Source organism: Crotalus tigris, unplaced genomic scaffold, assembly GCF_016545835.1.
Source record: "Crotalus tigris isolate CLP2741 ecotype Arizona unplaced genomic scaffold, ASM1654583v1 scf7180000019191.447624, whole genome shotgun sequence".
Lineage (NCBI taxonomy): Eukaryota > Metazoa > Chordata > Lepidosauria > Squamata > Viperidae > Crotalus > Crotalus tigris.
This window is the reverse complement of record NW_024097426.1, coordinates 297687-369775: the sequence shown is the minus strand read 5'-3', so window position 1 is coordinate 369775 and position 72089 is coordinate 297687.

Below are 72089 nucleotides of genomic sequence, written 5' to 3'. Positions count from 1 at the left end.
AATAAATTTTTTGGCAACACATTCATTTTAATCACCGCGATTCTGCCCGTAAGAGAGAGCTGTAGGTTAGTCCAAATATCAAAGTCTTTTTGAATCTGTTCTATTAACTTATCATAGTTATCCCTTTTAAGCGTAGCACATTTGGCAGTCAGTTGTATCCCTAAATGTCTAATTTTATTTGTAATTTGAACACCAATTCTATCAACCAATTCACTTTTCTGTATTTTAGTCATATTGAATAGTCATAGCTATTCAAAATCTTAAAAGACGATGCAGTAAAGGTGCTACACTCAATTTGCCAGCAAATTTGGAAAACTCAACAGTGGCCACAGGATTGGAAAAGGTCAGTTTATATTCCAATTCCAAAGAAAGGCAATGCCAAAGAATGTTCAAACTATTCATTGCACTCATTTCACATGCTAGTAAAGTTATGCTTAAAATCCTACAAGCTAGACTCCAGCAGTATATAGATCGAGAACTACCAGAAGTACAGGCAGGATTTCGAAGAGGCAGAGGACCTAGAGATCAAATTGCCAACATATGCTGGATCATGGAGAAAGCTAGGGAGTTCCAGAAAAACATCTACTTCTGCTTCATTGACTATGCAAAAGCCTTTGATTGTGTGGATCACAACAAATTGTGGCAAGTTCTTAAAGAGATGGGAGTACCTGACCATCTCATTTGTCTCTTGAGAAACTTATATGGGGGTCAAGAAGCAACAGTGAGAACTGGACACGGAACCACTGATTGGTTCAAAATTGGAAAAGGAGTCTGGCAAGGCTGTATACTGTCGCCCTGCATATTTAACTTATATGCAGAGCACATCATGAGAAAGGCAGGGCTAGATGAATCAAAAGTTGGAATTAAGATTGCCGGGAGAAATATCAACAACCTAAGATATGCAGATGATACCACTTTAATGGCAGAAAGTGAAGAGGAACTAAAGAGCCTCTTGATGCGGGTGAAGGAGGAGAGTGCAAAAGTAGGCTTGAAACTCAACATTAAGAAAACCAAAATCATGGCATCCGGCCCTCTCAATTCCTGGCAAATAGATGGGGAAGAAATTGAGGTAGTTACAGATTTTATTTTTCTGGGCTCCAAGATCACCTCTTGACTGCAGCCAAGAAATTAAAAGACGCTTGCTCCTGGGGAGGAAAGCTATGGCAAATCTAGACAGCATACTAAAAAGCAGAGACATCACCCTGGCAACAAAAGTGCGTATAGTCCAGGCCATGGTTTTCCCAGTTGCAATGTATGGCTGTGAAAGTTGGACCATAAGAAAGGCTGAGCGTAAAAAAATTGAGGCCTTTGAACTATGGTGCTGGAGAAGACTCCTGCGAATCCCTTGGACTTCAAGGTGTTCAAACCGGTCAGTCCTAGAAGAGATCAACCCTGACTGCTCTTTAGAAGGCCAGATCCTGAAGTTGAAACTCAAATACTTTGGCCACCTAATGAGAAGGAAGGACTCACTGGAAAAGGGCCTAATGCTGGGAAAGATTGAGGGCAATAGAAGAAGGGACGACAGAGAATGAGATGGCTGGATGGAGTCACTGAAGCAGTAGGTGTGAACTTAAATGGACTCCAGAAGATGGTAGAGGACAGGAAGACCTGGAGGAACGTTGTCCATGGGGTCGCGATGGATCGGACACGACTTCGCAATTAACAACAACAAAAACAACAATCTTAATTAAAATTGTTCAGAACAATATCATAGAATAGAATAGAATAGAATAGAATAGAATAGAATAGAATAGAATAGAATAGAATAGAATAGAATAGAGCTGGAAGGGACCTTGGAAGTCTTCTAGTCCAGCCCCCTGCTCAGGCAGGAGAACCTATACCTCTCAGAAGAGATACCTCTCTTCTTAAAAATCTCCAGTGATGGAGCGCCCACGATTTCTGGAGGCAATGTATTCCACTGGTTGATTGTCCTCACTGTCAGAATGTTTCTCCTTAATTCTAGGTTGCTTCTCTCCTTGATCAGTTTCCAACCATTGTTTCTTGTCCTTCCCTCTGGTGGTCTAGTGAACAAGGTGACCCCCTCTTCCTTGTGGCAGCCCCTCAGATACTGGAATACTGCTATCATGTCTCCCCTATATCTTCTTTTCTTTAGACTAGCCAAACCCAAGTCCCACAGCTGTTCTTCTTATGCTTTAGTCTCCAGGCCTTTGATCATCTTAGTTGCTCTTATCTGAATTTTTTCCAAACTCTCAACATCTTTTCTGTGATATGATGACCAAAATTGGTTGCAGTATTCCAGGTGATCTTAATTATATGTTTCTGTTTGTACAATCCAGGATTGTATTAGCTTTTTTGGTTGTTGCTGCACACTGCTGGCTCATAGTCAAGTGATCATCCACTAGGACTCCAAGGTCCCTCTCACAGTTACTGTTTTTAAGCCAGGTCTCACCCAATCTGTACTTGTACCTTTAATTTTTCCTTCCTAGATGTAAAACTGTACTTTTTTCCACATTAAAAGTCATTTGTTTTTGTAAAAAAAAATTTATTTTCAATTTTGCATTACATTCATAAAAATACTTCAGATAAAGAATAAAATAAATTTATACACACAACTTTCGGTATTGCTCACCCATTTCCCCCCAACCCGCATCCACCCTCTAACCTCTTCTCTCACTTCCCTCTTTCCCTCTTCTTCCTCACTCTCCCTCTCTCCTCCTTCTCCTCAACCTTCCTACTTATTTCTCCCCTTCCTCCTATCTTCTCACTCTAGATGCAGTCCAGGGGAAATGCCCAAGCAATTCCTCTCTCCAAATTAAAACATCAATATTATACACAATAAAACTATTTCTACTTATCTGAGCTATTTAAGCTTCAACCGATCCTCCCCCCCTCCCCCCTCCCCCCCAACTTCCCAGAGCCAAGTACAGAGTTATACAAACATATTAAACATAATCTATTTAAGTTTACTAATTATACAATGACCAAAATCATACTAACCCTTAACTCTCTTCAAACTTTAACATCATAAGTTTATAAACAAATCCATTACTCATAAAATAAATGAAACTTTGTAGTTCCATATTTCTTCTGAACATATTCTATCCATCTTCTCCATACAATAACATCTCTCTTGTGAATGGTCCTTTAAATAAGCAGAAATTTTAGCCATTTCTGCTAAATTAGAAACCTTAAATACCCATTCTTCTAAAGAAGGCAGAGAGTCCTTCTTCCAATATTGACCCACCAATAATCTTGCTGCTGTTATTAAATTCAACATTAAGATAGTTTCTTTAGCATCAAAATCCACAAAAATATCCAAAAGAAATAACTGGGGAGTAAACTTAATCTTCCTTTTAAAAACCTTTTGAATGTTCCACCAAATCATAATACAAAAAGCTTTAATATTTTTACAAGTCCACCAAACATGAAAATAGGTTGCATCCAAGCAACCACATCTCCAATATTTAGGTTGCAGGTTCGGGTACATACAAGACAACTTTTTAGGATCCAGATGCCATCTATAAAACATTTTATAAAAATTTTCCCTCAAATTTTGAGCCTGCGTAACTTTTAACATTTCTAATCCAAATTACCTCCCATAAATCCAATGAAATCGGTTCCTGAATATTCTGGGCCCATTTAATCATACAATCTTTTACTAACTCTGTTTCCGAATCCAATTTTATTAACTCATTGTAAATTCTTTTAATATGAGCATATTTCTGATCTTTAATCTGAATTACCAAATTCTCATCTACTAAAGTAATTCCCACTTTCTTATCTAAGGTCCACCTCTCCACTATTTGCAAATATTGAAACCATGATTGTAAAATATTTTCTTGCCTTAGCACATCTGAAGACTTTAGTTGCCAATCAGTACCCGACCAAATAAGTAACTCTTTATACAAAATATTATCAAAATTCACCCCCTTAGGAACTCCCTGAATTGCTTGTCCAGGAATCCCCCAAAAAGGTATTTTATAATTTAACTTATAATAATATTTCTTCCAAACTCGAAGTAAAGCATTTCTTAAAATGTGTGACTTAAAAACCCAATCTACTTTCTTATCAAAAATTAAATATGCATGCCAACCATATAATAAATCCCAACCTTCGAGAGCAAGAATATTTTTATTTGTTAAATTAAGCCAGTCACTTACTAAAGTTAAAGTGGCCGCATCATAATATAATTTCAAATTAGGTGCTTTAATCCACCTCTTTCTCGAGCGTCTTGTAAAATCTTAAACTTTACCCTTGATTTCTTCCCACTCCAGATAAATTTATTGACACCCTTCTGCCACTCATCCAAATTAGCATCCTTTTTTAAAATAGGTATCATCTGAAACAAAAAAAAGAAACTTTGGTAGAACATTCATCTTTACTACTGAAATTCTCCCCAGTAACGATAGTTGTAATTTTTGCCAATCATTTAAATCTTTTTGTACTTTAACCCATAAGCGTTCATAATTATTCTTATACAATTTTCCATTAGATGTTGTAATATATATTCCTAAATACTTAACCTTATTAACTACTTCATAACCTGTTGCTTCAATTATTCCCTTCATAGACATATTTTTCAATAATATTTTAGTTTTATTCTTATTCACCTTAAAACCAGAGACCTGTCCATATTGTGCTAAAATTTCAACCAAGTCTCTGACCGAATCTGTTGGATGGGATAATGTCACAACCAAATCATCAGCAAAAGCTCTCAGCCTATAATCAATCTTACTTATTTTTATTCCTTTTAATCTAGATGAATCTCGAATTTTAATAAGTAAAATCTCCATTGTTAATACAAATAGCAAGGGGGATAAAGGACAACCCTGTCTCGTATCTTTTTCTATTTTAAATATGTCTGTTAATCCCCCATTAATTATAATTTGTGCCGATTGTTGCTGATATATGGCCTTGAGAGCACACAAAAATTTGTCTCCAAAGTTCATTTCCTCTACGACTTTCAATAAAAATTTCCAATCTAATTGATCAAAAGCTTTCTCAGCATCTATAAATATTAAAGCAGCAGGGATTTGGTTGTTCTTATTCAAATACTCTATTAAATTAACAATTTGTCTTACATTATTTTTCATATATTAAAAGTCATTTTGTTGGATAGGGCCCATTGTTCAAGTTTGTCAAGATCTTTTTAGATGCTGAGTTTGTCTTCTGGGGTGTTGGCTACTCCTGTCAGTTTGGTGTCATCTGCAAGTTTGATGAGTTTTCCTTCTATTCCCTCATCTAAGTCATTGATGAATATATTAAAAAGTACTGGGTCTAAGACAGAGCCTTGTGGTACCCCACTGCTTACTTCTCTCCATGTGGATGTAGTGCCATTGAGAACAACTCATTGATACTATTTATCAGAAGGCTGATGTGTGCTTAAAATGGGAATGTGCAAAAACTGATAACTTAGCTAGCAATTTGGTGCGACCTAATATGGAATCATGTCAAATTGGGTTATATGGGTAATATTTCTCTTTCCCAATTCCTTGTCAGCCACATGGGATTTAACAATCTAATTGTGGTTATATTGAATTATGAACATTTTTCTTTATACACATCCATTGTCAAAGGTATTATGTCCTTTCATGGAAGTGAGACCCTTTGAGAGCTACATTGGACTGAGCTGTGAAAGTTGTATAACTACAAGTATAGTTAGTTGTGGCTTGCATGTTTGTTCAAAAAGTACACATAATATTGCATAAGAGACTTGTAAACCAAGAATGGGGAGCCTTATATTGCCTGTCCAAATTTAGTTTGTAATATTCTTGCTAATATTGCTCTGCAGAGCATCCTGTATTCTAGAAGCATCATGAGATGTTATTGAGTGCACCTGTTCATATTCTCGGGCCATTTGCTATGCTAACTAGGCTTTGTGTAGATATTTTAGCAATATCTGCAGGGATGTTATTTTCCCATAATTGAAGGTGCAAAATAAAAAAAAAAACATTTATAAGCATTGAATAATAACCAGAAGCACTATAGTTCATCCCCAACTCTGCAATACTTCTAAAAGAAATCTGTCCCCATCATCCACATCTACATACCATTGCTTCAAATGAACTCTTCTACAGTCAAATACATTTTCACAACTCATCATTTTCCCCAATACTTCTCTACTGTGTTATACATAGTTGCATATGAACTATAGAACATCAATTGCAAGCTATTTTTCAACAGTTTTCGGGCAGTAGTTGACTGAATTCAGCATTAATAGGGTGTTCCTTTTATGCTAATGACTTTGTTAATGGTGCCCCATTACGTTGCAACATGCACTTATCTATCTTATACTTATCAGCACCATTTCTAGCACTACAGGAAGCAATAGATCAAATCCATTTAAAATAACAGTGACACTGCAGGGCTGACTGCATACAAACAGAATTCATTAATTTTCAGCCCTTCCAAGGATAAACTTTATTTCTTTATAGGAGAAAAACCACAATCGATATAGTTTTATATAATATGCATATATATATGTATTTGTTATTTTAAATTCTTATTTATTTTAAAACCTATAAAATTGATACTAATAAAATATTGATCTGAGTATAATATCTTATTGGCTTATCCAACTCTTCCCGTATCTTATGCATTCTTTTTTATTTATTCTTCAGTCCATAGGCTGTTCCAAAGATATGACATCTTTCTGTCCTACCATCTTGTAAAGTGTTATTTAAACAGCTTTTCTTTGCCTTGGGGTTCATCTCAGACTTCACACCTGGTGGGTTCGGATGGTGCACAGGAGCTAAGCTTTCATGGTGTTCCTATATTTAATAATATGATGGGAGAGAAGAAGTCAAGGAATGTGAGAACAGTTGGGATCCAAGATTATGATTCTTGCAAACTGCTTTTCTTCAGGGTGCTCTGAATGGAAAATACCTTGTCAATCTCCTGTTGCTTCCTTTATGGGAGGCTGTCATCGATAGCAAACTGACAGGCAATGGCGGGGCTAGATAATAAAAATAAAGTCTTCATAATGCTTTTGTTTGCTGTCAGCTTCTACTGAGCTTCAGGAAGATCTAGTAAAAGGGAATCCAAGCTTCTTGACTACACCTGTATTCCAATATAAAATCTTAATAACTAAACACTGAAAAGGAAACCTTGTTCAAGTCACTGTGAAAATAAAATATATCCATTATTTTAGATGTGTGGATTACTTTTATTAGTAAAGTTATGTGTAAGTATAAGGAATGATTTTGCTTTAGTTTTTCTTACTCTGTTGACTGATTTTTCCATTATATATTTATAATTAAGTTCCCATTTTTGTTTTTCTGATTTTTTATTGGTTGACTTAAACCTACCTTTCTACAGCTGTGCAATCAAAGCTGCAAGGAGCATAATATAAATAACATCATTTTATATTTGTGTCTGTGTATATGTATGCACATGTATTTAAAAAGTAATTAAAAACAAATTGTTAACTTTCTATTTAAAGACTGGCTTCTTTTACTCACATTAAGTTTTTTACTTATAATCCAATGTGTATTATTTATTTAATTTGATTTATAACTTGCTTTTTTATTCTGGCAATATAAGAATAAGTACTGTATTACAGTTTTGAAAAATCAGTGAAACTGAGTCTGAATTCCAAATGTGTGTATGTTATCTATTTTTTAAAAGCCATTTTTTCAACTAAAAAAAATATAGTGCACTGGAGTAATTTTCTTTTACATCTGAAATGTTTATGTATTTTAATAATTGATATATTGAGATATATGCTCAAGTGATATGCTCATATTTTTTAATATTGTTACTGTTTTCCTTTTTATTGTGTTATTAATCATGTTACCTTTGTTTTAGCTAGGGATTTAAAGCTTAGAAATAAATAGAGTTACAGGATAACTAGGATTGATTCTCTGTGATATTATGAAGTTACAACAACTTGTACCAACTTTATTCTTAGTACAACTGATTGTAGATAATTGCAAACAATTTTCAACCAATTGTCAATGTTTGTAATATAAAGTTTGTAAACATTAGAATTTCTAGCAGCAGCCACTCTTAAGTATCCATAAATATAATATTGTCATATATGGAAATTGGTCCTCAAGAGTGTCACAAGATGGTGAACACCACATCAATTAACTCACAAAGTTCAGGATGTCTTTAAACTTTGGCTTGGCAAAACAGAGAGGATATTGTGTGGATAAACTCTTCCTTTTAGAATTTGAATTTTTGTTTGACTTGTACTAGATAAACAGCCAATCAATGTTTTTTTTTCTAAACCTTAAAGCTTTAATTGTTATTCACTTTGACTCTGAACTGCTCTGGTCTCTTATGCTCTTCACCTTTGACATAATCAACATGAAAACTAACATGGAAATTGAGTTGTTTGCTGAACTATCTTAGATTTGGGGGAGTCTGTGTGGTATTATATTCTTGGTTTCCCCAGGTCTGACTTTCATTTCACAGCACATATTTTTGGCCCAACTGATGGATAATATTGCCAGTTTTCCATTTCTCTTTGTATAATCTTACAAGTAGGATGATCTGGCAGCAGTGATGGAAGAGTCTGGTCCTATGTGACTATTAGCTTTCTATTTTTTTTTCATAACTTGCATTAACTACCAAGCTATTTAGGAGTGTTAAGATTGGGAAAAGAATAGTTATATATCTTTCCTCTCCCATGCTGAATTATTCAAAAGATGGTAATAATATAAAAGCAATAAGCTTACCTTGGGCTGGACATCCTGTTATATTATGTCATATGTTGGTCATTTAAGAATCTCACTTCTACTGGACCTTCGTAGCTTGATACAGTAAACAGCAATACTGGATAAAATTTAGCACATAGTAATGTACAATTATATTACATAATCCATGGAAGTGCGCATAATTATGTACTACCCTGCAGCCATTGTGCTCATTCCTTGCACATTGTTTTCATCCTGTTGAAGATGCTATGTACAGTCAAACTAAGTGGAAAAAAGTATCAAAAACTATGGAGTTGTCAGAGTTGTAAACTTCTTTGGAAACAAAGAGAAATCCAAACTCTGAACTCTAAGTTCTGAAACCTTTTCTTGATTCATGTATTATGAGTTAGTGCATTATGAATATGCATAAGGTTACCTCTTTTGAACCTTCTTGAACCAAATTCTCATAAATAAACAAGAACCACATCCTACCAACTGACAGAGTCACTTAGAATAAATGTGTCGTGCTAATGGAGTAAACAGAATAAAAAATTGTAGGGCTTCCTCTCAATTTTAATAAATCTCATGGAAATCGGATCAAGTCCTAATTGCTAATTTATCTGAAATTATTAAAAAGAGATTTCAATTAAATCCCACCATTGAATTTTGATGTACCAAATTAAATTAGGACACTAGATTATATCTGTTTCTTAAAACCAGACCCATTTAAAATCCCTTTCTGTAAATTCTGAAAAGGAATTTTGTGTTCAGTTATGCTGTTTTTTTAAAAAAAGAAAAGAAAAATCCAACATTAATAAGAAATAGCAAGTTAAATCTCTTACTGAAGTTTTTAATGACATTTCAGTGCTCCTCTTATAATTACTTTTCATCTAAGATATCCCATAATGATGTTGGACATTCTTGGTTCAGGCTCACTGACTTGCTTCATTAGCATGTCATTCCCATTCCACATCATAAGATTTAATTGTAATGCTGAATATGTGCAGCTCTCCACAGAAGTCTAATCAAAGTGGATTCACTTGTATTATTAATATCAAAAATCAGTCCACTTGCTATTTTTATAAATAAAAGAATCCAGATGCATAAATCAACTGTCATTTATTAGCATGTTACTAGGATATCTGCCAGACATATGAACAGCCCTATCACAGTTTCTTAGGATTATTTTCATCAAGATTAAAACCCTTCTACATTAAATATACATACTAATTCCTCCATAAAGTAATCAGATTACAGTTCAGGTGACATTGTGTTCTGGAATTCAAATGATTTCCAGTAATGAGCTGGAAAGGTGTACTTGAAGACAGACAGAAAATGAGAGAAAAGAGGAAGAATTTGCTTTTAAAACTGGTTGCTGGCATTTTTTTAAAATGTTATTGTTACCCTCTTGTTGTTTTTGATAAATAATGGGTCCTAACTGTTGTAAACAGGAGACTAGAGAAATTAAATGTTTGGGCTGCCTATGGTGTTTTCAAAAGCCTTTTTTAAATTACTTGTCATGCTTTTGAGGGTGTTTAGCTAGAGTGACGGGAGCCATTCTTTTGTGCTGTTTAAGGCTTATCTATATAAATGTAAATATATATGTAAATACACACACACACACACATACGAACGATTGTCTGTATGTGTGTGTATTCATCAGAATGTGTTACCTCCAGGCCATCCCTGTATGCTTCCATGGCTTCTTTTGATATAAGAATGAATTATTTATATTTGTGTCTGTAGTTCACATATGTATTTGAAAGATGAAATAGAATTGGTGGAGGAATGACAAGAAGGTACTAACAGCAAAATCTGATGTTACATGTACTGTATTTGCACAGACACTCATCTGCATATCACTTCATACTCTGACATGATAGTCCTACATGATCTATCATAGTCTTAAATAATAGTCCCAGAATTAGTTGAAACATCCATATAGTGTATTCAACAACTATAGATTATGCTACTTTGGTGCCAAGGGATGGTTGTACAAGACTATGATTTAGTATTCATGTTAAATTATGGCTTACTATGCTAGTTTAAATAGAATGCATGTCTGAATGTCAAGTTTCTAGGAATTCCCTAGTATTTTTTGGATTTGGCTTGGTCTAAAACAGTGGTTCTCAACCTGTGGGTCGGGACCCCATTTGGGGTCGAACAACCATTTCACGGGGGTCGCCAAACAAGGCTGTCCACTATTTTTTCCCCCTTTTCTTTGGCCATGCCCCTGGCACCTGCTGATGTATAAGTGGTTGGGGGTCACCACAACATGGGGAACTGTATTATGGGGTCACGGCATTAGAAAGGTTGAGAACCACCGGTCTAAAATGTTAACAATTTCCCAACTGAAACATTGGTTAAGCCAACCATGTGTTATAAGATAAAGGAGTTTTTGTTTTGTCTTCTAGCTGCCAGTTGGTGCTCATGGCTATGATTTGCCAGTTTGCTACCTATTTACTTATGCTTGTCCTACATAGCATACAGTCCTTACATTAAATATTGTAGATGACTCCTGGTTTTTATTTCTTTGGTTACTGGATATTTTAATTTGTGTAAGATGTTTTGAAGGGATGTTGGTGGTCTGTGAGCTACAGAGATTCCCAGTGGTTATAGTAGTCATGGAGATGCTTTTGATGTGCCTGTTATCTTTTTATAGGCTCGAATTGTAGAGAGCTATGTTGTTAGAAGTTTTTTTGATGAAGTTCCATGGGATCTGTTATAGTGAAGGAAGTTCACTGTAGAGGATGCAATTGAAGCATTACTACACAAAATACACAACCTAAAAGAATATGGTAGGCTTGAAATACCCAGACTCATGGAACTCATCCATGCCTTACCTCCTATTTTCAGTTTGATAGACAAATATACCAACTAATCAGTACTTTATGCTATCAAAAGAGACTATGGAATCTGAGAATGTTGATGAGTAGGCTTATGTACATTTGTAAAATCTGAGCTTAAAATTATTTGAACAGAGAAAGAAATAACTGTTCTGAATATAAAAGATTTAATTTTACAGCACAAATTGGGGGATGCTGTTGATTTTAAAAAAAAATATAAGTATTCAGCTTTCCATGGTGTCATGACCAGCAAATATTTTGGCACAACAATGACCAAAATTCTCAGCCAGCATGAGGCATTGGGATCCCAGTACATTTAGAGGGCATCATACTGGAAAAGATTATGTCAGGTCATGTCATCTTTGGCTTGGTGCCTAGCTAGCATCCTGCCATCAAAGGCTAGGAGGGAGGAGAGCCATGGGGGGGGGGGGTTAATAAATGATCTGACAGGTCTGACAGATTATATCTTTAATGGCACCAAAAATGTAGCATAACATCATAAATACTAATGAAAATAGTACTTTGTAAATTTTTGAATGATCTTTAAAATAAAGCTATTTCCATATCTTCCTCTTTGATGAAAAAGTTCTTAATTTTTTGATCTTGATAACACTTTAAAATTGCTAGTTTACATAAATAATCTAATTTCCTTAAGATGCATCCTTTCAACTACAATCATTACCGAGTTTTTAAAAATACTTTAAAAATAAAATTAAGTATACATTCACACATGCATATATAGATTAATTTTGAATTAATCATATAGATTTACTCAAAATGCCTATTTTGGGAGTTTAAGTGTAAAAATACTTTTGACCAACTTTGCTTCAAATGACAAATTATGATAGGTTTGATATTAAATGCCTCACGTGACTGAGAATTTTGATCACTGTTGTACTAAAACATGTGCTGGACTTTACACCATGGAAAGCTGATTTAATTTTTTTTTTCAAATCAACAGCAAGCCACAATTTGTGCTGTAAAATCAAATCTGATATTTGAACTGAATATAAAGCACTGAATAATTCTGAAGAGCTTATCAGAATGGAAATCTTAATAATGTTAATCTTAATAACTAAGTGGAGCCAAGTGCCTACATGAGCACATCATATCTGAATACCCGAGTAGTGGCCAGGTAACTGAAGGGCAAGAGAACAGGGAAGAAAAGGATAAGCAAAAAACACTTGCAGACAGGGAGGAAAGGGATAAACTTTCAAGGCAAGGAGCAGAGAGTAGGAAAACAGCTTGAGATTTCCAACAAAAAAAAAGAAGTGCATATTACTTCATAAAGTAAGAATTTTGTAAATTCTTAATTTTTTAAACTCTCTGAATTCTTTTTTTATTCTTTTTTTGATTTTTTAAATTTATTTTTTAAAATTTTAAATTCTTTTTCAAATTTTAATCTTTTTTCAACTCTTAAATATTATTTTAAATTTTAAATTCTTTTTTCAGTTTTTAAATCTTTTTCAATTTTCAATTTCTTTTTCAATTTTTTAAAAAACATTTTTCAACTTTTAATTTTTTTCAATTTTTATTTTTATTTATTATTTAAAAATTGAAAAAAATCAGTTTAGTTATTTTAATTCTTTAGACATGTTTAAATTCTTAATGAGCTAAGAGGAAAAAAAAAATAAACTGCAGAAAAAGAGACAGACACTTCAAAAGAGGGAAGATAGTGATGAATTTTTCAAGGCTGAGAACAAAAGGCCAAGAACTATTGTAAACTGATACTTTGCAACAGGGAAAATATTTAAATTTTAGATTTTTTATTTTTTAACAAAGAAAAAAGTCATGAAAATAGAATTAACACTATAATGACTTGCAATGTTTCAGTTTATGCCTGCAGAAGACCCAAACTATATATGTATCAAATGTAAATTACTTGAATTACTAGAAGAGAAAGTAAAGAGTCACTCAGTGAACAAAGTGAGAAATTCCAACCTAAAGAAGAGTACACCTTACTCCTCAATTATTTTTATTGGTTATTTTTATGGATTTAGATGTTAATGAAACTATTTTAATGTTGAATTTAATAACCGCAGGAAGGTTACTTGTAGGTTTATACTGGAAGAAGGATTCGTTGCCTACTATAGAAGAATGGATACTTAAGGTTTCTAATTTAGCAGAAATGGCAAAGATTTCTGCTTATTTAAAGGATCATACACAAGAAAAATATATTATGGTATGGAGAAGATGGATAGATTATATTCAGAATAAATATGGAACTTTAAAGTTCCATTTATTTTATGATTAAATTTTTTTTAAAAATAATTATTATTATTTATAGAATTTTGTAATAAAAGATTTATAACAGATTTGTTTACATTATTATGATGTTAAAGTTTAGAGGGAGTTAAGGGTTAAGTATGAATTTGTTTATTGTATAAATTTTTGTTTTGTTTTTAAAAGTTATGTAGATTTTGTTTGTTTTGTTTACAATAACCTTGTATTCTGCTCTGGGAAGTGGGGTGGGGTGGGGTGGGGGGATGGGTGGGATTAATTAGGTTAGATAAACAAAAATATTAATGTATAAAATAGATAGAGTAATTTTGAGAGAGGTGCCGCTCGGGTATTTCCCCTGAACTGTATCCGAAGAGGGATGAGAGGGGAGGAGGAAGGGATGGAAGGAAGTAGGATGGGAGGAAGGGAGGAGGGGAGAGAGGTGAAGAGAGGAGAGAAGGAGGAGGGAAGTAAGGAAGGAAGGTAGAGAGGGCGGATACGGTCAGGGGGGAGGTGGATGAGCGACACCTAAGGTTATATGTATGAATTTATTTCAAAGGTATTTTTATAATGTATTGAAAGTATTAAATGTATTGAAAAATGGAAAATTAAAAATTAAAAAAAGAAGATTACACCAAATAAAACACATGGAGCAAACAGCTTCTTAAAAAATGACCTCATATATGAACATAAAAAAGAAAACTGACACATCCCAATTAAACACAATAAAGAAAAAAAGCTTCCTTAAAAAACAATCATACCTATGTACTAAAGAGCAAGATCAATGGAAATATGTCACTTTTAGAAGAAAACAATAACCAAGAGCAAAGCCCTTATTATCTACCTTAGCCCACTCCAATGAAGCCCCTTTGGAACTGAACAATTGTTTTTATAACCTCCCATGAAAGAAAATATGCAGACACTCACAAAAGAGCATTCATCAATAGTGTCAGTCCTGCCCCAGTCTACTCTCTCAGGAAAGTACCGTAAGACTCGTGACTTCATTTGATTGAAGCAGAGAACTTTTACTGACATTTGGTGTTCCCACACAAAATACAAAGCTATTCTTTTCCTTTCCCATTCCCTCCCCCCCATGACCAGTCCCCTGGCCAGCCAATGGTGATGCTGGTAAGATGTTTTGAGAAACTCTGAGGTGTCAAATTGGTAACATTCCATTCTCAGGGCAATAAAACTGGGGCAGCCACCTAGGATCATACTGGTTGGATGAATCCCGGTTTGAGTTTTTTTGTCTACAAAGGAGCTTAGTCTTCCAGCTTTTGGGGGCTCATTGAATAAAGCTTGGGCTTAGGTAATTTAGCCCCTGGCAGTATTTCTATGGAGGAGTCTGTTGGCCAGTGAGGTGGGAGCTCATCTAATCTCTTCTCACTGAACACATCCCTCAAGTCCTTATATTCTTTGTTGATGAGGGAAGGAAATTTCCCCCATTCACGTGCCCCCGCCCCCAGCTTGCACCTTGGTTTCACTGTTCCTTGCGCCTTCTCCAGGGACCCCGATGGGCTGGTCCAGTGGATTTTCAACAGTCCCCTCCTCCAGTTTACATAAGGGTCCCACTTCCTGAGCCAGGTCAGCCCTAAAACCAGGGGTCAGTCCATTCCATGGGCCACAATAAAACTCAAAGTCTCTTGGTGCTCCCCCATTCACATTTCTACTGGCTCAGTGACAAATGTCACCAGAATACCCCCCGCCATGGATCTGTCCAGCTGGCAAATGTCAATGGCATTTTAAGTTGTTGAAGTCTGATCCCCAGTTTTTCCACTCGGGTTGACCAAGTGCAACCCGAGTCCAAGAGGGAGGGCAAGTTGACTTTATGTCCTGAGGATTGGATTATTAGTTCTATGGGGACTGTCACTAGTAAGACTGAGTCACTTACCAGGAGATCATCATCAGTGTTGGTGTCACTTCCCCTCAGGCCTCAGCTGGCTTGATTGGAGTTCTGTCACTATCCTGGGGGGATGGGTGAACTTGACAATCTCCACTCCTTTCAGCTCTGTCTCTTGGGTTCATTGGAGTGGCTTGGTTGCTCTCCCAGTAGGGTTAGTGATTACTTTCTTGATGGGTCACCCAGCATTACACTCTGCTGCCTGATGTCCCTCCTTCATGCACTTGAAACAGGCCATTGAGCATGGCTGTAGGTTTTGTGAGTGGGGCTGCAACTTTATTTGCTCTCTTCTCTCAGGGATTGATTTCCTCCATCCACATCCTGGTTGGTACTTTTTGTGAGCCTGGTTGATTTCCACTTCTTCAGCTAGGACATACCAGCCATGGAGAGTAAGGGGGGGCACCCCGAGAGATGCAGGTGTTATAGATGTTGTCGCTTAGCCTGTCTTTGAAGCAGCTAATCAGTATGTTCTGTGGCCAGTTGGTGAGCCTGCACACCAGGTCACAGAATTCTTCAGTATATTTGGCCATTCCCCTACAGCCCTGGCTGGTGGTTTTGATGTGCTCTCTTGCCTTGCAGTCATCCAGTGGGTCCTTGAAACATCGGTGGAGTGCCCCAATGAAATTTCTCAGCTCTGCAGTGTTCTCATTATGGAAGGTGACCAACCAACAAGTTGCTGCCCTTTCTAAGGCCAGGATAGGTAGCTTCGGGCCATACTCCTGCATATAGGACAGTATGGGTGCCAGGAAGAACACATTTGAGGGTTCCCATCAAATTTCACACCGTGCCAGTTGCCTTTAGAAAAAGCACCTTTGGGATATCCATGTATTATTTTTTGTACTTCTTTTAACATGTGTTATAGAATATGATTATTAAATCAGGATATGATACTGAAATATTCTAAGTATGATGGACCCACGGCTGTTTAATAACATGAAAAATCTCCTGAGATTCAGTTTTCAGCTTTCTTGAAGATTGCGGAGATCTCCTGAGATTTGATGATCACATGGAATTACTACCAATTTAAAACATTGTTATGTTGATTTAATTTAGTGGAGAATTTCAGTGAAATACCTGGCAACTGCTAGCATCATGCTGTTGACAGTTACAATATAAAATACCTTCTCTAAGTAAATGTGACTGCTGACCCAAGCAAGATGAATGTTAGCAATCAGCATATTGGTACCTGCTGAAGTTCACTCTGCAGATAAAGACTACTAACTATCTCTGAATGGTGCTGTCAACCTCTGCCTGAAATCCCCACCAAGAAATACACCAGTCGAAATGTCCTCTAATATTGTCTTTAATGGGTTGAATCATAGCGGCAAGTTAGAAAGTGAAAGCTGGCTCCAACAAAAAGGTGGGAAGTGGTTAATTAAATGAATCATTCTCCTCCTCTCTCCTCTGACCGGACAGGTCACAATGTCCAATTGAATCACAACTGTTTGTTGTGAGAAGCATTCTCTGTTACCAAAAGAGACCTTTCACTTCTCTGCTTTCTCACGATGATAAGCCCCCTGTGGATTCCACTCTGTTTCTCCATTCCCCCTCCCCGCTCTATAGGCAAGCTAAAGGCATGCAGCGGTCTTAAAGGTAGTTGGGTTCTTAGCTTGACAGGTTACCCTCCTTATGGAGGAAAGGTAACCTAGAAAATAAAACACATTCATTAAAGTCTGTTATTTGCTCCTTCATTTGGGCCCAGTCTCTGTGGATATCTAGCATGAAACTGTTTTATTAAATGATCTGCATATACATGTTGTGCCATCACCCATCTGGATTCTGACATGGGATACCCCTTCCATTGAATTAAATACTGCAGTTTCCCCTATGTATTCTAGAATCAAGAACCTGCTTAACCTCATAATGTGTTTTCCCCCCCTTTACTATTGGGGTGGGAGCTGCCATCCCAACCAGCCACAACGTGGATTCTTTGTAGGGTTTTAGCAATTACAATGAAATACAAGATGTATTTTCCCCAATCACTTAGTTAGTTTCAGTTCCACCATTATTGATTTTATCACTTTCACTATGGGAAATGGACCTATGTACTTCAGTCCTAATTTCTTGCAATTTTGTGTACGATTTAGATACTTTGTAGATAGATATACTTTGTCTCCCACCCAGAATGTCTCCTGCAGAGCTTGTTTCTTATCTGCTTGTTTTTTCTAACTTTCAGCTGCTTTGTCTAGGGCTCTCTTCGTGTCATTCCAAGCTTGCTGGAATGAGTTCACCTAGTCACTCAGGGTGCTCAAAGAGGGAGCTTCCTGGGGGCATTCAGGCATTGGCATGAACTCCACCCCAGTAGTCAACTTGAATGGAGTAAATCTGTGTACTGCATTGTTGTACACCACTTCTGCAAACATCAGTAACTCTGCCCAGTTCGTTTGCTGATAATATAGCAATGCAGGTATTATTCTACTATTTACTGAATGATTCTGCCAATCCATTAGTACCCAGATGAAAAGCCAAGGAGAGGCCCTGAGAAGACCCTATTAGCCTTACAAACTCCCTCCAGAACTTAGCAGTGAACTGAACCCCCCTAGTCTAAAATTATACACTTAAGCACCCCATGCAATCAGTAGATGTGTTGTAAGAATAACTTCGCCAGTTTCTGAGCTGAAGGAAGTCCAGTACAAGCAATAAAGTGAGCTTGCTTGGAGAACAGGTCAACCACCATCCAAATTATGGTATTCCCCCTACTCTCGGGCAGCTCCACAATAAAATCCATGGCTATCTTCTCTTATGGTCTGGATGGGTCAGCCACTGACTGTAATAGCCCTGGACTTTTCTCTGACAACTTTTTATTAGCTGCACATGTTGCACAACTCCCTACATAGTCTTCAGGAAACTAAAGTGGCCTGCTTGGCGTCATGGCCCTGTTGCAGGACCTGCAATGAAAGGCTGTCTGGGCCATATAATTTGTTCCCCTTCCATGCCAATTCATCTCTCATAGTCAACTCTGCCTGGTTGCTTTGAACTATGCATCAGTCTGTAGCTCCTGCTTCAGCTGCTGGGTAAATTTGTCAGTGGGGCTTAAGCTCCCTTGTTTCTTCTGCTGCCTGGTTGTCACTTGCACCGCTAGCTGTCAGTCAGGGATGACAGAGCTCACTACCTCCTGCCTCGAGCTCTTGTACTGAGGCATGTGGGATAGGGCATCGGACAGAAAGTCTCCCCCCCGGAATATATTTTAGTTCAAAGTTAAATCTTTTGAAATATTGCACCCACCTGACTTGCTTAGGGGAAAGCTTATGGCAGGTTATCAGGGCTTCCAAGTTCTTACGATACCTCAAAAGGAACTGTCACCAGGTTAGTAATGCCTATCGTAGTGCAAAAGCCTCTTTCTCCTACACTGCCCATCTTTCCTCTATCTTGCTCAGCTTGCGGGACGTGTATGTGCATGGCTGCAGGTTTCCTTCTTAGTTGCAATGGAAGTGTACAGCTCTCACTGCCACATTGCTTGCATCTGCCTGGATGATGAAAGGCTGCTTGGAATCTGGGTGTTTTAAAACTGGCTCTGCAGTGAACAGTCTTTTTAATTTCTTGAGTGCCATTTGACAGCCCATTGTTCAGTTCAAGGGTTGGCTTGATTTGGGGCATCTCTCTCCCCCTCCCAGTTTTCAATAACTCGGTAACTGGCAAGACAATCTTGGCAAAGAAGGGGATGAGTTGACAGTAGAAATTTGTGAAACGCAGGAAGCTTTGTAGTTGCTTCCAAGTCCAGAGGGCTTGTCACTCTAATATAGATCTCACTATCCCCGGGTCCATTTCTATCCCTTTGCTCAAGAAGTAGTAGCCCAAATAGTCCAATTTGGATTTGTGAAGCTCACATTTCGATAACTTAACATACAGTTTAGCATTCAATAACCTTTTCAGTAAGTGATGTATGAGTTTCAAGTTGCATGAACACTGCAGGGGTTCCTTGCAGTCCAAATAGCATCACCTTGAACTGGTAACTCCCCAAGGGACAGTTGAAAGTAGTCTTCCATTCATCACCCTCCTTAATCCTCACTCAGTAATATGCCTCTTTTAAATCCAGCTTGGTGAACACCTTCCTCTTGGCCAGCATGTCCTTCATCAAGGTAGAGGGTACATATTTTCCATGCACACCCCGTTAATCCTGCAAAAATCTCCGAACAATCTCAGTGACCCATCTTTTTTTTCTTTAAATAGAACCGGGGCGGCAACTCTTGATTTTGCAGCTTGGATGAAACCCCTTGCCAAATTCTTATCAATATAGGCTCTTAGCTCCTTCATCTCTTTGGAATCATGGAGTACATTTTTGATTAGGGCAGTTTTGCCTCAGGCAAGATTTCAATGGCATAGTCTATGGGGCTATAGGGGGGAGGATGTCACATTCCTTCTCACTGGACACCTCCATGAAGTCTTTGTAATCTCTGGGAACAGTTTGCTCCTCCTCCCCTCTCTCTGACACTTCCTTGCTACACTCAGCTGATTTTACTTCCTCAAGTTGCTTTCCTTCCCTTGGATGGTTTCCATGTGTCTCCCCATCTCTAACTGTACTGGTTTGGTTCGGAGAGAGGCAGCCTCTCCCCTGATTTGTGAACCATCTACCTGCTTGAACCTAAAGGGTTTCTTTAATGTCCTTACATGTAACCCCAATTTTTGAACTACAGTCTTGTTTATCAGGCAACAAGAACAGCCTGAGTCTATGAGGGCTCTCACTATTCCCTCCACCTCTGGCCGGGGAGCTTTGATGCCTACTTTGACCTCAAGGTGATTTACAGGTCCACTCACATTGGATCGTCTTCTCCCTCGCTCTCACTGTCATACAGGACCATTTGAGGCACCTCTTTGATCAGAGTTTGATCCCCTCCACTACCCAGAGGGGAGTCCTTAATGACCCTTATTGCTGTGCATGATTTCTCCTTCCCCTTTTTGGGCAGCTTTTTCAGTTTTGCAGGTGCTGATGTGGCTAAAGTCATGTGGGGGGCCGGTGCCAGACACATCGCAGTATGATGGCCTTCCTGACCGCAATGGAAGCACAGGATAGGTGTGCGGTCTGGTTGCCTTGTATCAACAGTGGCCATTGATGGCTTCCTCCCAAGGGGTCGTCTTTCTTGGGCCTTCTTGGGACAGGTGTCATGCCTCCATCTGAGCCTGAATCTGCGGAGGAAAATGAAGTGGAATGACACCCTATGGAGGCCAAGGGAGAGGTGTCTGTGGCTTCAGAGGAACGTGGGGAAGAGCAGGCCGAGGCAGGCCAGGGCCCTTCAGGATTGGAACAGGAGGAACAGGAGAGGCAGAGTTCAGACAATGAGCAAGGGCCACCCCCATCTGATACTAGAGCATGGAGAGAGGAGAGAAGGAGGGAATGCAAGCAGTCTCAATTATTCAGGAGGAGAGCATCCTGTCTTTCTCCATAAGGAGCACCTGGAGATTGAGATTTAAGGAGATGCTGTGGGGAGGGGCGTTTGTCGGGAACAAATGCTGATTCTTGTAGTGTTGTGTATTGTTGCTGATCTCTTGTTCTGTGACTTCTGTTTGGAAACCTGGAACTCGAACTATTGGATTAACTGACCATGTTTAAAGACCTCGGACTGTATTTTGGATTCTCTCTTTTGAAAACTGCTCAGGCAAGCTAGGATTCAAACAGACTCATTAAGTTTATGTTTTCTTCCTTATTATCTCTGTGGTATTGAGTACTTTCTTATTCTAATCAGACAGTATTTGAACCTACTTTCAGCCAGAGTTGACTGAAGGGGCATGTGTGTGCTTTTGTTGGAGGAAAAGTGGAAAAATGTGGGGAAAATTTGGAGCAATAAAATAATTGTTTGAATTGCCAGCTGACTGCATTGCTCTGTGCTGTGCTCTGGGTCATCACAACAGGATCCGACGCTCTCTCCATACTTGCACAGCATCAAATCCACCTCTACCATGGTGACCAACTGGCACCCGTCATCAAGCCGATTTGGGATGCTGCTGGCCAGGAACAGCTGGAATAGATCATGACTCAGCCCTTCCTGAAAGAATTGCTCTGGCCAGTGTCTCAATCTCTCTGTAACCCTGTGAAATTCATGAATGTACTCAATCACTGGTCTGGTCCCTTGCCTGAGTCTTCTGACTTCAATCTCTGCCCACTGGTTCTGCACAGGGTCTCCAAAATGCATCTGCTAGTTCAGAGGCGTCCTCACTGTGGAGGATGGTCACCCATTCTGCTGTTTTGGCTTCAAGGTTAGCCACGATGACATCTATCTGAGCCACCTTATTCAGGTAATTATTCCCATGATGATCAAGGTGGGACTGGACCTGGTTCAGGAAAAATGCCAATTTCTCAGGGCTTCTGTCAAATGTTGCTATCAGTGGGGCTATCCAAGGCAGTTGGGTGGTGGTGGTGCTGGCTGAGGTGCTTGTAATCCCCCTATATTGGCCCGGTGCCACTTGAGCCCCAGATTGGGGTCTTTGCTATGGTCAGCCTCCCAACATCCCAAGATAAGGGTCTGCCACTGACTGTTGTAGTTGCCAGCCAATCTTTTCCAGTTGGGGAGCAGAAGCCTCTGGCATGCTGTAGAATGGTCTACTCAGGCTAAGGCTCATCAATGGGATCAATCCAGTCTGCTGATCCACTCCTGTCATCGCTGCAGCCATAGTACCCATCAGTTACTGGGGCGTGAATACTGGTTCTGAAGTCAGGCTAGGAGACATCCCCACTCGTGGTCTTGAGTCTGGCAGCATGGTCAGCTCTCCTCCCCTGATGTGTAGTCTGCTGAACTTCTGCATCGGTTGCTCCATCGACTGCCACACCAGGGCAAGTATTGGCAGCCCTCAGCTCCCCCCATTCCACCCCCCATCAGTCTAGCAGGGGTCCCCCTCTATAAAATTGCCACAGACAATCCTGACTTCCCTGGGGTTCAGTTGGCTGATCCTGAATGTGATCCAGACATCTCCCAAGTCTTCACCACCTCTCCAATAATTATCGGAGAGGACAGAGACTCAGGACACCTTTTTATGTTGTTAGTTTAAGAGAGCCAACTTAGTGTCAACCTCCACCTGAAATCCCCACCAAGAAACACACTGGAGTTGAAATGTCCTCTAATGTTGTCTTTAATGGGTTGAATCATAGTGGGAAGTTAGAAAGCAAAAGCTGGCTCTAACAAAAAGGCAGGAAGTGGTTAATTAAATGAATCATTCTTCTCATCTCATCTCATCTCTGACTGGATAGGTCACAATGTCCAATATTCATGAACAGGAAGAGTCATGTGGTAACTCAGTCAGCCAATGGGAAGAAAGTGCTACTGAGTCTGTGCAAAAAAGAGTTAGGAGCTGGATTTCCAGTCTCAAGGTTTATCTCTGGTCTGTCTCTGTAAGAAGTCTTCAATTAAACTATGTTGCTGTAAAGAAGAATGGTATTGTAAATATTTTTATATAAATATAAAGTTATTTGACTCAGCTAAATGCAGTCAACTGTGAGAGCTTCTGATTTATTTTTTCACCAATTAGAGAAATTAAAATTCTCTAACAGGTTATGGGCCCAGAGCTTACTAAGGACTGCATTGTAATTTAAAGCTGGAAGAAATTGCCTGTGTTTAGAAAGTATAAGAACAAGGCAGAATTAGCAGAATGGCTGCAATGGAATTTAAGGAAAGCTGTGTGCCTCGTTTGGGCCAGAAGAATTACATTGTGTGGGCTGCAAAAATGGAATGTTTGCTGAAAGCTAAAGAGCTGTGGTATATTGTTGAAAATCCACCACAAGTGTTTGCAGCAGCAGATCAGAAAAGCCATGATAGAGCCCTAGCTTATCTTATCTTGAATTTAGATGATGACCAATTTCTAAATGTTGCAAATTTAAAGACTGCAAAGGAGATATGGTTGAAATTGAGAGCTGTGCACGTGAATGTTTCTGCTTGCAACATAGTGCAATTATCAAGAAAACTTTACGGGGCCTGTTTGCAACCAGGTGAATCTGTGGAACAGCATTTAAATAAAATGCAAAGTTTATTTTTGGACTTAGAACAATGTGGGATTAAATTCCCTGAGTCCCAGAAGGTTTTATTGGTGTTGAACAGTTTAGATAAAACCTGGGACACAGTTTCTGCAATATTTGAGTACAAAGAAGAACAAGACTTAAATTTTGAGGCTTTAAAGGCATGTTTGCTTAATGAAGAGGAAAAATGCCATTTTAGAAGCAGCCACAAGGAGGAGAAAGTCCTGAGGAGGGGGTCCAGACTGCAAGTCTCCAGAGGAGAAGAAACAAGCAGATCGGACCCGGACCAAATTGCAACAAAAGAGAGATTTTGCAAGAGAGCTTTACCAGTAAAGAATTGCTACATTTGTGGAGCCAGCACACATTTGCAGAGGAACTGTTTGCAGAGGAACAATTTGCAAAAGGAACATTTTGGTGTTGCAAAAGTTTGCAATAGCAACAACAGAGACAAGTGGCTAATTGATAGTGGAGCAAGTCAAACAATTGTTAATGACTCTGAATTATTTTGCAGGTTTGTTCCAGTAGCACAAGAAGCTGTGGCTTTGGCAAATGGCCAGAAAGCAAAAGTCATCGGAAGAGGCGATGTAAAAATTCCATATTTGGAATCAAAGTTTACCAATGTGCTTTGTGTACCTGAGATGGAACATAATTTGTTAAGTGTGTCTAATTTAGACAAACAAGGTTTTGAGGTCATTTTTGTAAATGGGAAATGTCTCATCAAAAGGAATGGGAATATTTGTGCAGAAGGCATAAAGGAAGATAATCTATATGTATTGCAGGGACAAAAGGTTCAATGTTCCCATATATTTAAGAATGTTGCAGAGCATGATTCATGTGTTCATCTTCTGCATAGAAGACTTGGCCATGCAAGCTTTAAAGTTTTGCAGCAAATGCAAGATTTTGCAGAAGGGCTAAATTTAAAGGGATGCAAAACATATTTGGACTGTGCAGTATGCAAAGCATCAAGTCAAAGGCATTCCCAGTTAGTAAATGTAGCACAAGACAAACAAAAAGAGTTCTAGAGCTGGTTCATGCAGATCTGGTGAGACCTATGCAAGCCAGTTTGGGAGGAGCAAAATATGCACTGGTAATTGTTGATGATTATAGCAGGTATTCATTTTGCTATTTGCTTAGAGCAAAGACAGAGGTGCTACAACAATTCAAACAGTGGGTAAGTTTTGTAGAGAGAAGGTACAGACAACAAGTGTGTCAGTTGCAAACTGACAGAGGTACTGAATTTATGTCAACTAAATTCCAACAATGGTTGGGGCAGTTGGGGATAAGACACAGACGTACAAATCCTTACACAGCAGCAGAGAACGGTGTAGCTGAAAGAAGGAATGGTGTTTTGCAAACAATGAAAGATTCATTATTGGAGGATTCTGGTTTGAGCAGGTCATATTGGGGAGAAGCCATATTGACTGCTAATTATATAGTTAACAGGCTGTGGAGTTCCTCCATTAATAATACTCCATATGCCATTCTATATGGGAGAAAGCCATCACTGGCACATTTGAGAATTTTTGGAAGTACTGCATGGGTACATATTCCAAAAGCAATTAGAAGAAAGGGACAGCAAAAGGCAAGAAAGCTCAGGTTTGTGGGCTATGAGCTAGGGTCAAAAGGATATCGCTTTAGCGATGGAAGTAAAAGAATTATAATTTCAAGGTCTGCTAATTTTACAGAACAAAATTGGGACAGAATTAATGCAAATTCTGGGTATGTCTCACTTAATGACGGTGATCTGTTTAGTGACAATAACTCATCTAATGATGAAAAAATGAGTACAGAAGATGTCAATGTTCAGGGAGGAGAGGCTGAACAAGACATGAAGCCAGAAAGACTTGAGACACAGGAGCAGTTAATACCACGTAGGTCAGAGCGATGTAATAAAGGAATTCCACCTGACAGGTATTCTGCTAGTAAGGTAAAGGTTTGCAATGTGTGGTATGAGCCAAGAAGTTATAAAGGGGTGTTGGCATTACCAAAGGCTGAACAAGAAAGATGGAAGGAGGCCATGGATAAAGAGATGAAATCCATGGGAGACCATAAAGTATTTAAATCAGAGACTTTGCCACAGGGAACCAAAGCTGTGGGTTGTAAATGGGTATATAAGAAAAAGGTATTGCCAAATAATGATATACAGTATAAGACCAGGTTAGTGGCACAAGGTTTTTCACAATTAAAGAATGTGCACTATGATGAAGTATTTGTGCCAACTGTGAAAAGTGAGAGTATAAGATTAGCACTGGTGTTGGCAGCGGCATATAAGCATAAAATCTGGCACTTTGATATCACAACTGCATTCCTCAATGTTGAGTTAGAGGAAGAAATTTATATGATCCAAGCACCAGGATATGAAATTGCAAAACCTAACATCGTATATAAATTAAACAAGACTATTTATGGGCTGATGCAGTCAGCCAGAAACTGGAATATCTGTTTAGATACTGCTTTAAAGGATCTTGGATTTAAAAGTTGCAAAGCTGATAACTGTATATATACTGGACAGTTACAAGGAAGGAATTGTCTACTGTTATCATTTGTGGATGATCTTTGCTTCATCGCAAAGGATGCATCACAAGTCAAAGAATTTGCTGATAAATTAGGAAAGAAATTTGAATTAAAGAATTTGGGAGAAATAAAAAATTATCTTGGTGTAGAGATACAGAAAAATGAAAAAGGTGGTTATATTCTCAGTCAAAGGAGAAAAATTGAGCAGTTATTGGAGAAATATAATATGAAGGATTGCAATACTGCTCCCACACCCATGAGTGCGGACTTTTATAATAGTTTAAGTGCGGACAAAGATGAAACCTGTGATCAAGAGATATATCACTCAGCAATAGGGAGTTTGTTAAAGCTATCACAGTGGTCCAAACCAGACATAGCTTGCGCAGTAAGCATTTTGAGTCGTTTTACTGCTGCACCTACAAAGTTACATTGGATGGATGGAAAAAGGGTTCTCAGATATTTAAAGGGAACTATAAATTTGGATCTTCAAATACAGATTACTGAGGAATTGAAATTAAAGTGTTATGTCGAGTGACTGTGCAAATGACATAAACACAAGGAAATCAAATTCTGGAATTATAATATTGTTTGGAGGGACTCTGATTGGATGGAAGTCCAGAAAACAAACAACTGTTGCTATTTCAACAGTGGAAGCAGAGTTTATTGCTTTATCTGAATTGTATTCTGAAGTAACATGGTATGTACAGTTGTTGCAAGATTTAAATATTAATGTAAAACAATCTGTAAAGGTATTTGAAGACAATGCTGCCTGTATAAAAATGGCAACTGGTAACAGGGTGAAGAACAGAAGTAAACATGTAGACATTAAGTATTGTAATGTCAGGGAAGCTGTAAAAGGAAAATTGATTAGTTTACATCATTGTTCTTCTGAGGATAATTTGGCAGACATGATGACTAAACCACTGGGTAATGTTCACTATGAAAAATGTGTAAAGTCAATAGGTCTGATGTCTCTTCCTGTCATGAAGGGAGGAGTGTTGGAATATTCATGAACAGGAAGAGTCATGTGGTAACTCAGTCAGCCAATGGGAAGAAAGTGCTACTGAGTCTGTGCAAAAAAGAGTATTGAGTTAGGAGCTGGATTTCCAGTCTCAAGGTTTATCTCTGGTCTGTCTCTGTAAGAAGTCTTCAATTAAGCTATGTTGCTGTAAAGAAGAATGGTATTGTAAATATTTTTATATAAATATAAAGTTATTTGACTCAGCTAAATGCAGTCAACTGTGAGAGCTTCTGATTTATTTTTTCACCAATTAGAGAAATTAAAATTCTCTAACAAGCATTCTCTGCTTGCCAAAAGAGACCTTTCACTTTCTCACGATGATAAGCCACTTGTGGATTCCACTCTGTTTCTTCATCCCCCCTCCCCGTTCTGTAGGCAAGCTAAAGGCATGCAGTGGTCCTAAAGGCAGCCAGATTCTTAGCTTGACAGGTGCCTTTGATTTGATTTGCATATGGTGCATGCAAAAAAAATATAGAAACTGCAAAAAAGAGAGGCAAATGGCCTTGTTGTTTCTGTTTAGAAAGGGAAGCAGATTCAGTGGTGGGATTCAGCCAATTCACACAAGTTCGATAGAACTGCTACCTAATTTTTTGTTGAGTTTGGCGAACCAGTTATGATAAAACTGCACAAGCCTTAGAACATCTCACTTCTGTAATAGTTTGCACAAAATTATGATCACCATCTTGTTCCAGTTGTGGAAGAAAGGTTGCTGGTTTGAACCTGCCACTGTGCTTGATATGAACTTGTGGGTTGTCAAGGAGTGCAATCTGATATCGTTCCAGATGAGAGGCTGTAAGCCAATGGCCCTCTCTGGATGCTATCAAATCTTGGATGGAATGAGGTGTTTCCACTGTGATAGGAGCTCCAAAGTTTAATTGTTCAGCAGCCTTCAATAGGAGAACAGCAGCCATGGCACCCCGAAGGCATGCTGGCCATCCTTGAGCAACAGGATCAAGTTGTTTGGAGAAATAGGCTACTGGGCAAGACTCTGAGTAAGAGTCTGAGTAAGACTTCAGCAGCTACCCCTGTGGCTGCTGCTGGGCAGGTGATCTGTGGGGCAAAATGGGGGCAGTAGGGGCAGTGGGGACCAAAGAAAGCCCGTCCAGCAACAGATGCAGCATGGCAACAGAGCCTTTCACTGTCACTCCCCCCTGGTTCCAAAATGGTGGAGGGGGACTGGGTAATGTCCATCTTCCTTAGCATGGCACTCTGGCTTAGGAGGGGAATGAAAAGGAAGAGGTGGGTGTTAAATACTCCGTTCGGTGGTGAATGATGACTCAACATGGTGAATTCAATAACTCTTTATTCTCTTTCAATCCAAACACGAACAGAGAACAACAGGCTCACAGACCTCTCTTAAAGCAACCAGAGACCCAGACTGAAACATAACAAAGTAGCAGGTGTTTTCACACCTTGCGCATGTGCACAAGGCTGGCGCCACTCAGTCTGGTCCCAGGCAGTTTTTGGAATGCCCGGGACCATTGCAACGTCCCAAGCCTGCTTTTGCAGGCTCAAGACACAACACCCCTCCCCCCTAGATGGAACATGTCTGTACACTCACAAGCGCATTATCCCTTGGGGAGAGTGTTATATGGTTCCACAAATCAAAGGCACTGAATGTGGAATACATGAGGTTGCCTTCAGGCAAAACCCCTTCAACCTGTTCAGAAATAAATATATCCGAAATCAAAAACAAAACAAAAAAAACAACCCCAAAATAATCTCTTAACCAGGGCCCTTGCGAGCAGACCCCTTGGAACTTGACAGCAATTCCCTAAGATGTTTGGGTGGGCACTTGGCCCACTGCAACCTCGTAGGGCCAGGAGAGAGGCCAGTTTGTGGCTGCCTTAAATTTCCCAGGGACCCTGGTGAGGTTGCCTGGCCCCTCTGCTCACCTACCAGGCTAGGCAGGCCAGGCTTTGCTACCCCAAATACCCAGTTGACCTGCCCATCTGCTGGCTGGCTGGATCCTCTAAGCCCAAGCCAGCATACCTTGGAGGGGTGGTAGTCCCCGGTTCCACAATGGACCCTTCTTGGGAGCACTGTCCCTCGAACCCAAGGCCAGCAGATGGAGAGTGCTGAGTATCGGGAGTGCCCCAGTACTCTGTGGCCCCCAAGCACGTGCCCAAGGTGCCGGAATCAGGAATAGCCTCCCTGGCTACCCCCTTCCCTGTTGACCTCCTCCTAGGAGCAATTGAGGAATTGTGCCATCGTCCCTGCTGGAGTTCTTGTTCTCTTGCAGTTTGTGAGTTGTGTGGATACCCCCAGTCAGTCTTCCTGTCTGGAGCACTGTCTGTTGTGTGTGAATAATGTGGATACCCCCAATGTGACTCCCTGTCTGGAGTATTTATGAATATGTGGGATGATCCCTTATCCTGCGACTTCCTGTTAGGAGCACTTGCAGAACTTTGGGATGAATCCCGACTAGCCTCAGCATGGGCTAATGATGGCCTGTCAGGCCTCTGAAACTGACCCTCAGAATGCATATTATAGTCCTCCTCCCCCCCAGAGCAGAGCCAGGAGCAGAAGGATGAGAGTCCAGTCTCCAACGCAGTTGGGCTATATGTCTGCGTAGAACGCGGCTGTCTCCCAAGGCGACTTCGTAGGAAAACGGTCCTGAGATCTTGCAGACCACAGCTGTGACCCAGAGATAACTAGGTCCATAGTTCCGTGCCCAGACCCACTTGAAGTCTCCTCGGTGCCGCAGTTGTGACACCTGTGAAGCCACCCAGTCAGGGTGCAGCCTGTCCAGCTTAGTGATGAGGCGGCAACCCCAGCGGAGTTCAGCAGGACTCTTCCCTGTGGCAGTGCAAGGTGTGGTGTGGTGTGCAAGAAGAAAATCTGCTAACCTGTGATGCTAGTTACCATAAGTCAGTTTCTTGAGGGCATTGTTGGTGGTTCGCATCATTTCTTCTGCCAGTGTGTTGGATGATGGGTAGAAAGGAGCCGATGTTGCATGCCAGATCAGATTGGCCTGAAGAAAAGCCTGGAACTCAGAAGAGGTAAATTGAGGGCCATTATCTGAAACCAGAACATCTGGAAGACCATGTGATGCAAAAATTCCTCTGAACGCTTGGATGATCTTGGCAGTAATAGTCAAGGAAACAGGAACAACCTCTAGCCACTTGGAATGGCTATCAACAACAACCAGGAAGAATTGCCCCTGAAAGGGCCAGCATAATCTATATGCACCCTAGACCATGGGAACTGAGTTTCCTCCCACCTATGTACTGGGGCCTGAGGCATTTCAGGCTGAGACTGTTGGCACACTTGGCACCTGTGCACCTGGGCCTCGATGGCTTTATCACGTCCAGGCCACCAAAGATGGCTGCGTGCAAGCACTTTCATCCTGACTATACCAGGATGTCCCTCATGCAGAGAGATCAAGATTCTAGACCTCAATGAGGCAGGGATCACTACCCTACTACCCCATAACAGGCAACCCTTGAAAGTGGAAAACTCATGCTTCTTGTGCCAGAAACTTTGGAACTCAGTATCAGGGCAGTTGTCAGGCCAACCTGACAACACCCATGTCAGCATGCGTGTAAGCGTGTGATCAGTGGCAGTTTCAGCAGCCACATCCCTAGCATTGAGGAGAGACTCAGGTAACTCCTGAATAGACAGAATGTTAATGGCTGAAGCTGGATCTGGCTCTACTTGGTTCAGGGGTAATCTGCTCAGGCCATCTGCATGACCCATTTCTTTTCCTGGTTTGTGGACTAATGTGTAGTCATATGCTGACAGGAAAATGGACCAACTCAGCATACTAGAAAAATAATATGTGGGGTCTGTTTGTTAGTGGTAAACAAACCCAGCAGAGGCTTGTGGTGAGTATAGACCATGAAATGATGGCCATACAAGAAATCATGAAGTTTCTTAATGCCAGCAACTATGGCAAAGGCTTCTCTGTCAATTTGAGCATAATTTTGCTCTGCAGAATACAAGAGTCCTTGAATAATAGGCCACAGGGACCTGTGTCCCATCAGCCTTCAGATGGCTAAGTACAGCTCCCACCCCATAAGGAGATGCATCGCAGGCATTGCAAACAGACAGTTGCTCATTGAAATGTGCTAACACAGCATTAGATGTGAGCAAGGCCTTAACCTCATTGAAACTCTTGTCATGGACTTTAGTCCACTGCCACGGAGCCTGCTTGTCTAAGACCTGTGTAATGGCTCTGCCACAGCAACCTTATGTGGGAGAAAAGCATGGTAAAAATTTAATAGCCCCAAGAAGGCTTGCAGTTCACTCTTAGATTTAGGGCTTGGGGCCTGCTGGATGGCTTGAAATTTAGTTTCAGCAGGGTGAATGCCTTGAGCATCTATCCTGAATCCTAAGAAGTCAGTAAAAGTGACTCCTATCTTACATTTATCCTTCTTTAGTTTAAGGCCTGCTTTTGAAAACAAAGCAAGACAGCCCTTAATCTCTCTGCTAAATTTTGAGATGACTCCCCTGCAATGAGGACATCATCAAAATAGGGACAGATCCTAGGAATACCTCGAAGTGTGCTCTCCATGACACTTTGGAATATGCCAGAAGCTACATTTACCCCAAACTGCAGTCTCTTGACCTTGAATGCCCCTCTGTGAGTTACAATAGTTTGGGCCTTTGCAGCTGCCTCATCAACAGGTAGCTGTTGATAGGCCTGTGCCAGGTCAAGCTTCGCAAAAATGCACCCCCCCCCCTTGAGGGATGCTAAAATGTGACTTACCACAGGCACTGGATAAGCATGCTGTTGCAGCGCCTTATTCAGTGTGCATTTATAGTCTGCACATATATGTATGTCCCCATTAGCCTTTAGAGGCGTTACTATTGGGGTTTTGTGTGGACTTAAATCTACAGGTTCTAGAATGCCCTGTTGAAGCAATTTGTCCAGCTCAGCATCAATCTTGCCTTTGAGGGCAAAAGGCACCCTCCTCGGCTTAACCCTGATAGGCGTGATGTTTGGGTCTAACCTAAGTGAAATTGGAATCCCTTGTAGGATCCTAACTCTGAACTAAACACATCTGCAAATTCCTTGCAGACTTCTGCAAGGCCGAACGTTTGCAAATTGTGCAGCCCATTGACCTGGATTTCCAGGGCCTCGAACCAATCGAGTCCAATTAGACTCGTGCGTTCACCCCCAACAACCAACACATCTAAAGGACCTTCAAAATCCTAAGGGTGGCCTCCCCCTTAACACACACCATAGAATTCTGAAAATCTGTAAGTATTAGGTTGGATGGCCTGAGTTTAACTTGAAGGCCACTACTACTGCATATCTTTTTGAATGTATTAATAGAAATAATGGAGAGAGTGGACCCAGTGTCCAACTCCATTGATAATGGAACCCCTTGCAGCCTTATGTTAAGAGAAAGCTTCTTTTTAAGGGGCTTGTGTATCCCTGTCCTTAGAATACTCCTGCACAAAGCACAGAAGCCCACCCTATGTTGGCTGGGGACCCTGGTACCTTTCAGATGTAATTCTTCATGTGGTTGTACCTTCTGGCGACTCAAACAGACAGATGCGATGTGGCCTTGCCTGCCGCACGCTCTGCAGATGGTGGAGCGGAATCTGCACTCAGCTCTCTTGTGGTATCCTCCGCATCTGAGGCATTGAAGAGATGCTGGGGCTTTGTCCAGATGTTCCTTCAACCTCCTTCCAGCTGGCTGGTGAAGTCTATCCACCTCTTCTTCAGGATCCGCTTCCAATTCTTCTCTAGCGTCCTCTTGATGGACGGTGGCTGACTCTGGAGGACTCTTGGTGGGCTATATGGTCTTTACAGCCCCGCCTGCTGCTTCCTCAACTGTAACCTCTCGTAGAGCATCTTGGAAAGAGACATCTTCTTTGGCAAACATCTTCTGCTGTAAGTCTCTGTTCCTTAAACCACATACAAAGCAACCTCGCAGCCTTTCTTCCAAATTTTTAAACTCATATGGTCTGGCTGCTTGCCTTAAGGCCACAATAAAATCCGTAGCAGATTCACCCGGCCTCTGGTCTCTCTGCTCAAACACGTGTCTTCTAGCAATAACAGATAACTTTGGCTGAAAGTGTTCCTTTAGCAATTTCTTCAGTATATGTTATTGACTCTATAGGTGCAGGGGCCACCAGATTCTCTGCAATTTCAAAAGCTTCCTGCCCACAAACACACAAGAGCGTTGCAGCTTTCAAGCCATCTTCTCTAATTTGATTTACTGTGAAGTAATTCTCCACCCTTGCAACATAGGAGTTCCATCTCTCTGGGTGTGAGACATCAAAATCGGACAAACGACCAATCTTCGCCATTATACCTTTGCTACTTTCACCACTCGCTCCTCTGCAAACTTCAGTTGAGGAAGGGGACTTTTAGCCGAGCTCACCCTCCAGCGACGCTGTACTGGCAGGCTGGGACGCTGATTCAGATGCTGTCTTCCTTCTTCAGGACTTCCTTGGTAAGTGTTTTAAATTCTTCTAGTTAGTTTGCAAAGGATCCCACCTTCGTCGCCATGTTAAGTACTCCGTTCGGTGGTGAATGATGACTCAACATGGTGAATTCAATAACTTTTTATTCTCCAGCATGATTGGATGGAGAACCCACGGATGGGTTGTCTTAATCTATCTGCTCCAATTAGACTAAGTCTGAAATTGGTAACGCCCCTCTGTGCCAAGTGCACCCCAGTTTTAGACTTAGTCTCTTTGCTCTAAGATGCGTTTTTTTCTTCGCTCCTGGAGCAGAAGACTGTTTTTTTCCATTTATTTCCTTAGCTCAGGCTATTTATTTTATTATTAGAATTGATTATATACAAAGAAAAAATTCAAGGACCATCATCCACTCAGCCTTAAGGAATTCAAGCCCAAAATTAAATTTCCAGGGGAGCTTAGATCTCCTACCAGGGGCTGTTCCTCTGCTTCAGAGGCTCCTTTTTTTGCCAAACGCTACTCTGACGAACTCCCTGCTGCCAGCTGATCGTCGGAGGCCGCAGATTCCAACGCTGACTGCCGAAGGCCCCAGAAGCAAAGGTAAGCTTACCAATTGTCTGGGGGGCTCCGCAAGCGATGACGAGGCTCGTCAGGCCTGGAGGGAGCCTTCCTAGGTCCCTCGGCCCCAGCAGACCGCCCCAAGCAGCAGGTGGGAGTTTTGGGCGCCGGCCCAATTTTTGGAGCCTGCAGGGCCTATCAGGCCTCGGACTGCCTCAGAGTCTCCCAGCTGGCCTAATTACCTGCCATCCGCTGCACTAGGAGCCCAGGCGATTCCTTGGAACGAGGGCTCGTTGCAGCTTAGGCCCCAGGCCTCAAGGCCTTCTTCCAACGGCCATTTTTTCAGGGCGCGAATTTGGCGGCCGCCATTTTGAATTGCCTCCCGGCGGCCATTTTGTGTGTGGCTGAAGTCCTCGGCGGCCATTTTGTATGTGGCTGAAGCCCTCAGCGGCCATTTTGTGTGTGGCTGGCGTCATCGGTGGCCATTTTGTGTGTGGCTGAAGCCCTCGGCGGCCATTTTGTGTGTGGCTGGAGTCATCGGCGACCATTTTGTGTGTGGCTGAAGCCCTCGGAGGCCATTTTGTGTGTGGCTGAGGCCCAGACTGCCTGCAGCTTTCTCCTGAAGGCAGTATTCGATCATCGCTGGCAGGCTCTTCGAGAGAGCAGTTTCAACCGGGGAGGGCCTGATCGATCCCAAGTGATCGGGGTGCCCATTAATTCCCTGCCCACCCCCCTCATGGGCTGAAGTATCTCTGTAGACTCCCTTGGTGAAGTACAGCGCCGAGGGGGGGCGTTTTGCCAAGGTTGAGACCAGAGCAACTCATCATGGCAGAGAAAGGCAGCGAGCCGGCCAAGAGGAGACACCAAACACAGGCAAGTGGAAAGAGCACCACTAAGCGAGCCCGGCCAAGCAGGGAGCCACAGAGGGAGGAAGAGTGCCAAAGACTGAGGGCGGCCTCCCCAGATCTGACAGGCACGATGGGAAGGTCTATTTTTGAGCCCCTTTCTTCACATAGTGCCTCAGCCCCAGGGGCCTGGTCTCCCCCCAGGGGAATTCCCCAGTCAGATTCAAACCTAACAGTGAGGGAGGGGTATAACCGGTCAGGACACCTCAGGGCCCAGGCCACATTCACCCCTACTGCAGCAGGGCTTCGCCCTCCTGAGAACCAGGCCCTGAACCCAACCCCCCCCCAGTCCATGATAGCCCAGGCTGTGGCTCAATTTATGGCCTCCAACACCCCACAGCCACCCCCCCAGGCCACACATCATTCACAATCTCCGGATTGGATGGATGATCCCGCATCAGATTTGGAATCTAAAGGAGCTGAACAATCTGGCCTGATTTTGTCTGAGGACGAGGGCATCGCCCCATCTGAACCCACCTCTCCTGTCGGTCTCCTTGACCATTCCTTCTTCAATTCCCTGCTACTCAAGGCCTGCACTACTGCAAACCTTGCCCAAGGACAGGAGACCCCACCTCAACATCCCAGGTCCCCATGCCATATACACTGACCCCTCTGTCTCACAGAATCATATTCCCTGCTCTCCTCCCACCCTTCTAAGTATAGTTCAAAAACAATGGGAGAACCTAGGATCCCTTAAACCCTGGTGCGGCAGAGAGAACATTGTTTAATGTTGCCCCTTCTCTGACCTCCCTTTCGGAGATTCCCGAGATTGATGAGCCTTTGAGCTCATTGTTTCCCAATTCTGACATCCCTGGGGACATAAATGAGGCAGTCAGGGCAGAAGACAAAAGATTGAGTCCGCCCTATGCAGGTCCCACCAGGCATCAGCCTGGGCAACAAGGGCGGCAACATCCATGGCCTTCTTTGCCAGGGCTTCAGTCCTGTGGTTAAGGGAGCTCCAGGACATGATCCCTCCGGACCAGCTCAGAGCTCACCAGAATCTGGGTAAGTTGGTGGCCAGGTCCCAGTACCTAGCAGATGCCTCCTTGCACAAGGCCAGATACACTGCCCGGTCCATCGCGACGGACATCTCAGCACGAGGGCTGCTTTGGCTCAGAAATTGATGAGCAGACACCAAGGCCAAGTGGCGTCTGGCCTCTAAACCTTACACAGGTGGACATCTCTTTGGTAAGGCGTTAGAGCCATACCTAACCGAAGGTAAGGACAAACGTAAGACCTTGGTTAACACACCAAAGAAAGGAGATAGATGCTGGGGAGACAGCATGTCGCAGAGTAACTACAGAAGACAGCCCTTCGGCCAGCCCCATCCTGGGACTGGGCCCAGGCTTCTCACCCCTCCTTTCAGAGATAGGAACGACAGCAAGATCGTTCAGCATACAGAGGCAGATCACAATTCCAGTCCAAGCGGTCCTTTCGAGGTGCAGGGAGCCGTTCCTTTAAGAGAGGCAAGTGATCCTGCAGCCTCACCTCCCATAGGAGGCCAGCTGGCCCTCTATTCCAGCATTTGGGCGGCCACTACTGCGGACTGGAATTTTGTTCCCATCCACCTGACAAATTCCGCTTTTGTCCTATTTCAACGAACAGGACCAGAGCTGAACTCAGGTCAGAAGCAATAGCTCATTTATTGCAAATACAAGCAATTGAACTAGCACCACAAGACCAAGAAGGACAAAGGTTTTAATCAAACCTTTTCGTCATTTCCAAAACTTCAGGGGGCTGGAGGGCGATCTTGGTCTTAAAAGGTCTAAACCTTACTTGAGGTATAAGAAATTTCAGGTGCAAGCACTTCAATCAATCCTGGGCAGCGTCAGGCAAGGTGACTTCTTACATCAATAGAACTGACTGAGGCATATTGCACATCCCATTTTCCAGGACACTCAAATTCCTCGGATTCAGTTATGCCCGACACCACTGCCAGTACAGAGCCCTTCCATTTGGCCTCTCTTCTGCACCGAGAGTATTTACAAAGGTACTGGCAGTGATCGCAGCCCACCTTAGACAATTTCCCATCAGAGTCCAATGCTATTTAGATGACATTCTAATTCAGTCATCATCATTACAAAGCGCTCAGGCAGACTTCGTCCTAGCCATCAGGGGTTTTCAGGAGCACGGTTTTTCGATTAATTTCCAGAAAAGTCATACCATACAAACAACTCGGCTCCTGCATTGGGGAGTCTATTTGAGTGAGGGGCACACCTCCACACACTCTGGTCCCAGGGTCAGTGGTCCAGGCAGGACCTAAAGAACAATACAAACTGGCTGAAACTAAGAGCCATACACATGGCCTTAAAGAGATTCAGCAGCTTAGTACAGGGACAGCATGTCCTGGTCTTAACCGACAACATCACAGCCAAGGCCCATGTCAACACACAGGGGGGAACAAGGCCCAGGCCTCCCAAGCAGGAGGCCAGATTGCTGGGGTCTTGGGCGGAAATGAATCTTGCCTCCATCAGGGCGGAGCACATATCCGGAGTGGCCAACCAGCAGGCGGACTCACTGAGCAGAGCCACTGTGGACCATTCCGAATGGCAGCGGGATCCGAAGATCTCCAGAGAGAGCGTGACAGGTTTGGTTCCCCAACCTTAGACCTTTTTGCCTCCCCAGCCAACTCACAGCTTCCCAGATTCCTTTCCAGGTTCCCGTCTCCATCAGCGGAGGGAACAGATGCACTCCGCAGTTCCCTGGCCCAGGGAACTTCTCTATGCCTTTCCTCCCCTACCCCTTCTACCTGCCATGATCAGGAAAATTCTTCGCGAACAAGCAGGGGTCCTCCTGGTTGCCCCGCATTGGCCGAGACGATCTTGGTTTGCCGACCTGATGAACCTCTCCGCATCCCCTCCATGGAGGATTCCAGCCAATCGGATCTCCCTCATTCAAGGGAAGCTACGTCATCCGGACCCTCAATGGCTCCAGTTAACCGTCTGGCACTTGAGAGGCAGGCCTTAGGTCTAGACCCATATTCGTCAAGGGTCATAGCCATGATCCAGCAATCCAGGCGACCCTCGACGAATAGAATATACGATGCCACATGGAAAAGCTTCTGTAATTGGTGTTTAGCTCACAAAATTGACCCCTTGCAGGCTTCAGGGCCAGTCATCTTGGAGTTCCTGATGGAAGGTCTGGACAAAGGGGCTTTCCACAAGCACCATCCGTAGGCAGGTAGCAGCACTCGCCACGGTTAATTCCTGTGGCAATGAATCCTTAACACAGCACTCTATGATACACTCCTTCCTAAAAGGAGCTAACAATGCCAGACCACCAACCATACATAGATACCTCTCCAGGGACCTTCATCAGGTTCTACAGGCTCTTGTCTCACCACCATTTGAGCCCATTGACACTTGTTTGCTCAAACAATTATCAATGAAGGTGGCATTTCTGGTTGCTGTAGCTTCAGCCAGAAGGATCTCTGAGCTGGCTGCCCTGTCAGGAGGAAGGACCTGTGTATTTTCCATAGGGACAGGGTAACCCTCAGGTTAGTCCCTCCTTCGGCCCAAGGTTAACTCCTTTTATCATAGATCCCAGGACATAGTTTTGCCGGACTTCTGTCCGAACCCATCTAATGACATAGAGCTTCAGTGGAACAAATTAGATGTGCGCAGGGCCTTATATTGTTATATACAGAGAACCTCTTCCTTCTGCAAGACTGAGGTTCTGCTTGTCTCATTTCCCCCTTTGTCATTAGGACAGAAGGTTTCACCACCCACTATAGGCAGGTGGATTAGAGCTTGTATTCTCTGGCATACCAGACTCAGTCACTACAAGCTCCCAGGCATATCACGGCCCATTCCACCCGGGGCACGCCCACTACAGCAATCTAGTCCACCCAGGCATCCATAGAGGAGGTTTGCAGGGCAGCAACATGGGCATCGCCTCCTCCTTTGTCTGTCACTACAGGATGGATATATATGCAACTTCTACGGCTTCATTTGGCCGCAAGGTTCTAGAACATGCATTAACATTGGATGGGACCCAGGCCCAATCTAGTTCCCCACCCTAGGGACACAGGGCTTTGGTATGTCCCATCCGTGGGTTCTCCATCCAATCATGCTGGAGAAAGGGGCGTTTTCTTACCTGAACACCTTTTCTCAGCATGATGATGGAGAATCCACTCCCTCCCATTAGGTCAGTTGGCCTGGTTCCCATTTGTTCAGACACGTCGGACTAAAGTCTGGGTATCACCTTAGTCTAAAACTGGGGTGCACTTGGCACAGAGGGGCGTTACCAATTTCAGACTTAGTCTAATTGGAGCAGATAGATTAAGACAACCCATCCGTGGGTTCTCCATCATCATGCTGAGAAAAGGCGTTCAGGTAAGACAACGCCCCTTTCTCTTTCAATCCAAACACGAACAGAGAACAACAGGTTCACAGGCCTCTCTTAAAGCGAACAGGGACCCAGACTGAAATATAACAAAGTAGCAGGCGTTTTTGCGCCTTGCGCATGCGCACAAGGCTGGCACCACTCAGTCTGGTCCCAGGCAGCTTTTGGAATGCCCGGGACCATTGCAACGTCCCAAGCCTGCTTTTGCAGGCTCAAGACACAACACCCCTCCCCCCTAGATGGAACATGTCTGTACACTCACAAGCGCATTATCCCTTGGGGAGAGTGTTATATGGCTTTTGCAGGCTCAGGACACAACAGTGGGCAACTGGGTCATTGAACCAGCAGGGGGAGGTCACCGAGTGGGGAGTGGCCTGGGTCCGGGGACCCTGAAGTAAGCAGGTGCTGGGTGAATGGGGCAGTTTCACTTCCTCCACCCCTGCCCTAGCTTGGTTTTTGCACGTGCACCTCTTAAAGGGTTCTGTGATTTCAGAGAGAACCAGTTGTTAAATTATTTGAATCCTACCACTTAGCAAATTGATCCTTCAAGAGAACAAGCATGTTGTGACCATGACAAGGAGAAAAAATTATGCATTCTAAACAAACCTTTTCTTCTGGAAATGTTTGGATCTAGAATCTCATTTTTCTCTGGGTACTTAGCAGAATACCACCCCCCTCCCCAGCCCTGGCTTCCTATTTAAAGTTACTTGGGTTGTGTATATTTGTACTTGGAAATCCTGCTAAGCCCATTCAACTTACTAGCTAGTAACAGTTCTCTAGTGTTAAATAGTCAGGGTCACAGTAAGAAACACTTCCTCTAACACAGTCTTTTTGAAGCCCTAGAATTATCAGCATCCTGAAACTATAGGGTGGATCTGGAACCACTTTTTGCAAATTCCAGAAATGCTTCAAACTACAATTGCTTAAAATTAGCAGCATATTTTCCTGGCATTTTTAAAGGGAAACAAATGGAAACTGTAATGTAATCCCTAAGGAATCTTTACATCATCTACATGAACTTCCCTTAATTTCTCAAAAAGCTGTTTGAATGCAACCTTCATTTGTCTCCCCAAGATTTATGGAAAACATAGTATTAACCAGCTCTGCCTCTTCAAGCAGACCCTCAGGACAGAGTTAATCCATGTTCATTCACTAAGCTGCTATTGTTCTGGAGTAAGAACAACCCCATCATCCTTGTTCTAAATATAAAATGAAATACATTGCCAGCATTATATCCTTCTGTGAATATTTAGGACCCCAAAGTCTGAAATGGCATATTGCATAGCTTGGCAGGAGATTTAATCTGTAGGTGGGACACAAGTTGAAGTTTGCAAATGTAACTGTTTTCAATTTCACATGAGCTGTCTTGATTTCATTGGAAGTGTTCTGATACATTTCAGAAACTTTAGAAAGGCCCTTTTTCAAGTTGGAAACACCGGTGCATACTCAAAACAGAGATCAACGTATCAGTTTCAAACTGTACACATTTTCAGCATAAGAAATAATGGGGTTTACCTAGATTTTAGGGTATCCTTATAAAACCACACTTATGTGGATCCTCACAATTTTTATATAGAATCATCTTAAGACACAGATCAGTTCCATCTGCACAGAGTGAACCAAAGCAACTACAAAATGTCTTATTTTATATATTAAGATAGAGTTAAAGTATGGAGAAACAATTAAAGGAAGTCTGGCTAGTCTCTTCCACAATAAACATTAAGAATCTTGAGTCAAGTTTATGTAAAAGCTTTGGAAATTTTTTTTGTTAAAACAAAGCTTTTCTACTAAATATTTTTTTCAACTGACCTGTAATTTATTTATTTTTTGTTTATTTTACCACATAACCAAGAGCAATTCTCTGTGGCTTATCTATAGTTAAAACATAAAACAAAATACCCCTAATAATAATAAAAAATCCCCTTGGTATAACATAACTGGTAATCACAGCATTTAATTCAGAATTATTCCAGGATGGCCTCATATAATTTTTTGACTCAATATCTAGGGGAACACACAATGTTTCAAGCTTTACAAATGACTAACGGGTCAGGGCCCTTGAGGAATGTTTGTCAACTGTCCAGTTGGTGAATCTAGAAAAAGAACTCCTAGAACATTGTTTTTCCAAAGAGTATAAAACTTTACTGAATAAACCACATTGGCACAGAAGAAGCGAAATCAGTTCTGGGTTTCCTATGCAAAAGCAAGTATAGTTAATTCCCTCTTTTCCCTATGGGCCACCCACAGTCTAAAATATCCACCAATCATGCTGTTCATTTTGTTATGAGAAACTGTCTGCAACACTGGGACATCTATTCAGGGTGTTCTTGGGATGCCAGCAGTGTCCCATGATAGAGACGGATGTTTGAATACCTTCCCTGCATTCCAACCAACGCCCTCCCTATTATTGTCAAGCAGCGAATGAAGTGTAAGTGTAAGTGAAATTGCAAATCAGTCTTGACAATATGCTTTTCCAAGAAACAGGCACTGTGATACAGCAGGCATGGGTTTTTTTTTAGGGTCTACTAGATGGCAATGTTTCATAGAGGAGATAAGACACCTGCCATATCTCATGGAATGAGTAGAGACAACTAACACAGGCTACCATACAAATAACCCAGTTCTGTACCATGAAAGTGTGACTGTAATAGGCTGTATTTATTTCTGAGATGCTTTTGATACATTGCAGTGTATCCTTTCACAAATTGTGTTGGTTGTGCTGAAGTGGGTTCAGTGGTCAGGCACGTTCTGATAAAGTTGCATAAATGTCCAACACAAGCTGTGAAAAGGATAACACTGCCATACATCAAAAGCATCTCAGAAACAACCAACAGACTGTTAGGAGTGAATGGCATCACTATAGCATACAAACCAACTAAAGCCAAACAAAACAACTTAAGTAAACTAAAAGATCCAGTGGCCCTAGAAGAAAAAACAGGAGCCATCTACAACATATAGTGTAAGGATTGTACAACCACTATAATGTGGAATAATAAAAAATCATTAGAATAATGATGTGTCTGCATAATTACTGGAATAATGCTGTGTTAGTAGTATGTGACTAACCTAATGCGCATTGCACTTGGAAACAATGTATGTAGCAAACTCTCTCCATTGTATACCCGTGAGAAACGAACTTAATGTATTACAATGTGTATTTCAATGTGTATTCCTTTGTTCCTGAGAAAAGGGAAGTATAAAACTGAAGTCTGAACCCAGCCTCGGGGTTCAGAATTGCTAGTTGCTATTGCTTCTGAACCTGCGAAATAAATCTCTCTGCTAAAACCCTCTGGAATTCGTAAGAGTCTTTTCGTTTTCCACAAGAACTATGTAGGACAAGCATGCAGAAGACTAGTGGAGCCCATCCATGAATACCAACTAGCAGTCAGAAGACATAATTAAAACTCATTAATTTTCTAACCTATGGATAGATTTCAATTGTGAAACTGTGAGCATAAAAATAAGCAACATCTACACACCATTGAAAAGAGACAATCAAAAGGCTAAAACTTCTCTTGATCAGCAATCAACACTCAGACTGGCAGAGATTAAGCAAAATTAATACTAGATTAACAATCAAACAGCCTAATCAAGAAATACTGCCACCAATCTTGACTGGGTAACCATTTGTGTATAATTAGAGATTAAACCCCACTCCTTTCCAGCACTGATGTTAACCAGATGGGTAATGAAACATCTGCTGGAAAACAACCAAGCTCAGTGAGCATCAAGAACAACACAATTCAACCCTGAGCTACTAATATTCTCTTTTATTGATACTCACAGTTTTTTTGCATCTGTTTTAATAAGCCACTTTGGTCCTGAGGAAGAGAAAAAAAACTTTAGTACTAGAATGAAGTCCCAGGCATAGAAAAGATAAAAACCAAGAGAAAAGGTAAAATTTGAAAAAGGGAGACAAAATTTAAAGGTCTGAAAATGCTGATGGAACTACAAAGGAGAACATAGTTAGAAAAACATGGGGAATGAATGGGGAAAAGATTAATGAGCTTGAAATCACAAATCATAGAGAAGAGCAAAGTCAGAACACTGACAATTTTATTCAAGATCAACAGGTGCAAAATTAAAAGTAAAAAGAGAAGATGAAAAAAACATTTTAAGGGCATTAGCAATAGAAGTACAGTTGAAGCCACAAGAAAAGAAAAGCAGCAATGGTGCTGAAGAAGGCAAGAGGATTTTGCTAGAACTAGACAACTTATAACATGTTGGGTCATCCTTTTAGACATATAAGCAAGTGTAGAGGAAATCATGGAGATTACACAGGTGTGGAGACTTACCTCCCCCAGGCCTCCAAGGCTCAGAATGGACTTCCAGAGGTGGTGTCCACACACTTCCAGTGGGCTGTTCTGGGCCTGGGAGGCCTTCTTTAGGCCTCCGAGACTCAGAATGGACTTCTGGAAGTGCCGTCCATGCACTCCCAGTGGTCCTTTCTAGGCCTGGGAGACCTCCCCCAGGCCTCCGAGGCTCAGAATGGACTTCCAGAAATGGTGTCCATGCACTTCTGGCAGTTTGTTCTGGGCCTTGCGAAAAAGGGCTAGGGCTTCAACCAGTTTGCCAAAGTCAACAAAAAATTAGCTACTGGTTCTACTGAACCAGTGCGAACTGGCTGAATCCCACCATTGTATATAGTCATTTATTTTTATGAGGAAAACATTCAGTAAATGAATAATAGAATATATTGACTTTCTCCCTGCAGCTTATGTATATAGTATTCAGACCTCCTTCACTTTTGTCCATTTTGCTCTGCTGCAGCCTGATTCTACAATTGTTGAAATTCATTTTTTTCATTAATTTACACTCAGTACCCCATAATGACAAAGTGAAAACAGAACTTTTATTTACTAAAAAAGAAAAAGAAAAAAAACTGAAATATCACATTGGCATAAGTATTCAGACCCTTAACTCAGCACTTTGTTGAAGCACCTTTGACAGCAATTACAGCCTCAGTTTTTGCACACCTGCCATTCTTCCTTACAAATCCTTTCAACTCAATCGGGTTAGATGGTGACTGTCAGTGGACAGCCATTTTCAAGATGTTCAATAGGATTCAAGTCAGGGTTCTGGCAGGGCCACTCTGGGACATTCTCAGAGTTGCCCCTAAGTCATTCCTGTGTTGTCTTAGCTGTGTGGTTAGGATCAGTGTGATGTTGGAAAGTGAACTTTCAACCCAGTCTGAATTCCTGAGTGCTGTGGAACAGGTTTTCATTGAGGATATCCCTGTACTTTGTTCCATTCAGCTTTCCCTCAATCCTAACCAGTCTCCTGCTGCTAAAAAACACCCACATAGCATGTTGCTGGCATCAACATGCTTCACTGTTGAGATGATATTGGGCAGGTGATGAGTGGTGCCTGGTTTCCTCCAGACATAACATTTAGAATCCCATCTCCACACAGGATCTCTGGAGCTCAGTCAGAGTGACTATCGGGTTCTTGGTCACCTCTCTTACTAAGGCCCTTCTCCCATGATTGCTCAGTTTGACCAGGTGACCAGCTCTTAGAAGAGTCCTGGTTGTGCCAAATTTCTTCCATTTGAGAATTATGGAGGCCACGGTGCTCTTAGGAACCTTTAGTGCAGCAGAAAGTTTACTGTAGCCTTCCCTAGATCTGTGGTTTGCAATAATCCTGTCTCTGAGCTCTGCAGGCAATTTCTTTGAGCTCATGACTTTTGCTCTGCTCTGCATTGTCAGCTGTGAGGCCTTCTATAGAGAGGTGTGTGCCTTTCCAAATCATGTCCAATCAATTTAATTTACCACAGGTGGACTCCAATCAAAGTGTAGAAACATGTCAGCAATGATAAAGAGAAATGGAGGCACCTGAACTAAATTTCAGGTGTTGTTGCAAAGGGTCTGAATACTTATGCCAATGTGATATTTCAGTTTTTTTCTTTTTAATAAATTTACAGACATTTCAAAGTTTCTGTTTTCACTTTGTCATTAGGGTGTACTGAATATAGATTAATAAGAAAAAAATGAATTTCAACAACTGTAGAATCAAGCTGCAGCATACAAAAATTGACAAAAGTTTCTGAATGCTGTGTGTATATATATATATTTGTGTGTGTGATTATAAACAATAGGAAGATACCTCTTTCCAAATAAAAGCCATAAAACCACAAAGTACTGCGATTATAATACATGAATAAAATACCTTATTAACCATTTAAAGTTCAATGTGTGAGACAAAGTTGTTTATCTGTCTTTTCATACCAGTTTAAGTATCTGGATAAAAGTACATGAAAACCAAATATTTTGATATATAATCAGTGATATATTAAATAAGCTATATTTCTATATTTTTTTCTTCTACCTAGCTGCTGTTTTCTCTTATTGAGGATTCTCTGAAAAATACAGCTGAATATCACATTTGAATCACAATAATTATGAAAAAATATTATACTTTTGTCAAAACATAGTGTTAAGCCCTGGACAATCCTTGTAGTTTTCTTGGCAAGATTTTAGAAGTGGTTTTGTCTTGTCTTCTTCCTAGGGCTGAGAGAAAGGGACTAGCCTATTGGCTTTGAATATAAGGTGCAACTAGAACTCATAGTCTCATGAATTCTAGTCTGTTATCTTAACCAGCTCTCTAAAATAAAATTTAGTCAAATTTAAATTAGTCTTCCATGCCAAAAAAAAGCAAAATCTCATTTCCTCTCTTAAAACCAAAAAATATTGTTCCTACAGACTTGTGATACAAGCTCATCAATGCAACCACTGTGGCCTTCTTGACTCAAAAGCATGCTTAAATGTAACCTGCCATCATCCTAAGATTTATTTGATGATTAGAAGTATAGACTCATGGTTTAGAGCTATGCAACAAGAATATAAATTTGTAAAAAGGATAAAAATACAGCAGTGCTAGGAATGGCACAGAATATTTTAAACGATTAGTAGAAACATTTACTTCTAACTATCAGTAACTTTAAGTATATCTAGATTAATGGCTAGCCCATAAATACCCTATTAACTAGGGGTATCTATGGGGGGAGAGTATCCCAAAAATGGTCACTCCTCTATTATTTAACTGGAAGTCAGTTCCTTGAGATATATAGATGTATAGAAACAAGAGGCTGGACTTTGATTGCATGATCACAGCCATCAACTCAATTTTTTGACTTCGTCCTGCCATTGCCCTTTCTATTAACAAAAGAAGAGGAACACCACTTGTCATAACTTCTAATTGGCAATTGGACCAAAGCTTCTATCCCTTGTTGTGGTATGCTATTTCTTAAATTTGTCCTTTCCAAATATTCCTGTCCAAATTATGCTTGTTTTAAAGTCTAATGTATTTTTCTATAGCTTCAAATTGCAGAGCCAATTGAAAACTTGCAGCTTTAAACAGGATTATGTTTTATGAATATGAGAGCAAGTGCCTGATATATATTTTCTAAAAATCAAACTTCCCATTTACTCTCCATTTCTAACTTCAGATAAACATTTGCATAACATGCACCCACTAGATGTTACACTATTTGTATGTCACTTTAGAATATATTAATGCCATGTCTACTCTGAGCTTTTTTTATATTTGGTGTTTTTAAACAGTTTATATTTGTTATCATATCAAAGACAGCCTTGCAATTTTCAAAAGGAAGAAGGGAACAGAGCGCCCAAGGCTCTTCCAGCATTACATTTCTTATTCCATTTTATCTTTCTTGGTTTTGACTAATGTCAGTAACAGCTACTGGTAATAAACTGCTTGTTACAGCTTGTTCTTGCCTTCAAGCAGTGGCTTTGATACATTGTCAGCCATTGGAAGCATTTCCTGATTACATTTCCAAATTGCTTGTTTATTGATCGAAAGTTAATAAAGCAAAAGACAACTTTATGGGCTGAAATTAAATGAAAGTTTCCTTTGATGTTCAAATTATCCAGTCAACCAATGTGCAGAGAAATGTAAGCATTTCAAAGTTTTATCTGAGCAGGAAGAAAATATGTCAGATAAAGGGATTCTAGACAAGACATTGTATCAACGTACTAATGAGAAATAGTCTTTAGTTATGTAGATATTTTATTTTTCCTCCAAGATAAGACAGAGAAGAAAAAGCAAAGTACAAATATGCAAAATGTGTGTAATTTAACTAATCGTGGTTTCTGTATTTTTGATTTGCAACTATAAATAAAAAATGTGCTTGCCTGTAATCCTATCAAAGTAATGCACATGAAGTGCTTTTAGTGGTAGATAATCCAGAGGAAGCAGTTGCATATATTGGCTTGCCAGATGAAGTGGAGAACATTCCTGGATTTCTCTGCATTTCTAATCAGAAGCAAAAATGTACAAATAGTTTCATCAATAGCTCATTTCAAAAGAGTTATATACACAACATGATAAATTAAAAACAATTTGTAAATTATAATAATGCTATTATACTATTCTTGGCTGGAGTTTTGTTTCTGTTTAAAGAGAGTCATTGGAAGCTCATTAAGTTTGACAGAATATAAGTGTACACCTAGTCAGTTCAGCAGGGCAAGATGTGTAGTACAAAAATGGCAAAATCAAACACACCATTTTCTCTATCAGCAATCCGCTGGAACTACACGACTGGGTTAAAAACTATAATGAGAAATAGAGGGACAAAAAATTCCAGGATTCTTCCTGTTTATTAGACCAAACATTTCCCTCAAGGATATAGAAAAGCCAGAAAGCAATTAAATGGCAAAACAACAAGATCTTGTTTGGCTAGACTGAAAATAAGGAGAAGAAACAAAAGGAATACTTTATATTTTATCTGATGACAAGACGGTTGTCTATCAAGTCAGAACATTGGACCATGTTGCTCATTTGTCCATTCCAGAAGTGGGAAATATGTGGCCCAGCCTGAGAGCTGTCCACATCTAACTCAGCTTTTGACCTTTCTTTGAAATCATTCTCTCCAGAAAGTATCACGGAATGTTTGATTCTCTAAAGAGGTTGATCCCTCCCACCAACATTATTTTCCAGTAGATTTTGGAGAGTTACTATTTGGGGAAAATAGACTATTTCTTTTGGCATATTTTTCTAACATACTAAAATAGTGATAGAAACTACCAGAATGGTGTATACATTTTCCCTGTCCTCAGAATAGAGAGGAATATATAGATGTTACATTATGTCAGGTCCCTACATAAAGAGTTACACAGTCTTCCAATTTCTGCACGATAGTCGCAGACTATCTTGTGTGGAATTTTCAGTTACAATGATCACCAGGAGACATCACATAACCAATTTCCTCCTTACTAGGGCTCTTCAGATGTGCTTAGCCAGTTGTCCAAACCGAAAAATAACATCTGGCTGTCCATCTCTGAGGAGTTCAGTAAGGATGAAGGTTAGTGTAAGTAAATATTGATAGATCATAGGATTGTTTGGACAGGCTGAGTTAACTCACAGAATTCTTTCTCTCCTAGAAAAAAATATTTATTAAAATCGAACATATCTTTTTCAAGCACTCTTATCTCATCATAATTTTTTTTATCTAAGATACCACATGGTTCTTATGATTTTTGTTGAAGTAACAAATAGTACTAACTTTCTGGAAATTGTCATTTGGTCTTGTGCAAAGCACATTCTGGTTTGCATATTGATGTCAATTGAGTTACTGTTGACTATGATCCAACAATGTACCAATTCAAACATTTCACATTTAAACCTTCACATTTCTTCAAAGGCCAATGTTTCAGAATCATGACATATTTTGCAACCATACACTATGTGTGTATCTATGCCTATGTGTGTGTATAGGTGTGTATATGTGTATATTTAGAAACTAAATTACAGAATATCATGTTTTACTAAGGACTGGACAAATAAAAATGACAGACTGGATGATGCATCTATTCTAAAGCTCAGTCTGAAAGCAAAATATTAGCAGCTTAATGCTTTGATTTAAATGCATATGAGTAGGGTAATCTTAGAATGTACACTTCTCGGAAAGTATATAATTATACCAAAGCAGAATACATTATGTGTTTTCTCGGCTTTATCCTCCACAGGAGCACACAGTTCAGACAAAAGTGGCAAGACTGACCAGAGAATAAAAGCACACAGCTTCAGGTAATTTTCCTAAATTCACTACTAATGGAACATTTAGAATATATGCCAAAATCATAAGAGCAAATTCTATCAGATAGTAGACTGGCAAAAATACATTTTTGCTTGGTTGGAATTGCTTTTATAGGTTCATAAAAGCAAATGCTATGTAGGTTGCCCTTTCTTCTGGAAAACACATATATAAGTGTACTGTGTGTCTGCACACACATGCAAAAAAAAAAAAAAAAAATCCCCCACATCCACATACGAACACATATATCAGAGGAGAACTTAAACAGGAATGTAATTCTTTTGCAATGATTATCTCACAATGTCAGGAATCTTAGATGTTGTAGTTCTGTCTATTTCAACAATATGATTGATTTGCGTTGCTAAATTGTGTACATACGAAACTGGAGAAAGATTATGGTTACTATGTTTACTAACTATTTCTATGGAAATAGAACTGGGCATTAAGAGAGCTGAAGGTGGGAACTAGGCTTGGAGAGACCCAGGTTCTAGTACCACTTTAGCCACAAAATCTGGCCAGTCACTCTTTCTCAGTCCTAAACTGGGAAATCAGAAAACATCTATTAACTAACCTGCACTGGATCAGCATAGTAGATCATGGCCCACATCCTTCAATGAAGAGGCATTGATCATGTAGCAGATTGGTTCTAGCTGGTAATAATAATAATAATAATAATAATAATAATAATAATAATAATAATAATAATAATAATAATAACGATACCTGTAATACCATCAAACATCTACTTCTGCCTATCCCAGGTCCTGGGTAAGGACTCGATAGGTAGACAAAATGCCAAATCCAGTCTGAACATCTGGCTGACTGTGTGATGATTGATAATAATAATAATAATAGGATATCTAAAACGAATGCACCAGTTCTGGAAAGAACAACATCCAGAATCAGAAATAACAGAACAGAGACTAGCAGATCAACGCCGATTTATAACATGAAATAAAATATTCACAGAAACAGAATTGGACGAACTGCAAAGGTTTACCCAGGGCAAAGAAATCAAAGCCTTACCAGAAGTAATTCAGAATGTAGAGGCAAACCAGGGGGAGTTGGCAGTGAAGGAATCTAGCAGAGATATACAACTGTTCTCATTTGGAAACCAGGCACCTCTACCTCAGGAAGAACAAAACCCTCTAACTAAAGAAATAAAAGAATTGAAACAAAGAATAACTGAGCATCTAGAACAGCACAAAACAACAGAATAACAGCTAGCACAAGCATTAAAAGATGCAAATATTGCAATATCAAGCATAAGCACCAATTCATTGCAAGAAACAAACCAACTAATGTACAGCACAGCTGCAGTTATAACAGAATACCTGGGATGCAAAATCAACAAAGAAGAAAAACAAACAAACAGTGCACCAGAAAAATGGAAGGTTAGACTAGAAAATAAGATCAGCAAGTTAAGATCACATGCAAGCAAGCTAGAACAGATGAAAGAAAAGAAGCTGAAGAACAAGAAGACCAAAGAATACCTAATCAAGAAATACCACTTAGAAACAAGGAAGATCAAGGAAGCACTGGAAATAATAAAGCAACAAATAACAGCTATAGCCAGGAAAATCAGTAGATATGAAGCTCGAATTGCAAACTATAGGCAGAACCTCCAATTTCAATCCAATCAGAAACGTTTCTACCAATCCATCAATGGAGAAACTGCAAGGAATCAGTCAGTACCTGACAAGGAAGAAACAGTGCAGTTCTGGAAGCAGATATGGGATAACCCAAAGAAATACAACAAGGATGCGGCTTGGTTAAAAGAGGTGGATGCAAATAAAACAGAAGTTGAAATGAAAGAACTAGTAATAACAACAAAAATGGTAGAAAAAAGAGCAAAGAAAATCAAAAATTGGTCAGCACCAGGTGAAGATGAACTGCATGGGTTTTGGTTGAAACATCTAACTGTTATACACCCACTCATTGCCAAGCAGTTCAACAATATACTACAAGGAGGAGAAATTGAAAAGTGGCTAACAACTGGGAAAACCTACCTAATAATGAAAAATCCACAAAAGGGGCAACACCAGGTAACTACAGGCCAATTACCTGCTTACCAACAACTTTCAAATTACTAACTGGTGTGGTAGCTGATGCAGTACAACAGCATCTAGTTGAAAACAATCTCTTTCCACCTGAGCAGAAAGGAAACCGCCCCAATAGCAGAGGAACAAAAGATCAACTCCTAATAGACAAAATGATCTTGGAAAACTGCAAGAAAGGAAGACCAACCTGAATGTGGCATGGATTGACTACAAAAAGGCATTTGACTCTCTGCCACATGATTGGATAATAAAGTGCCTAGAAATAACAGGAGTCAGTAGAAACATCAGAAAATTTGTGCAAAGATCGATGGCACAATGGAAGACACAGTTGCAGATCAATGGTGAGAGGCTGGGAGAGGTTAATATCAAGAGAGGAATATTTCAAGGAGATTCATTATCACCATTACTATTTGTTATTGCACTGTTTCCTCTGTCAACAATACTGAATAACTCAGGACATGGCTATCAAACATCAAAAACATCTGCCAGACTATCCCACCTCCTTTATATGGATGATCTGAAGCTGTATGGAAAAACATCATCTGAAATAGAATCGCTGCTCAACACTGTCCGTATATATAGCCAAGATATTGTAATGGAGTTTGGCTTGGACAAATGTGCCACACTTACTATCAAACAAGGAAAAATAGTGAAAACTGAAGGAATCAAGATGCCCCACGAAAATAACATTAAGAGTCTGGATGAGGAAGAGTACTACAAATACTTGGGTATCCTTCAAGCTGACAACATCAAGCACACTGAAGTCAAGAAAAAGATTAGAGGTGAATACATCAAGAGAGTGAAGAAGATCTTAAAAATCCAAACTCAATGGAGGAAATACCATAAAGGCAATCAACACCTGGGCAATCCCAGTCATTAGGTACACAGCTGGAATAGTGGACTGGACTCAAGCAGAACTAAAAGCAATGGATAGGCAGACCAGAAAAATAATGACAATGAATCATGCCCTTCATCCACGCAGTGACATTGATAGACTTTATCTACCAAGGCAAATAGGTGGGCGTGGAATGCTACAAGTACATCAGATGGTTGAAGAAGAAAAAATGGCTTTGGAAGAATATCTGAAGAACAATGATGAAGATGCACTGAAATTAGTATATCAGGAAGGCTTACTAACTACTGGAGAGACCAAACTGGCCTACAAGAAAGACCAAATGAAGAACAGAATAGAGGCATGGGAAGACAAAGCACTACATGGCCAATACATGAAAAAAATAGCTGGGAAAGCAGATAATAATAAAACCTGGCAATGGCTAAGAGCAGGAAAATTGAAGAAAGAGACCGAGGGACTAATTCTGGCTGCACAAGACCAAGCCTTAAGGACAAATGCATACAAAGTCAAAATTGAGAAGACAGCAACAGACAGTAAGTGCCGCCTATGCAAAGAAGCTGAAGAAACAGTGGACCACTTGGTAAGCTGTTGCAAGAAGATTGCACAGACTGATTACAAGCAGCGGCATGACAAAGTAGCAACAATGGTGCATTGGAAGATCTGCAAAAAATATCATTTGCCTGTAAGCAAAAACTGGTGGGATCATAAAATAGAGAAAGTCATAGAAAATGATAAAATTAAACTGCTCTGGGACTTCAGAATTCAAACAGACAAGCACCTGCAACATAACACCCCAGACTTAACAATTGTCGATAAGAAAGACAAAAAAGTCTGGATAGTGGACGTGGCAGTGCCTGGAGATAGCAGAATAGAAGAGAAAGAACTGGAGAAGATAACAAAATACAAAGACCTACAAATAGAAATAGAAAGACTGTGGCAAAAGCAAGCAAGGGTAGTACCAATAGTCATAGGCTCCTTGGGTGCAATCCCAAAACAACTGGAGCACCACTTGAACACCATTGGCATTGACAAATTCGCTATTAGTCAATTGCAAAAGGCAGCCTTATTAGGAACTGCTTCCATCCTGCGACGATATCTGTAATACCATCAAACATCCACATCTGCCTATCCCAGGTCCTGGGTAAGGACTCGATAGGTAGACAAAATGCCAAATCCAGTCTGAACATCTGGCTGACTGTGCGATGATCGATAATAACAGCAGCAACAACAACAACAACTGGATTTCAATTAGCAATTAATTATTCCTTGGACAGGGGGTTGGACTAGATAACCTACAAGGTCCCTTCCAACTTTATTATTCTAATTCTAATTCAAGCTTTCAGACTCCCTGAGATTTTAAGTCGGGTATTCTCCAATCCTTATCCAGGGTTAAAACAATACAAATCATAATACTAATGATAATTAAATAATTCTTAAATATTTCCCAATAAAAAGTCAGAATCTTCCAGGGAGCCATCCTCAAAAGCTTCTTGGAACAAGCAGGTCTTGATGACTTTCCTCAATTCCAAATGGATTTGGAAGTTCTCTGTTCATTCTTCGAATGTTGTTCTATGGGAAGGGAAGGCATTTCTCAACAACTTGCAGTAATGTTTCTGCATGTGTCTACAAGTCTGCTTTAACAATATGGGATGAAGAAACTAAAACAAATCTGGAAAAGATTTTTTTAAGATAAATGATACACTCCAACAAGATAACAATAAATTAATGTATGGAGTCGGCCAGTTTCCATTATTCCCAATTCAGACTTATAATATGTAGTATAGGTGTATCTGTCTGAGAGTGTGTTTGTGTGCATATTGTGTTTGAATTTCCTTGGTAAATGCAATTCTGCATGCAAATTTTCATATACAAACATAGATATTTTGGAAATTATTTATAAGAATTGCTGTGAAATTGATATAAAGGTACCACCTGCTACTAACTAAGGCAGAACAACATTTTTTGGCCTTCTGATCAAACCTAGAAAAAATTGGAACCAATTCCTTAAAGGAGATCTTTTTTCCCAGGTTTGTGTGTAGAATTCAGAAAAAGAAGGGCCGCTTTAATAAAGACAAGTGCTGTACTTGGCAAGATTTGAAGCATTTCTAAATCAAAAGGAATATGGTCTGTCTGTCTATCTAGGTCTATCATTTATCATCTATATAATTTACACAATCAATTTATGTGTCTCTGTCACATAATATATTAAAATAATATATATATTTATTAGAATTAGGATGAAAACAATAACATCAATAACAATATAACCACCAGATTAGGCAAAAAAAGTCAATATACCAAGAGATTAAAATATTTGGTATTGGTATCAATGTGAGGTCATTAAAACAAACCAAAAACTCACACTCAAGGTCCTGCTGAAAAAGCCATGTGGTTAAAGTTTTCTTGGAACAAAGTTAAAAACAGGATCTTTCTGCACATGCGAATGCATTCTTAGTTGTATTCAGATTCAATATATATAAGAAAACATTGAGCATGACACATGCAGAAAATTTGGACAACTTTTCAGTCAATATTTTGTACCACTTCTTTGGGCAAAAATAACAGCTTCCAAATAAATCTTATAGGCAGCTTTGTATTCTTGCTTTCTGAATATTTTCCCCTGGTCCCTTGCAGAAGTTTTCCAGCTTAGAATATTGTTAAGTCTTCTTGAACACACTGCATATTGGAGATAACCCCAAAGATTTTCAATAAGATTCAAGTCTGAGGACTGTGAAGGCCATTTCAAAACCTTTATCTCTCTTTCCTGTAATCTTCATGGTTGATTTGGATTTGTTATTTCAGATTTTACTGAAAACCTCTTTTAATTTCAATTTCTTTACCTACTGTGGGACATTGACTTCTAGTCTATGATGATATTTAGTTGAATGAATTCTTTTTTCCACTCACATGATATTTCTTCCACTACTGGTGCCATATAACCTCAATACGTAAAAGAACCATCCCTCTGCTTAACACTTCTCTCTTTTCTTCAAATGCTTCACCTTTTTTTCTTCAAATATATCTTTTGGGGTTTTGATTAAATAGTTCCATTTTGTTTCATCAGTCCAAAACGCTTTATTCCAAGACATCTCAGGATCATCAAGAAGGTTTTCTTTTGTATGCTTAGGCAATATTTGTGAAGATGTACAGAAAAAGTTTCATTGTGATAATTTTCACTTACAGATCACTGTTGTACAAACGTCATTGTAGTCCATACCTGTAGATAGCAATAGCAACAGCACTTAGACTTATATACCACTTCACAGTGCTTTACAGCCCTTACTTATTCTAGAGTCAGAATAATTTTTCAGGGGCTGTTTGCAATGATCTGTAGTGTTCATTTTATGGCTCTGACCAATTTTCAGGCAAGTGTAATAGAGATATTTACTGATACAGAATTCCAGATCTTTGACTTTAGCAATCCCATGCAACTTCAATTTCTTAACATTGTCATTCACAGTTGAAATTTCTAGAAGCAAGTACTGTCTTTAGAGATTTTTTTTTATTTTGCAGACTTCCCCTGCTCCACATTTTCAGTTTAGGCAACTCTCAAAGAAGTACCTGTTTTGACATAGAACATCATCTATAACCTGATTAGATAGGTTATAGGATAGAAAGATAAAAGATTTTTAATATGTGAAATTGTGTTTGACTATGAGCCTCATTAATATTTTTTCAGAATAAGAAGTTATGAATAAACTGGAAGAATATCCAAATATCTATACTTCCCAGATTCATTTTCTTATTGTGAATCTGTAAACAACTGTACCCCAAAGGTGCTTTTTCATGAGGCAACTGGATTTACTGGGGGGGGGGGGGGTTGAAGACAATTCACTTGTCATCCAAGAAGTTTCTTCAGCTCTGACTGGATGGTGGGGATGGAAGGATTTATACTACTTGCAGACAGCTGTTCATTTGCATTCTTTTAGAAAGTCGTTGATGCCACCTGGAGGTTTATCTGTGTCATTAGGGTCATCTGAGTAGTGCAAACGGGTGTGGAGTCTTCTTGGAACTGCTGTAGACTGGAGATAGATGATGTCATATCCTTCCCCCTTTGTTGAGAGAGGGCTGTTCAAAATTGTTCCATCAATTATATATATTCATAAACTAATGATGGTCTTCTGACTGAAGTATTTGGGGCTCAGCTTTTGTTGTTCTTTTTCTCTCTCCTTCTTTTTTAAAGAGCAGATTAAAGCATTCAATCCAGGAGCAATTTTTCATGTCAAAATCTCTGTTAATTGACTTACTGTATATGGCTATGAGCATAAGTCATTTTTACTTAATTGAGCCCTAAGCATCCATTTTTTAAAATAAAAAGTAAATATCCCCTGTGACTGTTTAGCTACCAAATGGCATTATTGTTAATAATTTCATAGTGGCAGCTCTGCAATTAAAGAAGACACATCAGCCTTTCTTCATGAAAATGCAGATATGTTTTGCATGCTATTAGCCTTACTAAATTGCCACTGCCATGCTGTTACCTTCTGCAGCTTTTGAAATAATAATTTCCCATCTTTAAAACAAATTTTCCCTACTTGTTCCTACCATCTTTTTCTAGCATTTTAAGTAGTCAAAGGCTTTACATAAAATTGTTAGTTTTATAATGTTAGGGCTTTCCTCATTCATATAGATCTATTTGGTTTTATCCAACCCTAGTTTTCAATTGCTTTTATGATCCACAGACAAAATAGAAGTGTGTCTATATTGCATGTGAGTATATATATACTGTATATAAATTTCCTTTCTCTCTTGAGGTGCCTCATAAGCTGTTTCTTTCCCTGCATAGTTAGAGAGCTATGAGGTGCATATCCATTGCACTCCCACTCTTGAATTTGGCATTTGAAATATAGAATGGCCAAGGGAGGAAAGGAGCCAATATTTCATCAACCTACTCATGTGTTTATCTCATTCATTCACAGATCAATTGGAACCAATTATTTGGTATATTGTTATAGAACAGAATAACAGAGTTGGAAGGTACCTTGTAGATCATTTAGTCCAACCCCTCACCCAAGCAGCAGGCCCTACACCAGTGTTTCTCAACCTTGACAATTTTAAGGCATGTGGACTTTAACTCCCAGAATTTCACAGCCAGCATTGCTGGCTGTGGAATTCTGGTAGTTGAAGTCCACATGCCTTAAAATTGTCAAGGTTGAGAAAAACTGCCCTACACCATTTCTAACAGATGGTAGTGCAGTCTCTTCTTGAAAGCCTCGAGTGATGAAAGCAAGCTGTTGCATTGGTTGATTGTTCTCACTGTTAGAAAATTTCTCCTTATTTCTAGGTTGAATCTCTCCTTGTGTTGTGTTGTAAAATCATAAAACATATTAGAGCTGGAAGGGATCTTGGAGGTCTTCTAGTCCAGACCTCTGCTCAAGCAGGAGAAGCTATACCATTTCAGAAAAGTGACTGTCCAGTCTCTTTTTAAAAATCTCCAGTGATGGAGCGCCCACAATTTTTGAAGGCAAGCTGTTACACTGGTTAATTGTCTTCACTGTCAGGAAGTTTCTCCTTAATTCCAGGTTGCTTCTCTCTTTGATCAATTTTCAACCATTCTTTCTTGTCTTGCCCTCTGGTGTTTTGGAGAATATTTGACCCCCTCTTCAGTACTGGAATACTGCTATCATGTCACCCCTATTTCTTCTTTTCTTCTTTTTTTTAGACCAGTGGTTCTTAACCTGGGTGATATCGCCCCCCCAGGGGACGATTTCATTTTTCAGGGAGACAATGGAACAAAAAGGGCCGATGCGGGGGCAAAGGAACGAAAAGGGGGTGATATGTGGGCAATGGAGTGAGAAGTTTCAGGGACACTTTTGAGCCTTCCCCTGCGGCTCCAAGCCTCCTCCGCCACTTGCAGAGAGAGATAGAGACAGAGAGAGGCACTTGCGCTCTCTCTCTCTCTCTCTCTCTCTCTCTCTCTCTCTCTCTCATGCAGATTTGCCCCCTTGCAGGGCTCCTGATTGGCCCTGGGCCCGTGTGCCCCACGCAGCCAGGAAGTCCCTTTCTCTGGCTGGCCCTATCCGAGGTGCACGTGGCCAGGAACCAAGTGGGGAAGCCCTGGGATCCCCACTGGGAGCAGCCCACCAGAGCCTCAGCTGAGCGGGTCAGCCTTCCCGCAAGCCAAGGCCTCAAAGGAGAGCAGCCCCTGCAATCCCCAGCCATGGGACCAGATGCACCAGAGTCCCAGCTGTTTTGTCGACGAAGAATGTGAGGTGAGCAGAAGATGGGGGGGGGAGAGAAAGGGAGGGAGGAGGTATTTTCCAATTAGCAGCAGAAGAGCCCCGGCTGGACCCATGGGAGCACCTTCTCCTGAGGCCCTTCTCCCTCCTCCCTCCCTGGGTGGCAGTCCCGGCTATGGTGGCGGCTGGCAGGGACATCACTCCCTTGGCAATGCTGGTGGGTTGTGGATCGTCGGGAGCGCTGCACGGTGTGGAGCGGCCCCAGCTCCTACAGCACAACAGACCTACTGGCAGCATGGGAGGCTCCAGCATTGTTCCTAGCGGTGTGGGGAAAAAAGCACGTGCAGCAAACTGCCATGCTTTCCCCCCACAAACCTCATAACCTTTTGATACCCTTTGTCTTAATGAAGCAGCCAGTTCATACCCTTTTGACTTAATGCCTTACCTATCTAAACAGATAATATCCTTAGTTCCTTCCCCTATCTCTTTCTGTCTTTGTTAGTTCCTTCTCTTGTTTACCTTATCTCTGACCATGTAACGTGTTACTAGAAAATAGTTGCTTACATGAAGACATTTTCCAGTGAAGTAACCTTTGTCAGCATTTAATGTAAAAGCCTATGTATGTAAAAAGTATATAAGAAGCAATAAACTCAGAGTTTGTCAAGCGGTGTCCTGCAGCTTCAAACCTCTGCTCAAGAAATGCCTGAGTCTTTTTCTTGGCATCTTTACATGGCGGGAGGTGGATCATTGCCCTGGTTCTGACTGAGGATGCCAATGGTGCAGGAGAAGATTTGGCGATGCAGCTGACGGGGGGCATTCTGCGGATGCCCCGTGACTTAAGCCCGGGGACGGCGGTGGCATGAGGGGAGGCTTGGCGATGCAGTTGATAGGTGGGGCATTCCACAGATGCTCCGTGGCCCCGACTTGAACCCGGGGATGCCAGCGGCATGTGGGTGGCCTGCCAATGTGACCATGAGCCGGGGTGTCCCCGCAGGCCCAGCGGACAGCGGAGCTGGGTGCCTCCAGCAGTGACAGTCTTCTGCTGCCTCCTGCCCCCCCTGCACCTTCAGCACCCTCTGTCTTTTGTTCTATCTCTCTCTTTCTCCTCACCTGGAGAATGAATGGGGAGAGGAAGGGAGAGGAAAGAGAGAAAGAGAGAGGAAGAGGGGAAAGAGAAAAAAAAGAGAGAATGAGAGAGGAAAGAGAGAGAGAGGAAGCGCAAGTGCCTCTCTCTACCTCTACCTCTCTCTCTCTCTCTCTCTCTCTCACACACACACACACACACACACACACACACACACACACACACTGAGTGGGGGAAGAGGATTGGCAGATCAAGGGCAGAAAGAGGGAGGGAGGGAGAGAGAGAGAGAGAGAGAGAGAGAGAGAGAGAGAGAGAGAGAGAGAGAGAGAGAGAGCCTTTTGACATCTAAAATGAAGATAACACTGAAGATAAAGGTAAAAAAGGATATATGCAGTGTTATCTTCATTTTAGATGTCGAAAGGATGTTGCGGCTCCCAGTGTTTTGTTTTCAGTGAGAAATGGGTCCAAGTTGCTCTTTGAGTGTTTTGGGTTGCTTACCCATACAGTGGTGCACCATTGGCCAGAATGGGCAGTGATGGAGGGGGGAGCTCTTCTTTCGAAACATTGCATGCTGTTTTATGTCTCTCTTTGTATGGTACTTTTTTAGCGTGCACTCCAGTTCGATATTATATTTTCTTTATGTCTTTTTAATCCTTTTTACACTGTGCATGACTATATATACTTTCCTCGAATCTTAATTTAGTTTCAGAGTTTTCATCTTGAAATTCTTAGTTCCTGCATTGCGGTTTGTTCTTATGCCCTTTTTATATTTCTTTTTGCATCTTAAATTTCACTTGTGATTCAATCATTAAATGTTACTGTTTTTCTTTTCAGGCATTTCACTTTCTTGCAATTGAATTTTGTTTTCAGTGGTCATTACATTTAAGTGTCTTGAATAAATAAGATAATAATGAAATACATGTATCACGAAGTTTGGGAATAAAGTGATGGGTGGCACCAAAATTTTTCACAGAGTTGAGATATGGGAAAAAAACTGGAAATAAATTATTTGCATCATATGTCCTGATGACAATTTAAAAGAAAACAAAAAAAGTTTTTGCATAAATTGAACAATTATTTCTTATGTTGTGATTGAGAGGTTATGTTGGGGGAGGGGGCGATGACAACTTCCTCATTTGCTCAAAGGGAGATTCGTTCAAAAAGGTTAAGAACCACTGCTTTAGACTAGCCAAACCCAAGTCCTGCAGCTGTTCTTTATATGTCATATGATCCAGGCCTTGGATCATTTTAGTTGCTCTTATCTGAACTTTTTCCAAACTCTCAACATCTTTTTTGTAATATGGTAACCAAAATTGGTTGCAGTATTCCAGGTGTGGTCTTACTAGGGTTTTATAAAGTGGTACTAATACTTTGCAAGATCTTGATTCTATGCCTCTGTTTATACAACCCAGGATTGTATTAGCTTTTTTGTCTGCTGATGTACATTGCTGACTCATAGTCAAGTGATCGTCCACTAGGACTCACAGTTGCTGTTTTTGAGCCAGGTCTCACCTAATCTGTACTTAAACCTTTGATTTTTTTCTGCCTAAATGTGAAACTTTGCTTTTCTCCACATTAAAACTCATTTTGTTGGATAAGGCCAATTGTTCAAGTTTGTCAAGATCTTTTGGGGTCCTGAGCTTGTCTTCTCGGGTTGGCTATTCCTGCTGGTTTGGTGTCATCTGCAAATCTGATGAGTTCCCCTTCTATTCTCTCATCTAAGTCATAGATGAAGATATCGAAGAGTACTGGGCCTAAGACGGAGCCTTGTGGTACTTCACTGCTTACTTCTCTCCATGTGGATGTAGTACCATTAAGGATTATTCGCTGAGTATGGTTTGTCAGCCAGCTACACATCCATCTGATGGTGTTGTTGTCTGTCCCACCTTTTTCTAGTCTACTAAGTAGCAGGTTGTGGTCTACTTTATCAAATGCCTTATGGAAGTCTAAGTATACTATGTCCACAGTGTTTTGCTGCTCTACTAATTTAGTCACTTTATCAAAGAATGAAATAAGATTACTTTGGCATGATCTGTTTTTGAAAAACCTGTGCTGGCAACTAGTTACAACTTTGTTTGCTTCTAGTTGTTCGCAGATCTCCTTTTTGATTATCTTTTCCAAGATCTTCCCAGACTAATCAGTCTTCCCAGGTTAGACTAATTAGTCTGTAGTTTCCTGGGTCTGTTTTTTCCCCTTTCTTGAAGATGGGAACCACATCATCCCTTTTCCAATCCTCAGGTAGTTCCCCAGTGCTCCAGGGTTTTTGGAAGATATGATGCAATGATTCTGAGATAACATCTGCCAGCTCCTTCAGAACTCTGGGATATAATCTGTCGGGTCCCGGTGATTTATATTTGTCAAGGTCGGATAAGTCTTACAATTTTCTTGCTTATTTTAATTTTTGTTTCTAGTTTGTCTTTTGCAATAGTTTTTTTGGTTTGTTGGGCTATACTTTCCTTTGGTGTGAAGACTGATGCAAAGAATGTGTTAAGCAGCTCTGTTTTCTCCCTACTGTCTGTTACTTCCTTGCCATCTTCTCTCTTTAGTGGACCTACAGTTTCCTTGACTTTTGTTATTAATATGTTGAAAGAAACTTTTTTTATTGTCCTTGATTTCTGTTGCTAGTCTTTGTTCATTCTGAGCCTTTGCTTTCCTGACTTCATCTTTGCATCTTCTGGCTTAGTTATGTGTTCCTGTTTCCATTTTTTGTAGTTGTCCTTCTTGTCTTTCAGTTTGTCAGAGAGAGCTTTGTGTAGTCACTCTGGTTTCCTCTTGAATTTCTTGTTTCTCTTTTTCAGTGGTATTATGCTAGACTGAGCCCCTATGATCATACTCCTCAGTGTTTCCCTTTTAGGATTTTTGTCCATGGAATCTTTCCTAGGTTCTCTCTGAGTTTGTTAAAATCAGCTCAGTTTAAGAATCTGGTTGGATTATTTTCTATTGTTTGTGTTTGCATTATATTGGTTTCAGCATGACGTGATCACTTTCACCCAAAGTTCCTGCAACTTCAACTCCCTCTATCACTTCTTCTCAATTAGTAAGGATTAGGTCCAGTATACCTTTACTTCTACTCCCCTCCTCTACCTTTTGGATGATAAAGTTGTTGGCTAGGTTTGGTTAAGAATCTGTTTGATCTCCCACTCACTGCGGAGTTTGTCTCCCAGTTGATATCTGGATAGTTGAAGTCTCCCATTACTACTGTGGTATGCTTCCTACATATGTTTGTTAACTGATTGGCAAAGAGTTCATCTATTTTTTCTGATTGGTTGGGTGGCCTGTAATATACACCTATAGGACGGATCGGCTCTTTCAGCCATCTCCTGCGGCTCCCTGTCCTCAGCCACCATGTGCAGTCTGAAAAAAAAAGTGGGACTAAAAAAGTTCAACCAGTTTGAATTGATTGGTTGAACTTCTTTGGTTTGTGGGACTGTCCACAAATCCCTTTCCTTCTTCGGACTGCACGTGGTGGCTGGGAGGATTGCTGGAAAGGTGTCCATGATAAGGAGCCACAGGTGGCCAGTCTTGGGGTGCCTCTTCCCTGCCCAGCGGGTCTCCCCTCGCCCTGCTCCACTGCTGCCTCTGTTAGTTGGGGGGCTTACCGGGGGTCTCTATAGCTTCCCCTCTCTGCCCGTGCCTTTCAGCCATCTCACGGGCAGCGGATCCCCATGGCCTCTTTTGAGAGATTCCTCCACGGTGTCTGCCTGGCCCTTTCCCCACTTGCTGCGCAGTCCTCTTGGCTGTCCTCCTCCTGCTGCCACCACCGATCATGCTGAGCAAGGCTAAAGAGATGGCGGTGAGCGGGCAGCCTTGCCCCTTTGCCATCATCCAGCTGCCACAGCCCTCGGTGCTGCAGGAGATGGAGACCTTGGACTGTGAGGGTGGCGGGGCCGGCAGCGGGTCGGGAACCCCCGCATCCCCACGGCGGCATTCCTTGTTGCTGATGCGGCCGCCCATGGTGCACCTGGCCTTGGCACCCTCCTCTTGTGATGGCAAAGTGGCTGAGGGCGTGGCGGGGGTGGCAGCCAGGTCAGGGGTGGCGGGGAACCCAGATGATGCTGGGTGGCAGGGAACCCCAGAGCTGCTGCCTCCCGTCCTGCTCCGCCTCCCTGCCCGTTCAGCTGAGAATGCAGCGCAGGTGGCGGCCAGGCCAGGGATGGCGGGGAACCCCGACGATGCTGCCATGGCTGCCACCGCTGCCACCACCAGAGCCGCTGTCTACCGTCTTGCTCCCCCTCCCCGCCCATTTGGCTGAGGATGTGGCAGGGGCAGCGGCTAGGCTGGGGGCAGCGGGGAACCCTGATGATGCTGCAGTGGCTGCTGCCATGCTACCACCACCGCCACCACTGGAGCCACTGCCTCCTGTCCTGCTCCCCCTCCCTGCCCGTTCGGTGCCACCTGCCTTTTGTTCCCTCTCTCTCTCTTCACCTGGAGGGAGAGGGTGATAGAGAGAAAGAGAGAGAGAGAGAAGAGAGAGAGAGAGAGAGAGAGAGAGAGAGAGAGAGAGAGAGAGAGAGAGAGAGAGATCTGCTGCCTCCCGTCCTGCTCCCCCTCCCTGCCCGTTTGGTGCCATCTGCCTTTTGTTCCCTCTCTCTCTCCTCACCTGGAGAGAGAAACAGAGAGAGAGGAAAGAGAGAAAGAGGAATGAGAAAAAGAGGAAAGAGAAAGAGAGAGAGAGAATACAGAGAGGAAAGAGAGAAAGAGAGGAAAGAGAAAGAGGAAAGAGAGAAGGGGAAACAGAGGAAAGAAAGAGAGAAAGAGAGAAATAGGAAAGGGAGAAAGAGAGAAGAAAGAGAGAGAAAGAGAGAAAGGAAAGAGAAAGAGAGAGAGACAAGAGAGAGAGAGGAAAGAGAGAAAGAGAGGAAAGAGAGAAAGAGAGAGAGAAAAAAAGAGAAAGAGAAAGAGAGAGAGAAAAGAGAGAGAAAGAGAGGAAAGAGAAAGAGGAAAAAGAAAGAGAGAGAGAAAGAGAAGAAAGAAAGAGAAAAAGAGAAGAGAGAAGAGAGAGGAAAGAGAGAAAGAGAGGAAAGAGAGAGAGAGAAAGAGAGGAAAGAGAGAAAGAGGAAAAAGAGAGAGAAAGAAAGAGAGGAAAGAGAAAGAGAGGGAGAGAGAAAGAAAAAGAGGGAGAGAAAGAGGGAGAGGAAAGACAGAGAGAAAGAGAGGAAAGAGAGAAAGAAAGAGAGGGGGAGAGGACAGAGAAAAAGAGGAAAGAAAAAGAGAGGAAAGAGAGGGGAGGGAGAGGAAAGAGAGAGAGGAAAGAGGGAGGGAGAGAGAGAAAGGAAAAGGAGAGGAAAGAGAGAGAAACACAGAGAGAGACCCTTTTGGCATCTAAAATGAAGATAACATTGCATATATCCTTTTTTACCTTTATTTTACACACACACACACACACACACACACACACACACACACACACACAGAGAGAAACAATAAAGAAACAAAACCTACAATCCTGCAACCTACTTGTAAGGTTCGATGTCATATCCCTCTTTACCCAAGTGCCTATCAAAGAAGCCTTGACAGCTATCCAAAACAAATACAACCCCCCTAAGCACATTCTAGTTCTGACCAACCACTGCCTAACCAACAGATACTTCATCCACAATGGACAAAGATACAAACATATAGAAGGAGCACCCATGGGATTACTCCTCTCACTTGTCATCGCAAACCTATACATGAAATACTTCGAAACCAACACCTTAGACCAGCAGTTCTTAACCTGTGGGTCGAATGACAGTTTCACAGGGGTCGCCAAAACCCAGGGCTTTTTTTCTCGTAGAACACTCAGAACGGCGTTCTGACATCTTTTTTGGATGGAGTTTTTCAACTTTTCCATGAGCTGTGCTACTCCCTCTATTCTATTGGCTTTTGAATGCCAATAGAATAGACTCTATTTGAATAGACTCTTAATCTATTGGCTTTCGGACACCAATAGAATAGAGTCTATTCTATTGACTTTTGAAAGCCAATAGGAATTGTCCAGACCTGGCCGTTAACGGCTGTTTCTGCACTGCTGAGTGTGCCGGCAAATGTTGCTGCAAGTTGTCTGCAACAAAGGCGAGTTTGCAGGAACTTTCCACCCATCCCTGCTGAACAGCTACAGAATGCCATCTTCTACTACTTGTAAGTAAAAAAGGACCAGGGGTGGGAGGTGGGGAGCAGCACTTAACTCTGCCCTGCCAAAAAAGTGGAGTCCATGTGCACTACTGCCTCGTGCTCACCTCATGCGCCATCGGTGTGGTGTGTGGGTGGTGCCGTGGGAGCCACGGGGCCTGTTTACACAGTGGGGCTGTGCGGGACAGGCAGCGGCGGAGGTGGTTCTGTCGGGGCAGCGGCGGGTGCTGGGTGCGAAGGTGGAGCCCGTGGGGCTAGGCCAGTTGGTGGCCTGGCCAGTGCTGGACCTGCGCCACCGCTGCCTCATCCTGTGCCTACATGGCCTCCTGGGAGCGCCTTGGCCTGCAACACCTGCTGCCACCTGGGCCTGCCTGCCATCTTCCTCCTCCCGCCGCCCACCACTGGCGTCCTGCTTGGCGAATGCAAGTGCTGCGCCATCGGTGTGGTGTGCGGGTGGCACAATGGGAGCCGCGGGGCCTGCTTCACACAGCGGGGCTGCACGGGACAGGAGGTGGCAGAGGTGGTTCTAGCAGGGAAGCGGCGGGCGCTGGGTGCAAAGGTGGCATGCGTGGGGCGCACCGGATGGCTGAGCAGCCGGCCAGGCTCCGCATCATCCACTCCTGCAGCATTGGGGCCATGGTCCTGGTGAGCTGACGGCGCAGGGCGGGTGCCCGGGAGTCCCCGAGGGAGGAAGGCAGGCAAGCAGGCAAGCAAGTGCCGGGCCGTGATCCGGGCCCTACGGGAGGAAAGGCTCTGCTGAAGAGCGGCAGCGGCAGCGGCAGTGGTGCTGCTGCTGAGCGGAGAGTGGCCAGAGCTGGGGGGGCATCGAGGGGACCCCACCTGCTGATGAAGCCAGACAGGGGTCCCCTCTCGGGAGCCCAGCTGAGCCAAGCTGGGCGTCCCGGGGCGTGAACAAAAACCGGCCTCTCTCGGGTGTCTCTAAGGGCAGCTTGGGGTGAGCGGCACTGCTAACCCTGGAGAGAGACACCCTCACTAAAGTCTCTGGGCTTTAAGGACTCTGCCCAGACCCCTCAAGGGAGTGAGGGGAGACTGAGGACCCCCATGGGGCCAAGCTGAGTTTCCCGCTGGTTGCTGGGTGCTTCTCTGCTCCAGGGAGGTCCGAGGGGCTTCCGAGTCAAGCCCGGAGCAGACTTGGGCTTTCCTCAGTACAAGTTAAGATCAGGTTTCCTTGCAAGCAGAAGGGGAGGATATTCTGTATAAGTTCACACATCATATTATTAGGTCATAGTTTCCTGAGTATGCCCCAAACTGACTTATTTAGGACATACACTGTGTCATAAATGTTGCTTTGCAATGACTGGATTCAAACATCACTTTAAGCATGCATTTTGGGTTATATATTGCTGGCTGTGGAATTCTGGGAGTTGAAGTCCACATGCCTTAAAATTGTCAAGGTTGAGAAACACTGGGTTATAGTAACAGGTATGTAAAAAAACAACACAGAGAATGGTAAATCATAGGAAACTTTAATGAACTGTATTGACAGAACTACGCCATGTATCATCTTTTGTATTATTAAAGCTATTGTTATATATTACTCTCATTAGCAAACCATTCCCTGACAATGGATCGTGTAGAGAAGAACATTAAGAAAAGAAAATATAGTGAGGATTTTCTACAATACGGTTTTACCTCAATAATTGCGGCTGGAAATGAGAAACCGCAATGTGTTATTTGTTGTGAAGTCCTATCAGTTGAATTCATGAAGCCGAACAAACTGAAATGGCATTTTGAGAGCAAGCATCCAAGCTTTGCGGGCAAGGATACCAAGTATTTCAGATGAAAGGCTGAAGGACTCAAGAAAGCCAGACTTGACACTGGTGGCAAATACCACAAACACAACATGGCAGCCGTTGAAGCTTCGTATGTGGTGGTACTCAGAATCGCCAGAGCTATGAAACCTCACACCATTGCAGAGGAGTTACTGTTGCTAACGGCCAAAGACATTGTTTGACTTATGATCAGAGACGAATTTGTGACTAAATTGAGTGAAATTTCCTTATCTAACGACACTGTCCACAGAAGAATAGATGACATGTCTGATGATATTCTTGATCAGGTAATCCAAGAAATTAAATCTGCTCCACTTCCAATATTTAGTATCCAGCTTGATGAATCTACAGATGTTGCAAATTGTTCACAGTTACTGGTTTATGTGAGGTATATTAATGATGGCGACTTTAAAGATGAGTTTCTTTTTTGCAAACCTCTTGAAACGACAATTACTGTACGTGATGTATTTGATACAGTTGGTTCATTTCTGAAATAGCATAAGATCTCTTGGGAAAAGGTTTGTGGTGTTTGCACAGCTGGTGCTCCAGTTATGCTAGGATGTCGCTCTGGTTTTCAACATTTGGTTCTGAATGAGTCACCAAAAGTCATCGGAACTCACTGTTACAAGAAGTAATGAAAAGTGTCATAAATTCTGTCAACTTTGTAAAGACGAGCAGTTTAAACAGTCGACTGTTTTCGCAACTATGCAACGAGTTGGATGCACCGAACAATGCTCTGCTATTTCACACTGAAGTGAGATGGTTGTCGAGAAGAAAAGTTTTAAAATGTGTTTTTGAGCTTCATGATGAACTCAAAATGTTTTTTAGTCAGAAAGCAAGACCGCACTTTGAAGCACTTTTCAGCGAGAACAGTGAACTGCAGAAAATAGCTTACTTGGTTGACATCTTTGCCATCTTGAATGAGTTAAATTTATCACTGCAAGGACCAAATGCAACGTGCCTCGATTTGTCTGAAAAGATCCAATCATTCCAAATGAAACTTCAGCTTTGGCAAAAAAAAAATTGGATGAAAATAAAATTTACATGTTGCCTACATTATCTGCTTTCTTTGAAGAACATGACATTGAACCAGACAAAAGGATTACGATGATAGTTTCTGTGAAAGAACACTTGCACATGCTTGCAGATGAAATTTCATCGTACTTTCTAAATCTACCTGACACCCCATTTGCACTTGACAGAAGCCCATTCACAGCCAAAGTTGAAAATGTTCCTGAGACAGCACAAGAGGAGTTCATTGAACTTATTAACAGCGATGCAGTGAGAACTGATTTCTCTACAATGCCAGTTACAAAATTCTGGATCAAATGTTTGCAGTCATATCCTGTTCTGAGACTGTGTTGTGCCTTCTTCTTCCATTTCCAACAACATATCTTTGTGAAACAGGGTTTTCCAGCTTGTTGGTTATCAAGTCTAAATACAGAAGTAGACTTGTTGTGGAAGATGATCTTCATTGTGCTCTTGCAAAGATTGCCCCAAGAATTGCTGATCTGGTGCAAAAGAAGCAATCTCAACCTTCGCACTGATATTGGCTTCTTACACATACTCTTGAAAAATGTAGCAATGTAGTTTACTGTTGTTATATCAACACTGTTACCCATGCTACACCATGCTTCAAGACAAAATTTCATTTATTTGTAATTAGAAATAAATATTTAACAATATATAATTACATATTGTTTTGTGATTAATCACTATGTTTTAATTATGTTCAATTTGTAACAATGAAAATACATCCTGCATATCAGATATTTACATTGTGATTCATAACAGTAGCAAAATTACAGTTATGAAATAGCAATGAAAATAATTTTATGGTTGGGGGTCACCACAACATGAGGAACTGTATTAAGGAGTCGCGGCATTAGAAAGGTTGAGAACCACTGCCTTAGACAAATCTGAACACAAACCCAAACTCTGGCTCAGATATGTAGATGACACTTCTGTAATTTGGCCACATGGGAAAGAAAAACTGGACAACTTCCTCACACATCTCAACAGCCTACACCCCAAACTGCAATTCACGATGGAAATGGAAGCTAACAACCAACTCCCCTTTCTGGACGTCCTAATCTACAAAAAACCCAATGGCTCCCTAGGACACACCATCTACCAGAAAAAAACAACACACCAACTGCTACTTAAATGCACAATCCCATCACCACTCTGCATAGATCAACTCCATAGCCAAGACCCTCATCTCCAGAACCAAATGCCTAGTTGACAAAGACCACCTGAAAACTGAATTACACACTATCACAAACATATGAATTTCCAACGGATTCCAAAGAAATACAATTACCAACCTAATCCAAAGGGAAACACCCCCCAAGAACCGAGACATAGAACAGTACAATGATATCACCCTCCTCCCCTACATCAAGGGCACCACAGATAAAATCAGCAAAATTCTCCACAAACACAATATCAAGACAGCCTTCGGCACCGACCAAAAAATAGCCAACATCTTAAGAAACCCCAAAGACATGATCCAGCTAGAAAACCAAGGAATCTATGAAATACCATGCAAAATCTGCCCAGCCACATACATTGGACAAACTAATAGGAGAATAAATGCACGCATCGCAGAACACAAGAACACAGTCAGAAAAGAAGAAAAAACTTCCTCCCTCTTCCAGTACCTTAAAGCTACAGAACATGAAATTGATTTTGAAGGAACCAAACTAATCTCCAAAACTGAACACTACAACAAGAGAATAATTATGGAAGCCATCGAAATAGAGAAACATCCCCACAACATGAATAAATGTGACGATACCTCCCACCTACCAGACATCTGGAAACTAGCCCTAATCAACAAACGAGTCCTAGCCATGAAAACTGACTCTGGACCCAGAACAACACAATACGGTACCACCATTCACCCTCACCAGACCCAAACCCAAGCCCAAACCCATCCCTCAGACGAAACACAACCACCATCCAGAAGCCAAACCACGACGACATCACCAGCTGTTGCACCTCCCTCCGACCCCCACACAAAGCAAACGGACACACGCCATCAACACAGAGCTAGACTGCAAACTCGGACCTAAACCAAAACTCGGTATGTTACATCACAGCCTTCTGCTCTGGACATCACATCACAGAACTCAGGAGGTTACAACACTAAAGCTCAGAATGTTACAACACAGCTAACCACCCAGGATGTTTCAACACAGAACTCAGGATATCACTACACTAGATCTCAGGATGTCACCACACCTAGGTCGTTACAACACAAAAGACTAATGGGCACACAGCCAGCACCTCAGCTACTCAGGATGTTATGAAACAATCTGCAAACAATAACTCCAACACAGCCAACCAACCCACCTACAGCAACTAAGCCAGCACTTCACACACCCCCACCAATATTTATAGAGAGACAGCAGCTCCGTTCACACTTTGCTTGCAGAAGCACGAAGCCAAAGACCCCAGCCTGAAGATGACGAGTGGGACCTCGTTGAAACATCGCCAAGATACTCTCACTCTTACATGGAAAAAGACCCGAATATGCCAAGACCTGCATATATATATATATATATATATATATATATATATATATATATATATATATATATATATATAGTAGGTCTTTGGTTGTTCGGGTTTTCTCCCGCGTAAAATTGGAAGTGTCTTGGCGACGTTTCGACGAAGTCCCATTCGTCATCTTCAGGCTGGTGTTTTTAGCTTCGTGCTTCGAGCAGCAATGTATATATGTTTTCTGAGGTTTTCGCGGGTATTTGTATGTAGGTCTTTGGTTGTTCGGGTTTTGTCCCACGTAAAATTGGAAGTGTCTTGGCGACGTTTCGACGAAGTCCCATTCGTCATCTTCAGGCTGGTGCTTTCAGCTTCGTGCTTTGAGCAGCAATGTGTGGTCTTAGCTGTTTATTCCTTTTAACTGCCAGTGGGGGTATGAACTGATTGGGTGGGAGCTTGGCTGTGTTCTGATTGGGTGGAGGTGTGTTCTGAATGGTTAGGGGCTTGGCTGTGCTCTGATTGGCTGGGGGAGTGTTCTGTTTGGTTGTGCTCAGGTTAGTCTGAATTGCAGAGGGGTTTAAGATTTTGGGCTGCCTTGCTATTTTCTGACTTCGCATTCGTGGTCGTGCCTCCTCTTCATGGAGGGTGTCAGTTTGCTTCATGTAAGAAGCTTCATGTAAGAAACTTTAAAAAACCATTCTTGCAAGGTAGGTAAAGATTCCTTCTTCCAGTATTGCCCTACTAACAACCTTGCGGCTGTGATTAAATTTAACATCAGTATAACCTCCTTAACATCACAATCAGTAACAATACCCAACAAAAACAATTGTGGGGTAAATTTTACCCTCCTTCTAAAAATTCTTTGAATATTCCACCATATCTTAATCCAAAAAGCTTTTATATTTTTACACGACCACCAAATATGATAATAAGTAGCATCCAAACAACCACATCTCCAACATTTAGGCTGTAAGTCAGGATACATACGAGACATTTTTTGTGGATCAAGGTGCCATCTATAAAACATTTTGTAAAAATTCTCCCTTAAGTTCTGGGCTTGTGTAAATTTAACATTCCTCACCCAGATGGTTTCCCAAGTGTCTAGTAGAACTGGTTCACCAAAATTTTGTGCCCATTTAATCATACATTCTTTAATTAGTTCTGGTTCTGAATCCAGTTCTACTAGCACCCCATAGATTCTCTTAATATGAGTTCGTCTTTGGTCT